The sequence below is a fragment of the Lithobates pipiens genome, unplaced genomic scaffold, assembly GCF_037356315.1.
Source record: "Lithobates pipiens isolate NorthernLeopardFrog02 unplaced genomic scaffold, aLitPip1_a1.2 Scaffold_16, whole genome shotgun sequence".
In the NCBI taxonomy this organism is placed as follows: Eukaryota; Metazoa; Chordata; class Amphibia; order Anura; family Ranidae; genus Lithobates; species Lithobates pipiens.
This window is the reverse complement of record NW_027507748.1, coordinates 644,365,924-644,438,012: the sequence shown is the minus strand read 5'-3', so window position 1 is coordinate 644,438,012 and position 72,089 is coordinate 644,365,924. Positions and strand designations below refer to the sequence as shown.

General features: G+C 43.6%; 1 protein-coding gene across 1 annotated transcript; it reads left to right on the top strand.

Annotated features, from left to right (window-relative positions):
- Nucleotides 1-20,157: 20,157 nt before the first annotated feature.
- Nucleotides 20,158-57,918, top strand: LOC143984036 (aquaporin-5-like). Its single transcript, XM_077484311.1, has 4 exons — nucleotides 20,158-20,578; nucleotides 38,159-38,323; nucleotides 53,878-53,958; nucleotides 57,551-57,918. The coding sequence occupies exons 1-4, from the start codon at nucleotides 20,216-20,218 to the stop codon at nucleotides 57,746-57,748; spliced, it is 807 nt and encodes a 268-aa protein (XP_077340437.1). The 5' UTR covers nucleotides 20,158-20,215; the 3' UTR covers nucleotides 57,749-57,918.
- Nucleotides 57,919-72,089: the final 14,171 nt, after the last annotated feature.

The window sequence follows — 72,089 nt, the reverse complement described above, 5'->3', positions numbered from 1 at the left end:
AAATTCCAGAAAACGTACCTTAGTTTGTAGATGTGACAACTTTTGCGCAAACCAATAAATATACAATTATTGACTTTTTTTTTACCAAAGACATGTGGCTGAATACATTTTGGCCTAAATGTATGACTAAAATTGAGTTTATTGGATTTTTCTAATAACAAAAAGTAGAAAATATCATTTTTTTTCAAAATTTGCGGTCTTTTTACGTTTATATCGCAAAAAATAAAAATCGCAGAGGCAATCAAATACCATCAAAAGAAAGCTCTATTTGTGGGAAGAAAAGGACGCAAATTTTGTTTGGGTACAACATTGCATGACCGCGCAATTACCAGTTAAAGCAGCGCAGTGCCAAAGTGTAAAAAGACCTCTGGTCATTTACCAGCAAAATGGTCCGGTCTGAAAGTGGTTAAGGTATTCTTCTATCAGCAGTTTCATCATTATTAAACTGCATTGCTGAAGATTGTTCTCCCATCTCTTTTTAAAGGATTCATCTATGTTATCAAAACTTTGAAAAATTTGGATCTTCAAACCCAATGGGTTCGGATCATCCTTAATGTATTGTTCAAACCCTGCAATATGCCATAATAAATGAGCCTTCCTTTCTACTAACTTCGAAAGTTTTGAAAAGAGAGCTGTCATTTTTCGGATGTCTGTGCCTCCCTTTTGCACTGTTCCCTATATCTGGCCATATGGCCCTCAAAGTTTTTAAATCTAAACATGACAAATGCCCCAAAATACAAAAACAAACAACAGAACAAAACAATAATAATATATGTCTATATGAGGGATATGCAATTAGCGGACCTCCAGCTGTTGCAAAACTACAAGTCCCATCATACCTCTGCCTCTGCGTGTCATGCTTGTGGCTGTCAGTCTCGCTATGCCTCATCGGACTTGTAGTTCTGCAACAGCTGGAGGTCCGCTAATTGCATATCCCTGGTCTATATGAATAGGGTAAGTATAAATATAAACAAATGAGTATTCTGTGAATATTGGGCACAATATGGGGTTTGGGTATTTACTACCCTGGTTATATAGAAAAATAACCTGATATAGAAAACAGCTGATTTTAAAAGTGACTGGAAACAGTAAAGTATGAAAAAATATAGTTTATTTTATTAATACAAACATTCATGAGTTAAAAAAATATATCATGTGGAATATACAAATCCAATTAGAAAGAAAATACAAGTAAAAAGCGTCTCATAGTGAGATGCAACGATCATTTCTGGCTTGATGCATGCTGCTGTATGACTGGACTTTTTGGGTTACCATTTACTGTTTTGATACTGAAATTTGGATAGGTGTTTCATTTTACTTGAGCCCCCAAGGGACCTTAAAAGGCACTGCTTATTTTGCTTTTTCAATTCTATTTATACAGCTTATTTGTTATTTTTAGATCTCTAATCTGCAATTTGTCTCCTTTTTGGAGATTGTGTAGGGACCCTTGCTTGGGACTCACTGACTCTTTGGATTTGAAGAACTTTTTAACATCAGCCGTATATATTTTTCTTGTCATGTGGGATACCATGCAGAACCTTCATTGATGTAAGATCTTTTTTGCCCTCATGCAACAACTGCCCCTGTACATTGCACGTGCAGTAAAAAATGTATCTTCTAATTCAGGGGTGTCCAACCGGTGGCCTGCCCCATCTTGCTCCGAGATGGCGGGCCGGCAAGCCCAGATCGCGGGTTCCCGACCCGCCATCTCCGAGCATCATCATGAACAACGGAACCGCTGCTAAAGGAAGCAGAGCCGATGCTTCCTGTATAGTGCCGGCTCCTTCACAGGCGGAGTGATACCAAATGTACTCCGCCTGTGGCAGGAAGCATCGGCTCTGCTCTCAACTGCAGCAGCATGCTTCCTGTGATATCACACAGCAGCCAGCAGTGCCGGTACCAGTCACCAGCAGCCAGCAGTGCCAGTACCAGTCACCAGCACCAGCAGTGGCAGTCACCAGCAGCCAGCAGTGCCAGTACCAGTCACCAGCACCAGAGTGCCAGTACCAGTCGCCAGCAACCAGCAGTGCCAGTACCAGTCACCAGCAGCAGCAAGCAGTACCAGTCGCCAGTACCTGCCAGCAGTACCCGCCAGCAGTACCAGTACTCACCAACAGTACCCACCAGCAGTACCAGTACCCACCAGCAGTGCCAGTACCAGTCACCAGCAGCCAGCAGTGCCAGTACCAGTCACCAGCAGTGCCAGTACTAGTCACCAGCAGCCAGCAGTGCCAGTACCAGCCAGCAGTACCAGTCACCAATACCTACCAGCAGTACCCGCCATCAGTACCAGTACACGCCAGCAGTACCCACCAGCAGTACCATCCAGCAGTACCAATACCCACCAGCAGTAATAGCCAGCAGTACCAGTACCCACCAGCAGTACTAGCCAGCGGTATCAGTACCCACCAGCAGTACCAGTACCAGCCAGCAATACCAGCCAGCAGTACCAGTCCCCAGTACCATCCACCATTACCAGCCACTAGTACCCACCAGCAGTATCAGTACCCACCAACATTACCAATACCCACCAGCAATACTAGCCAGCGGTATCAGTACCCACCAGCAGTATCAGTACCCACCAGCAGTATCAGTACCAGCCAGCAATACCAGCCAGCAGCACCAGTCACCAGTACCATCCACCAGTACCAGCCACTAGTACCCACCAGCAGTACCAGTACCCACCAGCAGGACCAGTACCAGCCAGCAGTATCAGTACCCACCAGCAGTATCAGTACCCACCAGCAGTACCAGCCAGCAGTGCCAGTACCCGTACCTGCCAGCAGTACCCACCAGCAGTACCAGTTCCCGCCAGCAGTATCAGTACCCACCAGCAGTATCAATACCCACCAGCAGTACCAGCCAGCAGTACCAGTACCCATACCCGCCAGTAGTACAAGTACCAGCCAGCAGCACCAGTACCCACCAGCACCCGCCAGCAGTACCAGCCAGCAGTACCAGTACCAGCAAGCAGTACGAGTACCCGCCAGCAGTACCAGTACCTGTACCCCAGCCAGCAGTACCAGACAGCAGCACCAGCACCCACCAGCACCCGCCAGCAGTACCAGTACCCGCCAGCAGTGCCAGTACCAATCACCAGCACCAGCAGTGCCAGTACCAGTCACCAGCAGCCAACAGTGCCAGTACCAGTCACCAGCAGAGCCAGTACCAGTCACCAGCAGCCAGCAGTGCCAGTACCAGCCAGCAGTACCAGTCACCAATACCTACCAGCAGTACCCGCCATCAGTACCAGTACACGCCAGCAGTACCCACCAGCAGTACCAGCCAGCAGTACCAGCCAGCAGTACCAATACCCACCAGCAGTAATAACCAGCAGTACCAGTACCCACCAGCAGTACTAGCCAGCGGTATCAGTACCTACCAGCAGTACCAGTACCAGCCAGCAATACCAGCCAGCAGTACCAGTCACCAGTACCATCCACCATTACCAGCCACTAGTACCCACCAGCAGTATCAGTACCCACCAACATTACCAATACCCACCAGCAGTACTAGCCAGCGGTATCAGTACCCACCAGCAGTGTCAGTACCCACCAGCAGTATCAGTACCAGCCAACAATACCAGCCAGCAGCACCAGTCACCAGTACCATCCACCAGTACCAGCCACTAGTACCCACCAGCAGTACCAGTACCCACCAGCAGGACCAGTACCAGCCAGCAGTATCAGTACCCACCAGCAGTATCAGTACCCACCAGCAGTACCAGCCAGCAGTGCCAGTACCCGTACCTGCCAGCAGTACCAGTACCCACCAGCAGTACCAGTTCCCGCCAGCAGTATCAGTACCCACCAGCAGTATCAATACCCACCAGCAGTACCAGCCAGCAGTACCAGTACCCATACCCGCCAGTAGTACAAGTACCAGCCAGCAGCACCAGTACCCACCAGCACCCGCCAGCAGTACCAGTACCAGCAAGCAGAACGAGTACCCGCCAGCAGTACCAGTACCTGTACCCCAGCCAGCAGTACCAGACAGCGGTATCTGCCAGTAGTACCAGCAGGCAGTACCCAACAGAAGTACCTGCCAGCAGTACCAATACTTGCCAACAGTACCAGCCAGCAGTATCTGCCAGCAGTACCAGCAGGCAGTACCCAACAGCAGTACCAGCCCTGGAGGACAGCCAGCAGCAGCCACCAGTTATAATCACCTGGGGGACAGCAGGAACCAGCTGCAGGAATCCTGAGGAAGAAGTGAAGATCAAGGTCAGTTGAGATGCAGGTAAACTGCTGTGCATCAGTGTGAAAGCAGCCTTAGGCCCCTTTCACACGATCAGGTCTGCCTATCGGTTTTTCAGGCGGAACCTCCATTTACCTCTATAGAGCGGCAGAAGTAAACAGACTCCTCTCTGCTTACACCCGCCTATCTGCAATCCAATCTGCTTAAAAAAACAGAAGGGGATCTGTCCCCTTCTGTCTGAGCAGGTTGGAGGGCATTTAGGGTAGCACGGGCTGCATCCGTGTCTACTCTACATATTCAGAGTGGAAACAGACCTGCCATCCGCCCACTACGCTCGTTGTGGCCCGCAACTGGTTACCAAGATGCTAAAGTGGCCCTCGCTCCTCAAAAGGTTGGGCACCCCTGTTCTAATTGAATATGTTCTTCCTACTAGACATTTTGGCTCTATACGTTTGCAAATTTTCTGAAGAAGGGCATCAAGCCAGAAGTGATCGCAGGGTCTCACTGAGAGACGCTTTTTTATATGTATTCAATCCACTTTCTAATTGGATTTGTATATTCCACATGATATATTTTTTATCTCATGAATTTTTGTATTATATAAAATAAACTATATTTTTTCATACTTTACTGTTTCCAGTCACTTTTAAAATCCCATTCCCAAAGGTAGGAAGAAAGGTAAAAAAAGAGGTAGAGAAAGGAAGTTCATGGAGTATACTGGTCATTTTTTCATGGATCATAAGAGTTGACAAGGTGCTCTTCACCTCTGAAAATGATACAGCCCAGCCATCTTTTTCTAGGCCATTGGTATTGTGTGCTTAGCTGTGATAAACAGATAGGTAGCTAGTTTCTGTTGGTTAGAGAAGAGGCCCAGACAATGGATCAATGCACATTTAGGGCCCTTATGGAAGGGTACGTGGAAGATGGTATACAGGAGCCCAAAGACCCTTGACCAAAATTCCATGAGGCGGGGGTAGGACCACCAAATGTGCATTTCATCTCCTCGTTCACCATACCCTCAGAAGCATCCATCACTATGGGATGGGTTTGTTTGTATTGGCAATTCAGGCTGGAACCCAGTACCAGCAAAGGAGGACCCTATAGGCAGCCTCTAATGTGGCTGTGTTAAAGGAGCATTTCCCTATGCTAGACCAGGCTTTACTCCTGATCTGCACTTTTAACACCGCCCAGCTACAAGTGGTCATAGTGCCTTTCTGATAAATGTACATAGTCACAGCCACAATGCTTTACATCATAGTTAAGCAATCTTAACTCGACATGTTGAGTTTGACAGGTGGCACGGCCTGTCAAACTCATATTAGAAAGCTGCTGCTAGTTTGAAAGGAGCCTAAAAAAAGCTGTGCTAATCATGACTCTTCGTAACAAAACATTATATGCGTTTCAGGAATCATGAAACAGACAGAGACAGAAAATGCAGTAAAAATCACATCTCTTAATAAAATGGTAAAAACTGAAAAACTGGTAAACATAGTCAAAACAGGATTCAGCAGCCAAATCGGGTGGTCAGAACAAGCCAGGAAATCAGAAAGCCAGAGATTAGCGTAGTCACAGTCAGCAGACAGGATCAGGAACCAGAAGGGACGTCAGCTAGGCAAGTCTTCAACAGGAACACAGGAGAGAATCTCTAGATATGTTGACCAGGCGAAGGCAATTGATAAAAAGAACCATGTAGTTTAAATAGCCAGAAGAGACTGGCTGGATGATCAGCAGGTGAGCCACTGTGGAACGATGAGTATTGGCAATTAACCGATAGCTGAACAACCTGAGCACAGAGAAGGAACAGCTGAGAAACCAGCCCTGACAGTGTAGGACTCCTTTTTGTTTCCTAGAATGCAGGCGTTTGCTGGAAAATCTACACCAAGGGTCGACAAGCCAGCCGACAGGTGGATCGTGACCATGGCTCTGCCTCCCCCCAGCCTCCGCCACACTATTTCACTGAAAAGCAGAGAGTGGGAGGCTACATAGTGCTGGACGGAGGCCGTGGGGCGAGAGCTGCTCAGTGATTGGTTGCTAGGCGGTCCTAGCAACCAATCACCAGCTTGTTATGAAATGGTAACTCCAGTAGCTCCTGCTCCCGCCTTCCACCTAGCACTATCCTGTCTCCTGATCTTTGCTTTTCTCTATATTGTCCAGGTAGATCTCAACCTCTGAAAGGTTGCCTACCCCTGGTCTACAGCATCTGAGTGCCATATACATTTAGTTATAGTGGATTTAAAATTTTTGATGGTTCCGATCAAAATGGAATTGGAAAGGATCTAAAATAGTATATCATTTCTAAAAGCTTTAATTATATTTATCCAGGGTAAATTGTACATTGGCTATGTATCTAACTCTTATTTAAATGTTTTCATTAAAGGAGAAGAGCAGAGCACTGCGCCCTGAGTCCAACCATTTGTATGACAATAGCAAATTAATATTCATTATTGTCTTCCTTCTTCTCCTCCCGGACAATCAGGAAGCAGGAGGAACGTGATTGGCTGAGAGGAGAAGCGATCATTATGGCTGCTAGTGGGGGTGCGGAGGATGTACAGGGAGAGCCACCGTCATCTCTCTGCTCTACATCGCCACCTGAAGTGATCTCTCTGCTCTGCATCGCTGCCTGACCGTGTGAGTACCAGCCACTGGGGGGGGGGGGGGGGGTCAGGTGGTCTGTTTAAAGCCTCCTTCCCAGCTGGAGCACCAACCACCACTGATAGTGACTTAGGGTAGTCAGGAACCTTTGGCCAAATCATTTCTGTAGGGTATACAACATATATTCCAACATATATTCTCGGAATACTGGGAGTTAAAGGCCTTATGTAAGTCGAGAGATAGTAAGATTCTCTGCGACTTACTCTGCACTGTAAACTCCACCTACTCCTTGTGGATATATTTCCCAATAAAACCAGTTATCCTGTTGGTATACATTTATGTGAAAAGTTATTAATTAAAGTGATGAGCCTGTAATTGCAGACTTCATGTGGATCATTATCCTTTTTTGTATTATCATTATAAAAGCCCTATGTGTTCAAAGATTTAGTGAGGTGCTGGGAAACTATCTGGTCCTGGGGTTTAAATACTTTTTTTTCCTTCCAACTCTTTTGTGAACTCTTGTTCCATAGGTCCTTTTGTTTTTGAAGAAGCTTAGGGATAGTGTACTTTACACATAGGCATCTAATTTGCTTTGTTTACCCCACAAACTAGAGAGTGAGATTCTAGGTAAAATCACCCTTTTGTTTCAAGATTGTAAGGATAACGTATGTATTGGTTTGAGGACTAAGTCATCTAGGCAATAAAGTCCCTAACTGGTCTGATTGGGAATAAAGATTATATTTAGTCTATCGGATGCTCCTTTCAGCCATAGTGGTGAGCAAAATATTAAGTTCACGGGAGACATATCCAATTTACCATTTAAAGTGATTTTAATGCATAGACTACATTAAGGTGAAAAACCTGGAGACTTTAAAACATCTTTAAGGTCCCTGTCTGGGTGTGATTTGTGTTCCTTGAATAGGCCTCCATCTGTTGGATTTACTGTTGAAAAGTTAATTTCCTTTATTTTGCAATTTAAAGCTTTGAAAGTTTTGTGTGCTAAGAGGGAGGACCATGGCAACTGCATCTAGTCCAACCTGGTTGCCAAACATAACAATATACATAGAAAAATTAACCATAACAACATGAGTTTAAAAATGACAGACAAAGGCAACAGGATCAAGAGGTCACTAGTTCATCTGGTGTACCGTCAGGGGACTGAGGGTATAGTGCCTGAGTATTGGGTTCCAAGCTGTTGTATGTCCATAAATTGGGAGTAACTCAAAGCCAATTAAAGTGTGCCAATGGTGGTGACAGTGGAAAGAAGAGTTCTCGATCAGGTACACTTTTAAGAAACTAAACATAAGCAAATATCTGTGGAGACAAGTCAACTTTTTTTGTCAGGAAGGATATACAGTGGTGTGAAAAAGTGTTTGCCCCCTTCCTCATTTCCTGTTCCTTTGCATGTTTGTCACACTTAAGTGTTTCGGAACATCAAACCAATTTAAACAATAGTCAAGGACAACACAAGTAAACACAAAATGCAATTTGTAAATGAAGGTGTTTATTATTAAAGGTGAAAAAAAATCCAAACCATCATGGCCCTGTGTGAAAAAGTGATTGCCCCCTAAACCTAATAACTGGTTGGGCCACCCTTAGCAGCAACAACTGCAACCAAGTGTTTGCGATAACGTGCAATGAGGCTTTTACAGTGTCCTGGAGGAATTTTGGCCCACTCATCTTTGCAGAATTGTCCTAATTCAGTTACATTAGAGGGTTTTCGAGCATGAACGACCTTTTTAAGGTCATACCACAACATCTCAATAGGATTCAGGTCAGGACTTTGGCTAGGCCACTCCAAAGTCTTCATTTTGTTTTTCTTCAGCCATTCGGTGGTGGACTTGCTGGTGTGTTTAGGATCATTGTCCTGCTGCAGAACCCAAGTTCGTTTCAGCTTGAGTACACGAACAGATGGTCGGACATTCTCCTTCAGGATCTCTTGGTAGACAGCAGAATTCATAGTTCCTTTTATCACGGCAAGTCTTCCAGGTCCTGAAGCAGCAAAATAGCCCCAGACCATCACACTACCACCACCATATTTTACTGTTGGTATAATGTTCTTTTTATGAAATGCAGTGTTCCTTCTACGCCAGATATACTTGGACACACACCTTCCAAAGAGTTCCACTTTTGTCTCATCGGTCCACAGAATGTTGTCCCAAAAGTCTTGGGGATCATCAAGATGTGTTGTGGAGAAATTGAGACGAGCTTTGATGTTCTTTTTGCTCAGCAGTGGTTTTCTCCTTGGAACTCTGCCATGCAGGCCATTTTTGCCCAGTCTTTTCCTGATGGTGGAGGCATGAACGCTGACCTTAACTGAGGCAAGTGAGGCCTGCAGTTCCTTGGACGTTGTTGTGGGGTCTTTTGTGACCTCTTGGATGAGTCGTCGCTGCGCTCTTGGGGTAATTTTGGGCGGCCGGCCACTCCTGGGAAGGTTCACCACTGTTCCATGTCTTCGCCATTTGTGGATAATGGCTCTAACTGTGGTTCGCTGGATTCCCAAAGCTTTGGAAAGGGCTTTATAACCCTTTCCAGACTGATAGATCTCAATTACTTTCTTTCTCAATTGTTCCTGAATTTCTTTGGGTCTCGGCATGATGTGTAGCTTTTAAGGATCTTCTGGTGGACCTTACTGTGTCAAGCAGCTCCTATTTAAGTGATGCCTTGATTGTGAACAGGTGTGGCAATAATCAGGCCTGGGTGTGGCTAGAGAAATTGAACTCAGGTGTGGACAACCACAGTTATAGTATGTTTTAACAAGGGGGGCAATCACTTTTTCACACAGGGCCATGATGGTTTGGATTTTTTTTCACCTTTAATAATAAACACCTTCATTTACAAATTGCATTTTGTGTTTACTTGTGTTGTCCTTGACTATTGTTTAAATTGGTTTGATCTTCCGAAACACTTAAGTGTGACAAACATGCAAAGGAACAGGAAATGAGGAAGGGGGCAAACACTTTTTCACACCACTGTACAAGAATGATATATTGCAATAATTTGTTGTAGTTTACTTATTCAGATAAAGTATCACTGTCCTGGACAGCCTAAGGTTCTGAATTGTAGGGTTAACATTTAAACCATGCAGTAACAGAGTTGCATCAGCCAAATTCTAGGTAAGAAAAAAATAAAGTAATTGAGTAAATTAATGCCAGAGAAGAATTAATTAGGGACCCATGGGTATAGGGTGATCATAAGCTGATCACTTCCCTTTCAAGTAGCTTGTCCTTTTACGTGCCTAGCTGTTTAAACAGCAAGCCAATTTGTGGACAGCCATGGTGGACTTTCTTTGGGATGTGCAGATAGAGAGGTGTCTGATTGATGGTTTTGTGGCAATAAATCCTTAAGTCAGCAGTAAACTCTCTCTCTCCCTCCTCAAAATGAAAACATTAATGTGATTTGCCCTTGTAGATGAAGGCAAGTTTGAAGACAAAGGCCCATATATATTTTATACCCTTGTTAGTTAAAGGCATTTGAGTGCCTTCCACTATTGTACAGTAGCAAAATATTTGAACTTGCTTCAATTAGATATCTGAAGTTTCTATGGCTTTTACATAATTTCTTTGTTTATACTATAGTAATCTGGTCTCACTCTAATATCTCTCAGTAGTCGGTTCTGGCAGGTGGTTGTTCTATGTGCTTGGTCCAGCTCCAATTTGTGTTCAGGTATGTTAAAAATATGTTTTTAGTTAGATTTTGAACTGCCTCTTCTATGTTCATTATAGATTCTGGCATGCTGAGTATGCAAAATTTGCATCTGTGTTATCTACCTAATCTCTTTGTGATACATTTTTGCAATAGCAGAATCCAACTATTATTGTAGATTTGAGATCAAGATAAGATTACAAGGTATTAGTGCATAAGCGCACATCCCTAAAGTAATTTTTTAACTTCACTTGCTGGTCCTTGTTCCAACGGCGCAAAATGTAGCCTATATAAATAAATAAATATTAATTTATTTATAAATGAATAAATAAAACTATTCAAGCTGTTGTGGCAGCTTAGGGCACATTAGAGCAGAGAAAGATCGGGTGGGGGTTGAGGTTGGTATGGGTGCTGAGGGTGATTCATAAAACAAAAATGTCTAATTAGAAGCAGATGGAGAGATCTGACCTCTGATTGAGGCTGCATGTCCTGGGTCTGGTGGTGCCTGGGGAAGGAGGTGCCATCTTTGAAGATCCCCAGGTAGGCTCTAGGAAGTTTTATGCAAAGCCCCTTTGCCACAAGCCCCTTCCTTCACCATTACTCAATCCAGAAATGTGTATGGGGCATAGCAAACCATGTCAGCCACACCATGGTGCAGTGGTTTATGGTATCTTGGCCAGAATGTAGTGGAGGTATTAAGCCATACCTCTGTCTTGCTCCACCTGGCACATGCACCCCCAATCTGTTGGATGTTTATTGTTTTTTATAATAGAGAATCCCATGAGAGGAAAAGGGCTATCCCAAAATGGACAAGGACACCTGTGGCACTGGCTGGTGGCACCTTTAAGCTGCACAGCAAAATGTTTCTCAGTCTAGAGTTTGCTGCTCCCTCCCTGGCATTGGATTCAGTGCAGGAAAAGAGGGGAGTAAGGATGGATCATTAGCTGCTGCCACAATGCCCACTCCCAACAATAGGGCAGGAAGAGCCTATGGAGCCTGCAGAGAGAATGATTGCATGGGAGCTGCAGGCTTAGCGCACACAGATTTGTGGTATGTGCAACTGTACAAGTGGGCAGAGATTTTGAGGAGCCCCCTGGACTTCCATATGGGACTTTGCTGCTGAAAGAGTTGCTGTGTGTGGAGAGGAAACCACAAGGAGGTAGGGAACCATGAGATTGAATGTCTAGGGCCATGTGGTGAGTGATGCTATGCAGAGGATCAGGCTGCAGAGACCACATGATGTATGCTGGGGCTGAGCTACTGTGCTGCAAGGTGCATGCTTGGGAGGTAGGCCCAAAACCTGGTGAGTTAACTTTTTTTTGACCTCACTCAGAAGCTGAGGCTTATCTTTAATCTATCCTCATCTTTAGTTTGAGAGTGATCATCTGGGAGAAGACAATGCTAGGTGGACATTATCAGAACATCTGCAGTGGTGAGACCTACTGGTTACCCTGGTGTGTTTACTTGGCTGCTGTGGCCCTTATTGCTGTTATGTTGATGGGGATTTTGTTTGCTCAGTGAAGTATATTTCAGGCTTAAGAATGAGCACTGTTGATATGCCTTTTTGGGATAAACAAAGCACTGCATGTACTTGTTACTGACCATCTGTTCTGTGAGCTACCTTTTGTTTGTAGTGCCAGTACACGTACAAGAACACATCTCCTTATTTTATGCACAGTTACTGCACTCTCTATCCCCAGAGATAAAATAAAAGTTAAGCATACACTAGTTATATTCCTGATTAAAATTGTCTTGCTGCTGGACAATCTTACACTACTGTGTAGTATCTTTATTCATGCGGTAAACCCCCAGCCTGTGCTTTTTGTTTCTAGTAAATTTGGGTCCAGTGATTCCCTCCTGCCCTCCTGAACTGTGCTCTCCTGCCCCCTGTACTGTGTCCTGCTGCCCCCTGTACTGTGACCTGCTGCCCCCCTGTACTGTGTCCTGTTGTCACCCTATACTCTGCCTTGCTGACTCCCTGTAATGGTAATTTTTGCCCCCCTGTACTATACCTTTCTGATCCCCTGTAATGTGTCCTGCTGCCTCCCCCATACTATGCCCTGCTGTCCCCCTTTATGGTGCCCTTCTTGCCCACCCAACTGTGCCATCCTGACTCTGTGCTCTGCCTTGCTGACCCATTGTGCCCTGACCCACTGACTGCATGCACTCTTTTCTACTGACTCCCTGTGCTCCACCCTGGAATCTGCCCTGCTCACCCCCTGTACACTGCCCTGCTGAACCATGTGCTCTACTGTGCTGACCCTGTGTACTCTACTCTGCTGACTCGTTGTAACTTGCTCTGCTTATCCCCTGTGCTCTGTCTCAATGTTCTCATGTTCTCTGTCCTAATGAACCCCTATCCTCTGCCCTGCTGATCCCCTATGCTCAGCCCTGCTTATCTCAAGTTTGACCCAGAATTTAGCATCTGAATAGAAAAAAGCAATCACGAGTTTTACATGAATGAATGAATTATATTATTTAATGTTATTTCTAAAAATAGTTGTTATATCAACAGCTCATTGATCACACCAATGTTCTGTGAGCTGCGGATCTGAAATTTATTTTAGGGGTTCCCCGAAATCTTCAAGGTAAAAAGGTTGAGAAAGGCTGGCCTAGAGGTCCATTATCACCAGGAACAGGGATACCCAAAATACAGCTTCTTTTTTGGGGGTAACAACTACACGGTGCAGTGCCACCTGTGGTCTTTACATCCATCTAGTAAAACATAATTGCTTTTATTTGTTTATCATAATACAACTTTTTTGGAAGATAGATAGGCACAGTCCCATGCCTAAAATAACCCTTCACTGTCTGTGCCATTAACAGACTACTTACTGGCTAGGATTGTTTATTGCTTTTAAGCTAATATAGGTATAGCTCTTATTAATTTGACCACCCCACCATGTAAAATAGAAGGTATCTTTGTATAAAGGAGGTGATATGTGCATCAATAAAAGATTGTAATGCTTCCTAACTCTCCTCAACCACACTAACCCCACCCCATTATATTGAAATCTACAAAATGCTTCTTCCATTTGTTCTTTTTCATAAAAAACAGGATTTTTTACTGGGGCACAAACTTAAAGGGTTTCCACATTTACTCTTCTAATTTATAAAGCTCAGGTTTGCATGCTGTCCTCTTAGAAAGTAATATATTAAAATTAACATGTCCTAGGAAAAACAAAAAAAATTCTAATGTAACTCTCTGGGAGTTTAAATAATTAAGGTAGTGCAGTGTTAAGGCAATTTTTTGGTTCCTAATGTAACCAATCTTCATTTTCAAATTCATATGTCACTGAAGAGTTCCTTTATCATCTAAACCTACATAATGCAAAAGGTTTAACTTCTGCCCAAGTCAAGATTGAGCCCCAACCTGCCCCTACTTCTGCTGTCCTTTAAAGTTATGGCATTTGACAACAAAATAACAAGGGTTGGAGCTTAGTGCCTGGACTCTGGAGATAGAGGAACTAAATATAAAATTGGGCTGAAATTAGAACCCTGTGTACTGTTTGGGCCTAGGATCCAAAGGCATCCATAGCTGTAAAGAAATCAAATTGAAGGCTAACACTGGACCCAAATACCACACGGCAATGGGTCTAGTATGATATTTGGGTCCACATTTTCTGGTAAGCGTACCCATACTATCTGTGGTGGTGGACATCATCACGCTGGTGTCTATTACTTTTTATGGATCGACATTTTGAATGATCACCTATGAGAACTCATCTTATGTAGAAGTACATCCCTGGTGGCCCCTTGTGGACATTTTATTTGAATATTACGTTTCTGGGACTTGAATCTATCGCTACCTTTTCTATCTTGTGCACTGTATGTATATGTATTCTACTGTATTTACAATTTAGCACAGCACTTTTATGCCTGACTTAATACACAATATTTATCAATTGTGGTGCTAGCAGCTTTTAGGAGTCTACTAGTGCGATAATTCTCTATACATATTCAGTTTACATTTTTAGCAGAAGCAGTTGTCTGCAGGTAACAGGATACACACCATTACACATAACTAATGTGTTTGATGCTGTATCTCTTCACCTAAAATATATTGAACTTCAGTGGTAATGTAATTGCAATTTTTTTTTACTCTTTCATTTTACTACCTTCATTAAAACAATATCTGGTGATGATGCCATGGATGTCCTTGTTGGGGTATTTGCTGATATGGAGTCTTTAAGTTTTGCTCTTGCATTGTCATTCCATCTCATTATCACATGTGCCACTGAGTAAGACTATAGGCAAGTTTTCTCATACATGTTGCACAGATATGGTCCCCACCATTGTTACTGTCAGGAAGCGGACTAGAGCTATGATTTGCAGGCGGCTAGGTGTGTGTATGTGGACAGCAAAAGTGGTTTGGAAGCCTAAACATGTTTTACCTTAAAGTGGTTCTAATGGCAGAAGGTTTTTTTATCTGCATGCATTCTATGCATGCAGATAATAACACCTTCCATGTGCAGCAGCCCCCATTAGCCCCCCTAATATTGCTTGAGCCCCATCTCGATCCAGATGTTGCATGAGAGCCTCGGCTGTCTGGGACTCTCCCTCCTCATTGGCTGTGATAGCAACAAGGGCCATTGGTTCCTGCTGCTGTCAAAATCAGTGAGCCTATGAGGGGGCGGGTCACCCAGGTGCCCCCATAGCAAGCTGATTTCTGTGGGGGCACTCGGCATGAGGGAGGGGCTAGGAGCGCCGTGAGGGACCTAAAAAAAGGAGAAAACCACTGCACAGAGCAGGTAATTATAACATGTTTCTTATTTTTAAACAAAAAAAAGACTTTAATGTCACTTTAATGCATTACCTGTAGTAAGACACAAAATGTTTACATAGCCGTATGCCCCCCTCCCCCCTCATACTTACCTGAGTCCTCACCCAGTCCGTGCTGTACCCATTTGTAGCAGCACTCTGCCTTTTCCTTGCTCTCACAGAGTTGGCTTGTAGTCATTGGCTACCTCTGCTGTCAGTCAAATCCTCTAACAAGGGCACGGTTGGTAGAGCCGAGCTGCGCTATCTGTGTCTATAGAGCAAGCCCGCAGTTGTGCCCCCATAGCAAGCTGCTTGATCTGGGGGAACACCAAGAAAAGGAGGAGCAAGGAGCACCAATGAGGGACCCAAGAAGAATTCCATTGCACATAGCAGGTAAGTATAAACCTGTTTGTTATTAAAAAAATAAAATAAAATAGAAATAGAGTTTACAATCACTTTAAATGCAAAAAATAAACTAAAAAATTGTAAATATAATATTTTTGGTAATTGATATGATACACTGTGCTTTAGAAAAACAAATGCTATTTGGTTAGGTCTACTTTAGGCATACTGTGGCCACATTTATAACGCTCTTTCCCAAAGAGTCTTATCTGGGATAGACATGTGCATTCGTTTTCGTCCGAATGCATTTTCGTCCGAATTTCAGCTATTTTCGTTTTCGTTTTGACAAACGATAACGAAAGCACAGAATCCGAAAAACGAAAGATCCGACATAAATAAATGTTTTATTTTCGTTTTCATTGTTACAACAGTTCGATATAGAATAGGAGATTCGACATAACTCTGACAATAACAATCTGTCTATAGAACCGGTGGTCGAATGTGCCTAACCTTACCTCTATTAGTCCAAGATTATATAGAGAAAATATTCGACAGAGAAAAAAGATTTGACAGAGAGAAAAGATTCTGCAAGTTACTGTCCTAAAAAGTGTTTGGGGACCCGGGTCCTGCCCCAGGGGACATGTATCAATGCAAAAAAAGTTTTAAAAACGGACGTTTTTTCGGGAGCAGTGATTTTAATAATGATTAAAGTGAAACAATAAAAGTGTAATATTCCTTTAAATTTCGTAGGGGGGGGGGGGGGGTGTCTATAGTATGCCTGTGAAGGGGCTCATGTTTTTGGTGCTTAGAACTGTCCCTGCACAAAGTGTCATTTATGCAGGAAAAAAAGTCCTTTAAAATCACTCGCAGCTATTATGAATTGCCGGCTCTGTAATACAGAGAACACTCATTGAAAGTCATTGATAAAAAAATAAATAAATAAATAAATAAATAAAAAAGCGTCGTGGGTCCCCCAAATTCAATTACCAGGCCCTTCAGGTCTGGTATGGATATTAAGGGGAACCCTGCCTCAAATTTAAGAAAAAATTTGAGGTGGGGTTCCCCCTAAATATCCATAACCAGACCCTTCAGGTCTGGTATGGATATTAACCTCCCTGGCGGTATGATTCAGTCTGGAATAAGGGGCTGAAAGCGGTACAATTATTTTGCATGGAAATCTGGCGTTTTATTTTGTAGTCCTGTAATTCTTACGAATAACGCTCTTATATCTGTTCAAACCAGAGTCTAGCAGACATCCCAGGTATGATAAAGTTTATAATATAATAAAGAATAATAAAAAATATTCAATAATGTAATCAAATCCTAAAACACTGAAAAAGGGACACTTTTTGGTTGCTATAGACAATCTCCAAATTTCAGGCAGAAAAAAACAGTATTTATAATATAAAAGTGCATGCAGGGCACTGCACAGACCACTAGGGACAAAGGGTGTGTGTATTTTTTAATACAGCACTGTAATCTGTAAGATTACAGTGCTGTGTGTGTTTTGTGTACTTTTACTTTTTTGAATTTTCCGCCGTTCTCCGCTCCCGTGCGCCGTAACGTCGCAGGGAACGGAGCTCGGCAGCATTCGGCACTGTGAATCGAGCGCAGGACGGCTCGATCACACAGCGCGGCAGACATCGCTGGATCCAGGGGACAAGGTGAGTAACTCTCCCTGTGTCCTCCCCTGCATCGAGCAAAGCGATCCCGAGTCTGGCTCGGGGTTACCGCTCCTGTAATTAAAATCCCAACCCGAGCCAGACTTGGGATTACCGCTAGGGGGGTTAAGGGGAACCCCGCGTCAAATTTAAAAAAAAATTGACGTGGGGTCCCCCTAAAAATCCATACCAGACCCTTTATCCGAGCACGCAAGAGGGGGGGACGAGAGAGCGGCCCCCCTCCCTCCTGAACCGTACCAGGCCACATGCCCTCAACATTGGGAGGATGCTTTGGGGGTCTGTGACCCCTCAAAGCACCTTGTCCCCATGTTGATGAGGACAAGGGCCTCATCCCCACAACCGTGGCCGGTGGTTGTGGGGGTCTGCGGGCGGGGGGCTTATCAGAATCTGGAAGCCCCCTTTAACAAGGGGGCCCCCAGATCCTGCCCCCCCCGTTTGAAATGGTAAGGGGGTACAAAAGTACCCCTACTATTTCACAAAGAAAGTGTAAAAAATAGTTAAATAAGACAAACACACTTTTGAAAAATTCCTTTATTAAAAATAAAAAAAATTAAAAAAAGATTTCAGCGGTGGTAATCCACTCTTGCTATCCAGCGACGGACGGTCATCTCTCCAGCGATGGCTCATCTCATCCAGCGCAGCGAATCCATCCTTCTTCTGTCTCCACGGAGGAGACACTTCAGGGATTCCGGCGGCCTGACGTTTCTTATATACGGAGGGCGGGATCACCCGTCACCTGACCCCGCCCCCCCTGACGCAAGGGGAAACCCAGGGTTCCCTGTGACGTATGGGTGACCCCGCACCCCTCTGATGTAACACAGGCAGGTTTCCGTTACATCAGAGGGGGGCGGGGTCACCCATACGTCACAGGGAACCCCGGGTTTCCCCTTGCGTCAGAGGGGGGCGGGTCAGGTGACGGGTGGCCCCGCCCTCCATATATAAGAAACGTCAGGCCGCCGGAATCCCTGAAGTGTCTCCTCCGTGGAGACAGAAGAAGGATGGATTCGCTGCGCTGGATTAGATGAGCCATCGCTGGAGAGATGACCGTCCGTCGCTGGATAGCAAGAGTGGATTACCACTGCTGGAATCTTTTTTTTTTTTTTTTTTTTTTTTTTTAATAAAGGAATTTTCAAAAGTGTGTTTGTCTTATTTAACTATTTTTTACACTTTCTTTGTGAAATGGTAGGGGTACTTTTGTACCCCCTTACCATTTCAAACAGGGGGGGGCGGGATCTGGGGGTCCCCTTGTTAAAGGGGGCTTCCAGATTCTGATAAGCCCCCCGCCCGCAGACCCCCACAACCACCGGCCAGGGTTGTGGGGATGAGGCCCTTGTCCTCATCAACATGGGGACAAGGTGCTTTGAGGGGTCACAGACCCCCAAAGCATCCTCCCAATGTTGAGGGCATGTGGCCTGGTACGGTTCAGGAGGGAGGGGGGTGCTCTCTCGTCCCCCCCTCTTTTCCTGCGGCCTGCCAGGTTGCGTGCTCGGATAAAGGGTCTGGTATGGATTTTTAGGGGGACCCCCACGTCAATTTTTTTTTTATTTGACGCGGGGTTCCCCTTAATATCCATACCAGACCTGAAGGGTCTGGTTATGGATATTTAGGGGGAACCCCACCTCAAATTTTTTCTTAAATTTGAGGCAGGGTTCCCCTTAATATCCATACCAGACCTGAAGGGCCTGGTAATTGAATTTGGGGGACCCCCACGCTTTTTTTTAAATTAATTAATTAATTTTTTTATCAATGACTTTCAATGAGTGTGCTCTGTATTACGGAGCCGACAATTCATAATAGCTGCGAGTGATTTTAAAGGACTTTTTTTCCTGCATAAATGACACTTTGTGCAGGGACAGTTCTAAGCACCAGAAACATGCGCCCCTTCACAGGCATACTATAGACACCCCCCCCCCCCTACGAAATTTAAAGGAATATTACACTTTTATTGTTTCACTTTAATCATTATTAAAATCACTGCTCCCGAAAAAACGGCCGTTTTTTAAAACTTTTTTTTGCATTGATACATGTCCCCTGGGGCAGGACCCAGGTCCCCAAAACACTTTTTAGGACAGTAACTTGCAAATTAGTCTTTAAAATTAGCACTTTAGATTTTGAACGTTGGAGTCCCATAGACTTTAATAGGGGTTCTAAAGTATGCTATATACTAGCTCCGTCTAATCTTCTTTATACATTCGACAGACACCAAAAGCCTTCTTCAAAGACAGATTCGACCGTAATTCATGTGGATTTTCGGACGAATGCAATTTTTGAACGAAAAACAAAATAAATAAAAACGAATTTCGGGAGTAACTAAATAAATTAAGTTTTCGGACGAAAACGAAATATTTTACTCTGCACATGTCTAATCTGGGATCTGCTAATGTATAGTTACTTATGTTGGGAACATTTTTACACATTGTATTCATACAGTTAGATAATCATTTCATAATGAAAAACATACTGTAGCATCAAGCCTTCTTATGTCCAGTTACTGCACAATTAATAAGAGACAGAACCAGTATATAATGAGGAGCGATTTTCATACAAGTCATTGACTTCCATCTTAGTGTCTCATGTTAGCAAGTCAACAATGTGGCATGAGTAGATCACATGTGTTCCCAGATGACAATACTTACATATACTAAGGAAAGTGTCTGCTCTCTCCAGTAACATTTTATTCATCTAAGCTGCAAGTATTCAGAGGAGAAACATGCCTATCGGCTCCTTCTGTCCAGGCATAATTTGTTGGGAAGGATGCTCACCTGTATCATCATTACTAAAGGAGCCTCTGAAGCAGTATGAACGTTTTGTGTTTCAGAAAGATAGGAGCTATCATTTTCTGTGGGCTGGGTGCCACCCCTTGTAACATTGCAATCATCCTACCTTGTATATAATTTGTTGCTGTGCTCCTTCCCATATCATTCATTGAGATCTACAGAAGGCAAACATTTCTAATAAGGAGTTTCTCTTCTCTTCTGGCCGTGCATTATCCAATAATGATCATGGAGATGTGTAGTGGGGCATTCACACGGGCATTTGCTGCAGAACTTTTGGGAACTTTGATATTTGTCTTCTTCGGACTTGGCTCGACATTGACTTGGCCATCACAACTTCCGACAGTCTTGCAGATATCCTTTACATTTGGTCTGGGCATTGGGACGCTTGTCCAGTCCATTGGGCATATCAGTGGTGCACATCTTAATCCAGCTGTGACTGTGGCATTCCTGGTGTCATCTCAGATTTCCTTGTTTCGTGCCATTTGTTATGTCTGTGCCCAACTGTTGGGAGCCGCGATTGGAGCTGGCTTGCTATATGAATTTACTCCTGAAGAATTTCATGGAAACTTTGGTGTTAATGGGGTAAGTTGCTGTGATGGAAAGTCAATGGACAATAACAAGAATGCATGTGTAATGTATTGTATGTGTATGTATTGCATTCATATATATATTTCCAGCAAATTCCAAAATTTCTACCAAGATAAGTTTACACAATATATTTCTTCTGCAGTCAGTCAAGCACAGAGTGAGCTAAAGTAGGCATAAACTTACCTAAAGTTTACAATGGCACCACCGTGCTTTTGGGTTGTGGCAAAAAAACAGTGCACTTAGAGGAAACCCACACAAAAAGCACCCTTAGTGCAAGACTAGATTAGTGCAATATGGTAATATACAAACCATTGGTCCATAAATCTGGTTATGGGACCTCTAATTATCAGTGTGCACTGACTAATTGGCAAAGGTTCACTAAGAATACTGTACTTACTTACAGGCATACCCTACTTTTAAGTACGCAATGGGGTTTATTTACTAAAGCTGGGAAGTGAAAAATCAGGCTCACTTCTGCATAGAAACCAATCAGCTTCTAACCCCAACTTGTTCAATTAAGCTTTGGTAATAAAACCTGGAAGCTCATTGGTTTCTATGCAGAAGTGAGCCTGATTTTGCACTTTCCAGCTTTAGTAAATAAACCCCATTGTGTACTTAAAAGTGGGGAACACCTGTACAGGGTTTCTACTAACATAAAAAAAAATTTAGGCATCAAATACATATAGAGACTGCCATTGCTGATCTCCTTCTAAAAATATCACTTGCCTGTCCGTCTGGTTTAATTTAATTTCTTACTGATTGACCCAGAATGCATATGCAGGGCCAGGACAAGGGGGAAGGGGAGGTAGGAGGGGCGGCTGCCCCAGGTGCAGTGAACTCATGTGGTGGGGAGGGGTCACAGGGTGAGTGTGAATTCCCACCACTACACTGCTGGGAAGTTGCTACAGGAGTAGTGACAGTGAACTTTACCTACAGGCATAGGTGTGCGCAGCCTATTGCATTAGGATGTGTACCCCAAAACTCAAATGCCTTTCTCTGCAGCCTCAGTTGCACTGGACAGGGAATGAATGGGAAGTGCTCTGTGCTGAACAGCTTCCTGTTCATTCAGAAACTGAAGCATAATAAACACAGTTTACTATGCTTCCGTTATAAATGAACACAGTGAGTGAGTGTGTTGACTGTGTTCATTTAGAAAAGGAAAGGGCCAGTGAAAATATATTTATCAGCCCCTTCCCTCACTCCCCATCCTGAAACAGCACCCTTGCAGCAGCTGGGAGAGGCATAATGGGGGGGGGGGGTGGTCAGGAGGGGGAATTGGCACTGCACATAGTGATTATGGTGCGTTCAGGCACACCTGACACACCCCCTGCACATGCCTATGCCTACAGGAGTAGTGTCAGCAGCAGACTGCATAAATGGTGCAAGTCAAACTCCTCACTTGCATACTTGCTCAATGGCTAAGTTAGAAATGATAGAAGCAGAAGACAGTCATGACTGTCAAATATCTAGTGTTTTCAGAAAAAAGTTGCAACCCAGAAAAAAAATTGCATCCCATCCCTTTCTGTTCCCTCTCACAGCAGTGACTTAGCAGCCTTCCAGCCTTCTAATGCAAACGCAGTGCGGGTGCTCTAGGCTACTGAGAACTCAAATACAACCTAATGTTAATGGTTCCTGCAGTTACAGAGGCCAATGATTTATTTAAACTTCATTTACCAATTGTTAAGAATATATAAATATTTTAACGTCTATAGTCTGAGCACAGGTGCACTCTATAGTAAACCTGCAATCCGCCAATGCAGGCCGAAGCAGGTTCACTTTAACCTCCCTTTCCCAAATAACATATCACTGTAGGGCTGCAATTTTGCAAACCTATATAATATATGCCTTATAGACCCAACATCAGTCGCACCTTCTACCTCCAGTGCTTTCTGTATAAAGTGCCTATAATGAAACGTTTCAAAGCAGAAACCAGTAATCATTGCACACACAATAGGAACATCCAGCTACAATTCAAATATAAATAAACGCTAGAAAAGCCATTTTAAAAATGCGCCTCGGTTCTGAATATTCCCAATATAAACATAGCATTTGAAACATTTTCTTCATTTCTTTTGTGGCTATAAACCTGTCTGTAGTTAAATAATGTACCTTTCCCCCACATTACAGGAAAAAAAGTCAAATATATTTTTAGTCTAGTTAATAAAGTGAAACTGTATCTGCGATATGTGTCTGGAGCTTTGAGCTAATGGGATTTGCCTGCACTTCATAAACTAATGTCTTGGAAAATATTGTTGGAACTAAGAAGAAATCATAAAAAAGATAACAATAAAAGATGAAAAAGAAACACTGCCAAATGCGGAATATATTCCTTAATGCATCATGATTAAAGCCTTTGTTTCTGCAGAGGATGAAGAGCATATTTTAATAAATACTGGGGAGCAATGAGAGATCTCTAAAGCCCTATAAACGCTATTAGATTTTCTGCAGATTTTTGTCTTCATATTTACCAAAACCATGTAGTGCAAGGGCCTGTCTGATTGCATACAAATTGAAACTCTTATGCCTTGTACACACGGTCAGACATTCCATCCACAAAATCCGTCGGATTTTGTCCGAAACTGGTGTTGCATACACACGGTCGGACAAAGTTGTTGGAAAATCCGATTGTTCGGAACGTGGTGACGTTCGTTGCGTACAATGGGACTACGTAGAGGCTTGTAGCCAATAGCTTTGGTCTCATAATTTGATGTGAGCATGTGTGGCACCTTGTCCATCAGAATTCTCTACAAACGATCGGAAAAAGTCCGATCTGATTTTTTTGACGGAAAATTTTAGATCCTGCTCTCAAATTTTTTCCATTGGATTTTTGACTAAAAAAGTCTGATAGAGCCCACACACGATCGGATTTTCCGACAATATAATCCGATTTGACCCTTTCCGTCAGAATTTCTGACCGTGTATATAGGGCATAAAGGTTTGACCTCATATTATATGGTTTTAGTAAATCTGAAGACAAAATTCTGCAGAAAATCTAATAGTGTGTATGGGGCTTTAGGCAATGCTCTCTCTAAAAATGAGTTACCGTATATACTTGAGTATAAGCCGGCCCGAATATAAGCCAAGACACCTAATTTTACCACAAAAAACTGGGAAAACGTATTGACTCGAGTATAAGCCTAGGGTGGGAAATGCAGCAGCTACTGTAAGTGGAAAAGAAGATCAACAATGCCCATCTAAAGCCTCTCTGTGCCCATTTGCAGCCTTCCTGTGCCATTTGCAGCCTCGCTGTGCCATCTGCATGCCTCACTGTGACATCTGCATGCCTCACTGTGCCATCTCCATGCCTCACTGTGCCATCTGCATGCCCCACTGTGCCATCTCCCTGCCTTACTGTGTCAATCTGCAGCCTCATGTACCTAATCTCTGATCTCCAGAACACTGGCGCTGTGACATGCAGTCTAGTCGGCGGTTGTGCAGAGTAACCAAACCCCGCCTCCTCCTCGTCCTCGTCCGTGACGGAACACTGTTTCAGTTTCCCGGCAGTGAGTCAGTATTCTGCCTATCATGGATGAGGACGAGGAGAAGGTGGGGCTTTGTTACACTGCACGGCCACCAGGCATGTACTGGCCATAGGGACTACCGGGAGATTCCCGGTGGGCCGATGGCTCAGTGGGCCGGTCTGGTGCAGTCCTGGAGCCGCTCCTCTCCGACAGTGAGCGATCGCGATTCCCTGCCTGTCAGGAGGAGAAGCTTCCGTCATATGCTAGAGAGAGCATTAGGCGTTATGCTCCCTCCAGCCTGCAGGGGGAGATAGACAGCCGGCCGACTTTCTTTCCTCTCTCCCCTATCACTTGTTATCACATGACTGGAGAGAGGAAGATGAGAAGCTGCCTTCAGAACTGTGAGTACACGTGGGGGGAGGACTCTGGTGTAAGGGGGCTGCTGGGGGGACACCCTGGTGTAAGGGGGCTGCTGGGGGGACACCCTGGTGTAAGGGGGCTGCTGGGGGGACACCCTGGTGTAAGGGGGCTGCTGGTGGGACACCCTGGTGTAAGGGGGCTGCTGGTGGGACACCCTGGTGTAAGGGGGCTGCTGGTGGGACACCCTGGTGTAAGGGGGCTGCTGGTGGGACACCCTGGTGTAAGGGGGCTGCTGGTGGGACACCCTGGTGTAAGGGGGCTGCTGGTGGGACACCCTGGTGTAAGGGGGCTGCTGGTGGGACACTCTGATGTAAGGGGCCGGTCTGGATGAAGTCCAGGGCCAAATTTCTGTCCCAGTCCAGCTCTGACGGCCACCGACTAGACTGCATATCAAAGCAGCGGGAGATCAGGTGCACGAGGCTGCAGATGGGCACAGCTACTCGAGCATAAGCCAAAAATGTGCTGAAAAACTCGGCTTATACTTGAGTATATACGATATGTGATAGACATAAAATCATATTCACCTGATCTGACCATTTACAATGTTACTGGGGAAAAGTTGCATCTGTAGGTCTTAACTGATCCCCCCCGCTATGTTTGCTCACAGGAAGGCAAGTGATGGACTTTCTCAACACATTGCTATAGTTTTTTTTTCTTATTTTGGAAACAGCCACTGGACTCGTCTCCACCGCAGGTACAAATATTCATGTTAGGCAGCAAGATTGTCACTGCACAGGAGGCCGCCATATTTTGGGCCATAAACATGCATACTTGTACTAGATAAACATGCTTATTTTTACACAGCACAGGGCATAGTGGTTAGCATTGCAGAACTAGGGTCACCAGTTCAAATCCCAACCACAACCTGACCTACATGGAGTTTGTATGTTCTCCCTGTGTTTGCAAAGGTTGCCACCCATACTCCAAACACATGTTGGTAGGCAAATTTGAGCTAGTATGCATGAGAGGCAGGGACCTTAGATTGTAAGTTCCTTAAAGTAATATTAATTTATTTTTTTGAAAAATAACAAACATGTTATACTTACCTGCTCTGTGCGGTGGTTTTGCACAGAGCAGCCCCGATCCTCCTCTTCTCGGGTCCCCTTTCGGCTCTCCTGGTTCCTCCCTCCTGTCGAGTGCCAACGCAGCTTGCTATGGGGGGCACCTGAGTCAAGCCGCTGCTCTATGTTTTCATTCAGACATGGAGCCATGGCTCGGCCCCACCCTCCCTCTCTCTCTCCTCATTGGCTTACTGACTTTGATTGACAGCAGCAGGGGCGCCAATGGTGTCCGCTGAGGTCTCAGCCAATGAGGGAGAGTCCCTGGACAGCCGAGGCTCTCATGCAACATCGTTGGATTGAGATGGAGCTCAGGTAAGTATTAGGGGGGCTGATGGGGGCTGCTGCACACAGAAGGCCTTTTATCTTAATGAAAAGAATGTGTTGAGATAAACAACCTTCTGCCTTTAGAACCACTTTAAGGGCAGGGACTGATGTGATTGTACAATATACTGTATGTAAAGTGCTGTATAAATTGTTGGCAATATCTAAATACCTGGAATAAGTAAATACACTATTAGGCTCTATGCACACTATCATTTTTTCTAAGCTAAAAAAATGCTGGAAAAAGTGCTGACTAAAAAATGCTAGTAGTAAATTTTTGTGGTAGCATTTTAGCAGCATTTTAGGAGTGTTTAGGAGTGTTAGCATTTTTGCAATATATGGGAAATAAAGCTAAAACAAGGCTATTAGTAGCATTTAGGAGTGTTTAGCAGCTTGATGAGCATTTCTGCTGCTCCAAGAAATTCTACAAAAACATTTTTTTTCTGCCCCTAGATGCTGAAGCTCAAAAAACGCTAATAGCCTAAAGTAGTGTGCATGGACACATAGGATAACACTATTTAGCTTTAGAAGCAGAACAAAAATGCTAATAGCTTCTAGGAGCATAAAAAAAACACGAGTGTGCATGGAGCTTTAGTGCTGGGCCTAGCATTTTCATAAGTGAATAATAGCAGTTGGTCAGGAAAATCTATTTCAGTTTACCACCAAAATCAATTGTCCCATGTTTATGAAAAACTAAAGTAATAAAGACTTTAAGATCAACATCAGTCAGCACTCTCAAGCTGCAGCCTGCCATAGACTTCGACAGACTGCAGGCAATGGGGCTAGACACCAAAATGCCAAGAGGCATGCACAGCAGCTCTATTGTCCCCATGTGCAAGGGGGATAATACATATCGCTACAGTAAAATAGTGATTTCTGTTAGATTAATAAATTGCGTTCTCATGAGTAATATATCAGCTCATAAAATGGCCACCACTAAAAATCGATTGTGGACATATGCTTGGCACCAAATTTTAATAGTTAATGTTTACTTTACTTTTATTTGCTGCCTTATCTCGCCAGCTCTTGGCAAATAATGTAGCACAACTAAAATAGAGAGGGCAGGGCCTCCTGAGAAGAGTTACAAGTATACCTGAGAACTTGCTGGAATTGACCCAGAATTTTGAATAGATTGCTGGGCCATTACCAGAATCAGGTAATTTTCCAGGGACAGCCTGCAATGCTTGAAAACATTCAGCATGCATGACATCATTCTTGCTTTGCACTAATTGGGGTTGATTTACTAAAATCCGAGAGTGCAAAATCTGGTGCAGTCTGAATAGAAAACAATCAGCTTCCATTTTTTTTTTTTTTTAGCTCAATGCCTAACTGAACAAGCTTGTAGGCAGGGTGCAGTCTACCTTATTAACTGCAGCAGCATTGCAGGGGGGGAGGAAGTCAAGAGGAACATGGTTCCTCTATGGTTTCCGGGGTTGGAAGTTATCCAATTGGATGCTGCCACCCCATGTGACTTTAGCAACCATCTTAGGTCAGTCAGAGCCTATTTAAGGCTCTGGCTCCCAGGCTTGGTGCACATTTTGCATGGGGGTAGTGTAGGGACAGTTCACCCATCTAAGGGACAGGCACCAGAGATCAGGGAGAGGTTCCAGATGAGTAGGGAAAGGATAGGGATAGGCCATCCCTCTGGAGACCTCCCCATTTGGGCTTGGACTGGCCAAGCCGCATTCTGTCCCTCAAGACAGATGCTGTTGGCACATCTGAGACCTGCTCTGCTACACATTGCTGACATTACCGTGAGTTTTCCCGGTCGGGCACCTTCTGCATTAATACAAGGGGGGAAAGATATGTGGAGAAGGTGAGTGTTGGCCAGGCCAGGTTTACTCCTGTGTAGTGGGTGGGTATAAAGTCCTCAACAGTTGGGTTATAGGTTTGTACAGAGGCTTGGACATCTGATTTCACTGCCAAAATTGCCTGTTTGTTGCATATTGTCACCATTGCATTTGGACCTATCTTTTAAGCTCCTCCCACTTCTAAGTGCAATTTGGCCAAAGCCAGCATTTGGCATAGCTCACTATCGTGTACCATTATTAGCCCCACGCAGCACTCGGTTCCCATTTTCAGGAATTTCGATTTTCACAAGTTTGTAGGTATGGTTACAAGACTTTGTGACGCTCTCATAATATGCAGTCATTATAGATAGGCTCGGGCGTGTTCGAAGATTCTACATGCCTGATCCCACCAGGAAGCCAACACTGCATACAGCTAATCACAGGCAGTGAGACATTTCCCGGTCCACAGCTACACAAATGGGGAAATATCTCACTGCAGTGTTGGCTTTCCTGGCGGGATCAGGCACGTAGGGTTTCGAACACGCCCAAACCCATCTTTAGAAGTCATATCTTGATCAGGGAGCTGTACACTGCAATGACAGATATAAGGCATAAAATTAACAATTACGGTGTTATTTTTTTTATTATATTTATATAACATTGTTATCTGACAAACAAATGGAGGCTTTATCATATTAATAGGTATATGTTTTCATGGACAAAACCAGATACTACCTAACTGCACATACAGTATCTCACAAAAGTGAGTACATTCCTCACATTTTTGTAAATATTTTATTGTATAATGTGACATGTGACAACACTGAAGAAATTACACTTTGCTACAATGTAAAGTAGTGAGTATGAAGCTTGTATAACAGTGTAAATTTGCTGTCCCCTCAAAATAACTCAACACACAGCCATTAATGTCTAACCGCTGGCAACAAAAGTGAATACACCTCTATATGAAAAGGTCCAAATTGGACCCAAAGTTTCAACATTTTGTATGGCCACCATTATTTTCCAGCATGGTTTTAACCCTCTTGGACATGGAGTTCACCAGAGCTTCACAAGTTTCCACTGGAGTCCTCTTCCACTCCACATCACAGAGCTGGTGGATGTTAGAGATCTTGGGCTTCTCCACCTTCCGTTTGAGGATGCCCCACAGATGCTCAATAGGGTTTAGGTCTGGAGACATGCTTGGCCAGTCCATCACCTTTACCCTCAGCTTCTTTAGCAAGACAGTGGTCATCTTGGAGGTGTGTTTGGGGTCGTTATCATGTTGGAATACTGCCCTGCTGCCCAGTCTCCGAAGGGAGGGGATCATGCTCTGCTTCAGTATGTCACAGTACATGTTGGCATTCGTGGTTCCCTCAATGAACTGTAGCTCCCCAGTGCCGGCAGCACCCATACAGCCTAGGACCATAATATTCCCACCACCATGCTTGACTGTAGGCAAAACACACTTTGTACTCCTCACCTGGTTGCCGCCACACATGCTTGACACCGTCTGAACCAAATAAGTTTATCTTGGTCTCATCAGACCACAGGACATGGTTCCAGTAATCCGTGTCCTTAATCTGTTTGTCTTCGGGCTTTCTTGTGCATCAAATTTAGAAGAGGCTTCCTTCTGGGACAACAGCCATACAGGCCAATTTGTTGCAGTGACAGGCTGACCCCCCACCCCTTCAACCACTGCAGCAATGCTGGCAGCACTTATATATCTATTTCCCAAAGACATCCTCTGGATATGATGCTAAGCATATGTACTCAACCTCTTTGGTCGACCGCGGCGAGGCCTATTCTGAATGGAACCCATCCTGTTAAACCAATGTATGGTCTTGGCCACCATGCTGCAGCTCAGTTTCAGGGTCTTGGCAATCTTCTTATAGCCTAGGCCATCTTTATGTAGAGCAACAATTCTTTTTTTTCCCATGGGGTATCATTTTTAACTTTCAGTGAGAGTGAGCACGATAACACCAAACTTAACACACCTGCTCCCCATTCATACCTGAGACCTTGAAACACTAACAAGTCACATGGCACCAGGGAGGAAAAATGGCTAATTGGGCCCAATTTGGACATTTTCACTTAGGGGTGTACTCACTTTTGTTGCCAGCGGTTTAGACATTAATGGCTGTGTGTTGAGTTACACTCACTACTTTACATTGTAGCAAAGTATCATTTCTTCAGTGTTGTCATATGAAAAGATATAATAAAATATTTACAAAAATTTGAGGAGTGTACTCACTTTTGTGAGATACTGTATATGAGACAGCAGTAATACATGGGTGTAGACTAATAAATCTAGGCATGGTTCAATAGGCTCAAAATGTTGCATAATTATAGCAAATATTGAGTATAAATGGGGCATGGCCATTTTTTTTAGCAATGGGACGCCATTTACATCTGACGTTTAATGTTGCAATGTTAAAAAAGCTGGTTTAACATTAAGGACTGTGGAAATGTTACCTACATCTTATCAAGACTGCAGACACCCTACAGGTGGCTGCCAAAGACATCTGAATTGCTACTGTTTGACTGCCAAAAAGCATCTGCCGGTATGCCATGGGGGAGGTTGTCAGTATTTTATTGTTTCGTGGTGTCCTGGGATGCAAGCAGTAAGAGCATAAGCTAGAATTTCAATGTGCAACAGCATGCATCTTCAGGCAGTGCTGAAAGGAAGGAGGTCTACTTCTATGTTATATGGATACTCTACTCGTACACAGGAATAAGCCCAATATATCCACCTTTGCAGACCAATCTGCCTCTGTACATCTGTGAGCCATCTCTAATCACAGCATATCACTTTTTCCATCAATCACCTCCATTATCCAGTAATAATCATTTTGTAACTTTTAGAATTAGGGCACAGAAAAGAATGAACTGTAGTTTCAAAATTATAGTTTTTAAATCATGAAGGTCATAATTATTTGCCATATTGTGTTGTGAAAATACAATGCATTACTTCCTTGTTTTAAAGTTAGATCCCAGGATGAATGATGGTGGAATCTTAAATGTCACATGGAGCATCTAATTATAGAAAGTCAGGAGTTTGTCAATACTTATTAGTTATAATTATAATGATTTGATAATTATTTGATGTTTATCACTGACTAATAAAATAACTTGATTACCTGGTTGCATTGAAGTGCTGATGACCACTAGACTGGTCATAATGAGAGTCTAGCATATATAGGGATCCAATGTAATTGTACAGTGTACGTGTTATTGTAAAGTGCATTGGAACTGGTGATTTCTTGTGCTCTTATCTCTGAATTATCAGATATTGGGTATGAGGATGGTACTCTGAGAGACGGAGGAATATCGGCTAAAAGAAGTGAAGGTGATTAGAGTAATAAGAGAGGGTGTTTTTGGGACTTGAGTGAGGCACAAGACACGTGGTAGGAGAAATTAAGTAAATTGTTTAATTGACATAAAAACAAAGCATACTTCATAGCATGTGATACACAATTGAACATAAGTATTTTCATCAATAGACAAGACGAAGACATGCAAAAGGAGAATTCATTCACAGCTGTACTCATAAGTTTACATACCGTGGCAGAATTTATGATTTCTTGGCCATTTTTCAGAGAATATGAATGATAACACAAAAACTTTTCTTTCACTCATGGTTAGTGTTTGGCTGAAGCCATTTATTAGCAATCAACTGTTTACTCTTTTTAAATCATAATGGCAACAGAAACTACCCAAATGACCCTGATCAAAAGTTTACATACCCCAGTTATTAATACAGTGTATTGCCCCCTTTAACATCAATGACAGCTTAAAGTCTTTTGTGGTATTTGTGGATGAGGCTCTTTATCTTCTCAGATGGTAAAGCTGCCCATTCCTCTTGGCAAAAAGCCTCCAGTTCCTGTAAATTCTTGGTCTGTCTTGCATGAACTGCACGTTTGAGATCTCCCCAGAGTGGCTCAATGATATTGAGGTCAGGAGACTGAGATGGTCACTCCAGAACCTTCACTTTATTCTGCTGTAGCCAATAAGAGGTCGACTTGGCCTTTTGTTTTGGATCATTGTCATGTTGGAATGTCCAAGTACGTCCCATGTGCAGCTTCTTGGCTGATGAATGCAAATGTTCCTCCAGTATTTTTTGTTAACATACTGCATTCATCTTGCCAACAATTTCCTGTGCCTTTGCAGCTCACACATATCCTCAAAACATCAACAATCCACTTCTGTACCTTTCATCATAGGCCTTGTTGACTCCTCTCCAAATGTAGCGTTTATTGTTGTGGCCAAAAAGCTTCATTTTGGTCTCATCACTCCAAATTACTTTGTGCCAGAAGGTTTGAAGCTTGTCTCTGTGCTGTTTGACATATTGTAAGCAGGATACTTTGTGCCATTTGCATAGTAATGTTTTTTTTCTGGCAACTCAACTATGCAGCCCTTCTTTCTTCAAGTGTCGCCTTATTGTGCATCTTGAAACAGCCACGCCACATGTTTTCAGAGGAGTCCTGTATTTCACCTAAAGTTATTTGTGGGTTTTTCTTTGCATCCTGAACAATTTTTTCTGACAGTTGTGGCTGAAATTTTTAATCATAATGGCAACAGAAACTACCCAAATGACCCAGATCAAAAATTTACATACCCCAGTTCTTAATACTGTGCATTGCCCCCTTTAACAGAACCCCTAATTTTCCACTTCTTGATTAGAGTTTTAACAGTGCTAATTGACATGCTCAATTCCTTGGATATATTTTTATATCCTTTTCCTGTTTTATACAATTCAACTACCTTTTCCCATAGATCCTTTGGCAATTATTTTGCTTTCCCCATGACTCAGAATCTAGAAACATCAGTACAACACTGGATGAAAGATGTAAGGGTCTGGCCAAAATCGCCAGGGTATGTAAACTTATGATCAGGGTCATTTGGGTAGTTTCTGTTGCCATTATGATTTAAAAAGAGTAAACACAGTTGATTGATAATAAATTGCTTCAGCCAAACACCAACCATTAGTGAAAGAAATGGCCAAGAAATCATAAATTTGGTCAGGGTATGTAAACTTATGAGCCCGACTGTATGTATACATGCACACATCTGAAATTGCATTATATCTCGTAAGAGTAACCGGTATAAAAAGCCAAATGCTTATTTTAGTAATGAATAAAAATGGGTATAGGATACAGATTAATCATGGTTGAGGTCTAGCTATGTGTTGAGAACATGATGACATTGAATAGGCTCAGCACGTTTTGTGGCCAATTGCCATCCATCAGGAGCAAACACATAGCATATCTGACAAAAATGAAAAAAGGTACCAAATAGGATCTAATGTTTTCCCCAGATGGTAAGAAAAAAAGGTTGGGGCAAGGGCAAAAAAGAAGGGATCTGCGAAGCAAGTCTATCCCGGGAGCTGAGGGAATGAACCAAAGGAAAACGTGAGCGTACCAACACACCCCAGAAGCTCTAAGCATAATAGGTAATGGTGCAAAAAATATTTCTGTAGAGTAAATAATATATGACCAATATGTGTGAATAGCATCAGTATATACTGTATATATTCATGGACTATAAACCAACACTCATTATTGCCTGAAAAGGTGAAAAGCGTGGTTAATACAGAGTGAAAGGAATCATATACCACATAAAGAGAAAATAAAATTAAAAAAGTAAAAAATAGTATGACGATCATGAAATTCCTCAAAAAGGGAAGGGTGAGAAAAAATATTTCAGAGGCTACCCTTCTTTTTCCCCTTGCCCCAACCTTTTTGCCCCAACCTTTTTTTTTCTTACCATCTGGGGAAAACATAGATCCTATTTGGTAGCTTTTTTCATTTATTTTCAGATATGCTATGCATTTTCTCCTGATGAGTGGCGATTGGCAACGAAATGCGTTAAGCCTATTCAATGCCCTCATATTCTCAACGCATAGCTTGACCTTAACTGTGATTCATCTGCATCCTATGCCCATTTTTATTTATTACTAAAAAAATAATTTGGCTTTTATACCAGTTAAATATAATTTAATTCTCAGAAAGGTACTTTAACATAGGGTGACACTATGAAAGTACTAATAGTAGGGTGCCATCGTCCAGGAAACTGTTTAATTAACAGTTTAATTAAAAATTGGTATACTACAAAAAATGTACTTTATGGGCACCCAAGTAAAAGAACTAAAATAGTAATATTTTTCTTATTTTATTAAAAATAGATATAAAAAAAGAACTGAGGTACAGTTATTACAATAACATATAAAGTACTACTTGAGTGCCCATAAAGTCCATTTTTTGTAGTATACCAATTTTTTATTACATTTTTTTACCAGTTACTCTCATGAGATATTGTGCAATTTCAGATGCATGCATATATACATATATGAATTCTCCTGTTTGCTTGTCATCATTTCGTATATTGATTAACCATTTACCCATTGGGCACTTAAACCCCCTTCCTAACCAGTCCAACTTTCAGCTTTCGTTGCTCTAAAATTTTGAATGACAAATACTCAGACATACAACACTGTACCCAAATTACATTTTTGTCCTTTTTTTCACACAAATAGAGATTTCTTTTGGTGGTATTTAATCCCCTCAGGGATTTTTATTTCTTACGCTATAAATGAACAAAGACCAAAAGTTTGGTAAAAAATGCATTTTCTTTGTTTCTGTTATAACATTTTTAAATTAGCAATTCTTCTTCATACATTTTGTCCAAAATATATACTGCTACATATCTTTGGTGAAAATAACCCAAATCAGTGTAAATTATTTGGTCCTTTTGAAGGTTATAGAGTCTACCAGCTCTGATGCCAAACATCGAAAATTGATTACACCTAATAACACCTGATTTACTGAAGGCCTATCTCATTTCTTGAGACACTAACAAGCCAGGAAAGTACAAATACCTCCCCCCCATGACCCCTTTTTGGAAAGCAGACATCCCAATGTATTTAGTAAGAGGCATGGTTAGTTTTTTGAAGTTGTAATTTTTTCCCACAATTCTTCGCCACATTAAGATGTTTTCTTTTTTTCCCACAAAATTGTCATAGTAACAAGTTATTTCTCTCACATTGCATGTGCACACCACAAATTACAACCCAAAATACATTCTGTTACTCCTCCTGAGTATGGCAATACCACATGTGTGAGACTTTTACACAGCATGGCCACATACACAGGCCCAAAATCCAAGTAGCACCTCCAGGCGTTCTAAGAGCAAAATTACACATATAATTTTATGATGATCTATCTCACTTTTGAAGGCCCTTGAGCACCAGGACAATGGAAACACCCACAAAATGACCCCATTTTGGAAAGCTAACACCCCAACATATAATCTATGAGGCATAATGAGTTTTTTGATGGGTTGATTTTTTCTCCAGAAGTTTTCGGAAAACATGGAAAAAAAAATGAAAACAAAACAAATTTTCCTTACACAAAGTTGTTAATTTATAAGATATTTCCAACACATAGCATATGCATAGAAAAAAATGACATCCCAAAATACATTCTGCTACCTTAGTATGGAGATACCACATGTGTGAGACTTTTACACAGCCTAAACACATATAGAGGCCCAACATCCAAGGAGCACCAACAGGTGTTCTAGGGACATAAATTACGCATCTAATTTCCGGACAACCTATCACATTTTTGAAGACCCTTCATATTTCTAACACATAACATGTACCATTAATTACACCCCAAAATACAGTCTGCTGAGCAAAGGCTAAACAAAATATTACCTGTGGTTTAGTAGTGCAGTTGTCCACAGGAGGAGAGCCCTGATCCAGGCAGCAGACAGGGACATGGTCATCGACAGTGAATGTAATTGTCCAGGCAGCAGGCAGGAATATTGTCCATAGTCAGTACAGGCAGGGATACTGTCCATATACAGTTCAGGGCCAATGCAGGTAGAGACATTGCCAGCAGTGCCAAAATATTGGTCCTGGTAGTAGGCAGGAACATGGTCCATAGGACAAGTAGCAGGCCAGGAAAGAATGGGAACAGGGGTAGAGGCTTCTCCCACCCAAATCTCTTTGAAGCCTCCAATTCTCCAGACCCTAATCCAGAAATGAGAAAACTAAAAATGTTGTTTTCTTTATCCAGAAAACACCCTGCATTTCTTCTGACATCTTTGGCCTGTTTCACGGAGGAGGAGTTTCTCAGGAAAGTGACTTTCTTGGAGTCTGCTCACTGAATCAGATCGAATATTTTGTGGTGGGTCTCCAGGGTACAATAGGGTGGTGATAATTTCTTCTTGGTATTGAAGATAGGATACGGGGCTCCCTGTAGATTTTTGTTAAATAATATAAGTGTTATACATGGCCAAACTGAAAAAATAAATATACTTTTTTTATACCAATTCCGGGATTCTCTTGTGAGAAGGTAGTATTCGATCACCTGATCATTGAAGTCAACACCCCCCATGAACAAATTTTATTCATGGACACAAGCTGGTTTCTGAATTGAGCCATTTCTTCTGGGGATTTCCACGTAGGTGTTGCCATGAATTGTAGAGCGCATGTGGACGTTTCGTCTGTCCTTCCACTTGACAGCCAATAGCTCCTCCCCTCTTTAATGCTGTCTCCCCTCTTAATAGACTTTCATTAACGAGCCTTTTTGGGAAGCCCTTCCTATTGGCTCTCACTGTACCACCTGCTGGAGTGTCCTTCCGGTAAAGGCTGTGAAAGAGGGGCAAAATTTAATAGAAATTGTCCACATAAAGATGGTAACCCTTTCCAAGGAGTGGATAGACAAGCTCCCAAACAACTTTTCCATTGGCTCCAATGTACTCAGGGCATTCAGGGGGGTGCAGCTGGATGTCCTTCCCTTCATACACCAGCAAGGCATAGATATACCCATTTCTCAGTCACAAAGCTTGTACAGCTTAACCCCATATTTTGAAATAAGAGAGAGGGTGAGAGAAGTAGAGGGAGAGCGAGAGTTAGAGAGACAAAAAGGTAAGTAAAGAAAGAGAGATGTGGAGAGGAAGAGAGAAAAAGAGAGGTGAAGAGAGAGGGGTAGAGAGTAAAGGACGGGTGAGGAAAAAAAGAGAGAGATGCAGAGAGGTATAGAGAGAGAAGGGGTGAAGGAGGGCAAAGAGATTGAGAGATGCAGAGAGGCAGCAAAAGCTGTAGAGAATGAAAGAGCGAACCATGTCAAACAGCCTTGTTCCTTTTCCTGGTATGGCCTCCCATGGCTTTACAGGGGTGCACCATTTTTTAACTGTGTGCTCGTTTCCATCATGGGAGACCTTTAGAAGATGCACGAGATCCCCAGGCAGAAGCGCTTTCATTATTTCCAATTGCGCATTTGGATTTTGTCTATTCGTCAAACTTCCACCTTTCCTTTGCACAAGATGTTTTATCTCATCGTTTAACGCCTCTTTTAATGGTAGGCCCTCTCTATCGACCTCTAAGTGCAGCGAGTATTTAAAGTGGATTTATTACAAATGAATTAAAAACACTCACAATTGAATTGTAGGGTTCAAGCGTATAAAAAGTACTAGGTACATCCGTGTTTCCCAGGGAAAATATAGGATAGGTGATATTTTCCCTTAACCAATATGGCTACAGACATAGCCTGATGAAGGAGCACACATGCTCTAAGGCGCTGCTCATCTGACCCCGTTCCCCGAAAGTGATCCCATCACAACATAGCGGAGCATCATTGAGCATCCACTGTCTGCGTTCCAGCCACCCGGACACGCTGGGCACCCACAGCACCACCGGAGAAGGAACGGACAAAGGTACTGGAGCTTTTCTAATCTGCTCAGGAGACCCACTTCACCCGGGAGACACAGATGTACCTAACACTTTTTATATGCTTGAACCCTACAACTCAATTGTGAGTATTTTTAATTCATTTGTAAGAAATCCATTTTAAATACACGCTGCACTTAGAGGGCGCCGTCTCTCCTTTTCTTTTATTTTGATTCCAGAGCTTCCTTCTTGCTTTTAAGGACTGGCAGCCTATTAGTGCCCAGCACTCTAATGACTACTATATGGACTAATGTTCCTAATGTATTGCTAAACACCAACATTTATTATCCAGTCCATTACTTATCACTATTGTTGTTCCAACCCCTCCCTGCTCTTTCCTGCTCCCCCCTTCCACTTATGTGTATTTTAGTAGTATGCAGCTATATCCAGAGTGCGCTGTATTAACCCCTTGATTGTGTTGTTGTTTGTTTACCTCTCTATCAACCCTTTCCTACTGTATGTGACACAATGGGAGCAAGATCTTGGATCTGGTATTGAGAGGTAGGAGTGGAGTAAGGCTTCAAATCCAAGATGGTGGCACAGTCTTAGGGCTTTTTGCATGTCTTCCTAAAGGGGAGATTTTACAGGTAAATATGTATATAATATATTAAATGCATGAGAAGATTATCGTTACAATGAATGTTCTGGTGACAAGATCTCTTTAATATACAAGAAATGGCGTTAGTAATCTAACCTGTTTCTGCATGAGTAAACATGAGTAAATGTAAACTCATGTGAATATCCTTAGGGTTTGGAATTTGATTTATAGTGTGAGTGTTTCTTTTCAGCCAAGCAACAATGCAACAGAAGGACAGGCCGTCACGGTGGAGATCATCTTAACACTGCAACTTCTGCTTTGCATTTATGCCTCTACAGACAACAGGCGGGATGACAATGTAGGATCACCTGCGCTCTCCATCGGACTCTCAGTTGTGCTGGGTCACCTGGTTGGGGTAAATACTTATATTTATTACTTCTTGATAATAACTCCAGATTGTCCAGTCTGTAATTTAAACTAGTACCGAACTGAAAAAGATTGCTATATTTTAGGGATCATTTCAAAATATTAATTGCACCTAAACAGTAACCATAAAAGTGTACTTTTGTCTAGAATTCCTCCTAAAAAATAGTATTGCACTTCAGAGTATGTAAGCTTGCCCAATCACTCCTGTACCTACATGTGATCAGGATGCAGCATGGTGTGCCGGTGAACAGAGATCACACAAAGGCCAAAGTAGATGATAGAAGTGTATTTACGGGAAGTCCCAACAAGGTACAACCAGGTGTGGAGGGTCAGCACAGCCATCCGGAGCCAATTACAGAATCTGCATAGATTAGCTTTCACTTAGGAGGATACCGACAGCTTTTGCAATGAGGAGCGGGAATGTGGCCTGGCTGGTCTATACCGAACTGCTAGGTTACTCCAAGCAACCACTACTGTGTGCTCACTATTGTCCTTGCTGGAGGCTCTGACATGAAAGTCCTGCCTCTGCCAAGATGGCCACCTCCTCACAGAAACAGTGCAGAATAAGGCATGGTAAGTCAGCAATTGGGAAAAGATCAGCTGCAGGGAGACCACAGGCATCTCCGGTGACTAGTCCTTTGTCCTTTGCCTGCATTTTTTGGGCACAGCAGTTAGGTACTTCTCTTATCAATTTAGGATTGAGTTCTCTACAGTAATAGCTTTAATACAATAGGATGATTTGGCCAGGCCCTGTGCAGAACCCGGTTCAGAGGAGCATTGAATTTATACATCAGGTCAGCAGTAGTTTCAACCCTCCCACATACAGCATACAGGGCGTCTATGTAGTCCATGGCAACACAAGTTTTCTTGCCCATCCTCAGATTACAGATAACATCAGCGCTGGGCCACGAAGGCTCTCACTAAGCTGTTGTCGTTTCACAGCCTCTGGAACACTCCACTCTTCCATGGCATGCAGAGCCTGACTCATCCATGTCTCAAACTTGTCTTCTCCCACAGGGGTCGGCAAGTGCCCCAAGAAAAACCTGATTCTTCAATAGCTCTGATTGGCATTTCCAGATCCATTCTTCACCAAGCTATCAACCAATCGGCTCATATGCATGTAGAAAGAGAGGGGAGGAGCACTGGTACAGGACCCTTGTCCTGAGTTCTGGTTGAGGGCTGCTTCTCAGTCTTTTCCTCCCTTATCTTGAGTGGGAACACTCTAGCAGTCACTCCTTCAGCCAGACGTACCTCTTCCTCCTGAAAGCACACAGGCATCTCTTCCTGCCATTCTATCAGTACCCTGACTTGATCCAACTCCTCTGTGGCTTCTGTTTCCACAATGTAGGCCCGGTGTCTTGGTGTTAGGGCTCCCAGCTACCTTCTGATCTCTCTCTCGATATGCTAATTTCTCAAAATCTCCAGAACAATGCTTTTCTCTGTTAGAGCTCCATGACTTCTGCCCCAAGCAACCGTGGCCATTGAGATGGCCTCCCACGCAGATTGTGGCTCTGGTCTAGGTCCGCTAGGGCCAGCTGCAGATAGCATACTGGACGAGCCCCCAAATGTAGCATGACCCCCTAAGGGGCTGCTTGGAATTACCTGGTCATCTGCACTGCCATGACCTGGGGAACATTCCAATCCACCTGACACTCAGGGTTCTGACATCCTTGTACCCCTGTAAAGTAATAAATCATACAACCCTGTGTATTTGTGTTCTGATAATATTTACTTGAATCAATTAAAGGGATTTTGTCACAAATGGAGTAAATAGACCTGCTGAGTTTTAGGCAACAGTGCCAAATTCCTCCGAATGACACAATGCAAGATATTAATAAATAAACAGTATGTTATACACACTTCCTTAAAGAAATAATGCCATCCTCTAAAGGGATGAAAACAGTTAACAGATTATACTAACAGACTGTAGGAGATGGAACCTGGCCAGCCCATACCTGTTACCCTAGGGAAAGATCAGTCCTTGTATCTAATAGCCCATGTATCAGTAATAGCACTAATGTCCCCGTTGGAGAGCTGATGGTCTTCCCCGGTAGTTAAGAATTCATTAACTGCAATCCAATTAGGTGTAGTGGGAAGGGTTATTGTAGTGAAGAAGGCTAAAGATGTCTAAGCACAGTGTTGAAATAGGTTCAGCAAGTATTCCTAGGGTAGAGATGTCTGTGCAAAGTGTGCCAGTGAAACCATGACAAAGGGTAGGTAAAGGTTGGGCAATTATCCTCTCACCAATAACCAGACTGATGGATAGTCTTCTGGACAGTGACTCATGTAGCAACACTCGTGCAGCAGATCCGCTGTCTCGATCTCCCCATGTGAAGCTTGTTACACCAACTCGCAGGCGACCAAAGTGGTACTGGATGGATGTCCAATGACAAACGGCACAGCTAGGCCCCTCTGGTATGGGTTGGAAGGTGGTACACCGCGTGGTAGGCCGCAACCCCTCTCTCCATGCACAGAGAGGTCCGTCTCGCATCAGGCCTAGAAGGAAGAGAGCTCCCTGCCGGCTTTTACTTCTTTTATAGCTACTCTCAGCAATCTCCTTGGTGGTAGCAAAGATCCCTGGGATATGTAGTCCAGGCACATAATTATGCAAAGCAATTGTCAGTCTGAGGAACTACTCATCCCACAATCCCTTTTGTTTGGCTCACAAATATGATGTCATTTGATAACACTGAGCACTAGAGGGACATGAAATGAATAGGAATACTGGAGGATCACTGTACTTTACGGTGGTAGTCCATATTGCTACATCTATCTCTACCTGGAGTTGGACATTAAATAGTTTCTAAATTCTGGAAGCTGTGCCCAAAAAATACAGGCAAAGGACAAGGGACTAGTCACCTGAGTTGCCCGTGGTCTCCCTGCAGCTGATGTTTTCCCAATTGCTAACTTACCATGCCTTATTCTGCACTGTTTCTGTGTGGAGGTGGCCATCTTGGCAGAGGCAGGACTTTCACTATTCATGTTATTATTGAAGATTTGTGAAGAACTTCTCTCAGATTGCCTGGCCGTTGAATGAGCTGTTACAGAAGTAAACGGAAAGAGAACAGCAGAAAACTCAGGTCCCAGGAAGCCTCATGAATTAATCCAGGAACAATGGACAGTGAAGCGTGAAACAAGTTTCAAACGGCTGAAGGAGAGACTGGTTGAAGCACCGGTGTTGGCCTATGCTGATCCAGCAAAACCATATGAATTACATGTGGATGCCAGCAGAGATGGCATTGGGCAGAGTGTTGTACCAAGAGTCGGAAGGGAAACTTGGCCCAGTTGCCTATGTGAGTCACAGCCTCACACCCCCTGAGAAGAACTCTCCAGTGCATAAGTTGGAGTTCTTGGCTCTCAAGTGGGCCATGGTAGATAAGCTAAGTGACTATCTGTACTAGGCTACCTTTGTGGTAAAGACTGACAACAACCCCTTGACTTATTTACTAATCCACTACAAAGTTGGATGCCACTGGACATGGATGGTTGGCAACCCTGTGCGAGTTTCAGTTCAGACTGAAATATCGACCGGGAGTGGGAAACAGAGATGCTGGTGCTCTTTCCCAGAGACCTCACTCCATCCAGGCTGTCCGGAAAAGAGTTGGGTTAATTTGCCTCTCGAAGGAGTACAGGCTGTGTGTCAGGGAGTAGAGTATAAGTACAGAGGAGCCATAGGGGCCGAAGCTTTGGAGGTCACCCCTGTGGGAGTACCAAAGTACTACTGTAATTTGACCCAAGTACGCAACCAAGAACTGCCTCAGCTGACTAAAGAGGACATGAGACCGGATCAGCGGGAAGATCCATTAGGAAGTCTGATAAGAGAATCGTTGTCCACCCAAGACCATCGAATATTGGTGAATAGCCCCATCGAGGGGGCCAAGGTGATGCAAAGAGAATGGGAGCAAATGAAGCCAGAAGAGGGGATCATATATTGTAGAGGTCCCTCTGAAGAAGCAGAAGGTGTGAGCCAGCTATTCCTCCATGCAAAAACATTGTCTACCTGTGCTAACCACCCTCCATGATGATCATGGTCACTTAGGCCCAGATAGAACTTTCAAGCTGGTCAGGGATCGATTTTACTGACCATCCATGAGAATGTAGGTGGAAAGTTACTGCCGCTCTTGTGTCAGGTGCATCCGGAGAAAAACTTTACCAGGCAGGGCAGCCCCAATGGGCCATCTACAAGTCAAGGACCAATGTAATTGGTGTGCATTGATTTCTTGTGCCTGGAACCTGATCTGAGTGGAACGAGTAATCTCCTGGTTGTGACAGATCATTTCACTCGATAGGCTCAAGCTTTCCCCACTAGGGACCAGCAAGCTAGTACAGTAGCCAAGACTCTAATGGAGAAGTTCTTTGTTCATTATGGGTTAGCTCAGCACCAACATTCGGATCAAGGTCGGGACTTTGAGAGCAAACTGATCAGAAGACTATGTAAACTCTTGAACATAAAGAAATCCAGAACTACTCCTTAGCATCCCCAAGGGGATCCACAACCCGAGCGCTTCAACCATACTCTGTTGAACATGCTGGGAACCCTTCCATCAAAGAAGAAACAGCATTAGGGGATCATATCACTGCAGTAGTTCATGCCTACAATAGCACCTCAAATGACTCTATTGGATACTCTCCTTACAGACTAATGTTCGGGAGAGAAGCTCACCTACCTGTGGATCTGGTTTTCGGAACATCACTAAATCACACCTCCCAAGCTTCTTATAGGGGATATAGCGACAGAATTTAAAAGTGGCTTATGAAAAAGCCAAGGAGGCGTCTACCATCAGAGAACAAAGGAACAAGAAAAACTTTGATCTTAGAGTGAGGGTTCAGGATTTGCAACCTGGGCATCGGGTGTTGTGCAATCTAGGGGTGCCAGGAAAACATAAGGTGGCTAATCGATGGAGTTCCCAACCCTACATTGTTTGTCATTGATTACCTGGGTTCCCTGTGTATCAGATCTGGCCTGAAGGGAAGACTGGCCCTCTCAAGACTTGGCATCAAAACCATTTGCTGCCCATATCAGAGGCTGTTTGAGTACCCTCAATCCGTTGCTTAGAGACATATCAGTCTCCAATGTTGAGGCCTAGGGCCGGAAAACTTGTCTGCCCACACTCCCTGAGGAGGAAAGTGAGGATGAAGAATTAACTCTCGATTGGTTATGGGTTCCCCTTTGGAAGATAATTCCATCGTCTCTGATACGGAGGAAGAAGACCGTCAAAGGACAGATTCCCCTTTGCATGACACTGGGACATTAGATTCTCAATTACCAAAGAGAGATGAAGAGGCCAAGCTGTAACCCAGTGAAGTGTCTAGTGTGGCTGAAGCCCTCATTCCTCCTACTAGCATTGCATGGAGAAAGACAGTCCCTGAACAAGGGGTTAGAACCTGAAGTAAAACCTGAGCCCGAAGTAGAACCTGAACCAGAAGCTGGATGCAGTTTTTGGGAAACAGAAGCTGGATGCAGTTTTCTGGAAACAGAACCAGAATCACTGGAAAAAAGGTTGAGGCAAAGGATATGCCCTCCAAAAAGACTGACCTATGATACCCTTGGAGAAAATTCTGACAAACTTTTACCCACTGCTTAATGTTTCAGTCAAAAACACTTGCCTCCTTTACAGAAACTTTAGTAAGGGGTGACCTTGATCCACCTCTGACACTACTGGGCGGGTTACTAATTTGTTATTGGCCTGTCACAAAATTAATAAGATTTCTCCTGATGATGTATATGATTTGCTCTTAGAAGATCCTTTGATAGGTCAGTTATTAGCTGTTGTAACCTCTAGTTTGTTAGATGATTAATTATTCAGTTGTCATGTTGCAGTAAAGTGATCCCACAGGTTGTGGTTTGTCTTTAGGGACCAAAGACTTTCAAATGGGGGGAGGATGTAGCATAATGGACTACCACCGTAAAGTACAGTGATCCTCCAGTATTCCCATTCATTGCATGTCCCTCTAGTGCTCAGTGTTATCAACTGACATCATATTTGTGAGCCAAACAAAAGGGATTGGGATGAGTAGTCCCTCAGACTAACAATTGCTTTGAATAATTATGAGCCTGGACTACGTATCCCAGGGATCTTTGCTACCTTCAAGGAGATTGCTGGGAGTAGCTATAAAAGGAGCAAAAGCCTGCACAGAGCTCTCTTCCTCCTGGGCCTGATGTGAGACGAACCTCTCCATGCATTGAGAGAGGAGTCGCAGCCTACCACGCGGTGTACCACCTTCCAACCCATACCAGAATGGCCTAGCTCTGCCGTTTGTCAACGGAACGTCCATCCAGCACCACTTCTGTCCCCAGCCAGTCAGTGTATCAAGCTTTACATTGAAAGATCAAGACAGGGGATCTGTCGCTACACAAGTCATTCTCCGGAAGACTTCCTATTTGTCTGGTCATTGGAGTGAGGGCAATCGCCCAACCTTTACCCCCCTTTGTCACGGTTTCACTGGGAAACGTTGCACAGACATCTCTGCCCTAGGAATTCTTTGCTGAATTTATTTCAACACTGTGCTTAGACATCTTTAGCCTTCCTCACTATAAGAAACCTATTGCTTGCCACTACAGCTAATCAGATTACAGTTAATGAGCTCCTACGTACCAGTGAAGACTATCAGATCTGCAACAGGGACATAAGTGCTATTACTGATACAAGGGCCATTATACTAGTACTTAAAGAACTGATCTTTTCCTAGGATAACAGGTATAGGCTGGTCAGGTTCCATCTCCTACAGTGTGTAATTATCTTTTTAAGTGTGTATAACATACTGTTTATTTGTTAATATCTTGCATTGTGTCATTCAGGGGAATTCCTTTGCTGAGTTGGTGCTGTTGCTTAAAACTTAACAGATCTATTACCTCCCTTTGTGATAACATCCCTTTAATTGGTTCAAGTAAATATTATCAGAACATAAATACACAGCATTGTCTGATTTATTACTTTACAGTGGTACAAGGATGTCGGGACCCAGAGTGTCAGGTGGTTTGGAATGTTCACCAGGTCATGGCAGTGCAGATGAGCAGGTAATTCCAAGCCCCTTAGGGTGTCGTGCTACATAAAAAAACAGCATTAATGATGCACTTAGATCCTAAGCCCTTGTACACACGATCGGAGATTCCGACGGAATGTGTCCGATCGGAGAGTTTGGTCGGATATTCCGACTGTGTGTGGTCTGCATCGGACTGTTTCCGTCGGAATATCCGTCGGACCAAATTTTCCAACTTGCCGGAAATATTTTCCGACAAAATGCTCCGATCGGACATACTCCGATCATGTGTAGAGAATTCCGATCGGACAAAGTGCCACGCATGCTCAGATCAAATTCCTACATCAAAGCTATTGGCTACTAGCCTGAACATAGTCCCGTTGTAACGAAATAACGTCATCACGTTAAGTACGATCGGATTTTCCGTCAACTTAGTCCGACCGTGTGTATGCAACAGTTTCGGACAAGATCCGACGGACAGAATCCGACGGATTTGGTTGTCGGAATCTCCGACCGTGTGTACAAGGGCTAAGTCTTCTAGCATCCTCACTACAGAGTTGGAGGGTCCTTCTTTCACTGTCACTGTCTGGATAACGTGGACACTTCCTATTGGCTTTATCAGTAGCAGTTTCTACTTAGGATGCAGAGGGCTGAAACAGCATGAAGATGTCACAAACAAATGATGAGTCACTGTAGGCACAAACTGCAACTCTGGATCACTGGTCATCACTCACAGAAGCGGTGCAAGCAAGGGACACAGATGGGGGTATCATGTGAGTAAGAAAAAGGCTTCAGAAGGTTGGAGGAGGGAGCTATGCTTGGAGATTGGCTTTAACTTTATTTAGTTATTTATTTTAAAAGCAGCTTAGGTACCTGATGTTATCATGATACCCACCTTTTGTAATTTCCTCTGCAGTAGAACGTAGGTGACAGAAGGAACCATATATGTTTTTCACTTGTGTATTAGTTGTTTGCCTGGAGTAGGGTTTTAAACATAAAAAGGATCTCTGGGTAGAACAATAAACTATTGTACTGTACACAGTATCAGGTTATATGCCCACACTCTCTTTGTGTGAGCTTTACTGAAAGTTATTTAAAAAGCAACTCTCTATAGATGAGTTTAACCCTTAATTGCACTATCTACAATGGCTAGTAAGCCTATAACTAAACTAGAGCATTATCAACATTATCTAAACCTCATTTTCTTTCCTCCTAGTACAATACATTCAAAAACCAGGATGAATAACTTTTCACTTACTACATTTAGCACTTTGCCTTATATTCTCGCTTGTTCTTTTTTTTATAACTATCCCCAAAAGAATTTCTAATAAATTCCACTCACTACAAGATAACCTCTTTTGGGCAATCTGCCATACCGTTATCTGAACTTGGACAAAATTAAATTCATTGCTGAACTCTTACCACAATTCCTGAAATATTGGAATTGTGTAATATACTTTATCGTGTTCATGCTTTCTCATATCTATTATCTTATAACTGTGTTAAATACTAAGCAGAGATCTTAGAGCTCTGATACTAACCCCAATCACAGAATGTGTACAGGAGAGAAATAACATACAGGACATAGTTACAAAAAAAAGGTATGTATACTGCTCAAGGCGAGTGGCTCATCAGAGGCTCCGCTGCAAGATTCCCAGGTGTTGGTCTGCCTCGATAAACTTAAAAAATAATTTAGAATAGAACTGAATCACCAATTTATGGGCTACAGCAAATTCTTAAGAGCACCCTAGCCTGAATTATTGCGTTTCTTCAACAAAAGGCTTTACTTCCCAACCTCCATTTTGGAGCAGTCCTAGAGTGCCTTCCATCCAATCTTACCCATATAAATGAGTAGATGTCTCCCCAAAAATGGCAGACATTTCTCTCTTCCTCTGTAGTTCTGAGATTTTCCAGTGTTTTTTTCAGCAACTAGCAAACTGGAACAGGCTACTTACCACCACCTTCCAATATTTCAAGGTGGGCTCTGTTACAAAGTTGTAAAATCTCTGTGTGCATAAATGAATGCCTCCAGAGTTGGAAGTATTCATCATCTCATCCTAGGGTTGCTCTAAAGACCAAGTCCTTATTGTACTGGTCTGTCCAGTCACTATCAGGATTGGGTTGCTTGTGAATATTCTTTGTCCTGTTTACATATTTGTAGAGCTACCCCATTACGAGCCATAGGATGGATGGATCCTTCTGCCGCTCCCAGTGCTGACTCATCTAAACCTACTCATATATCTGTAGTATAAAGTGGGTTTATTTAAAGAATGACAAAAATACCTTTAGAAAAGAAGGATGAGTTCAAACAGTTTGGCAACATTATCAAAGATAAGCAGTAAATTCTGAGCCAAATACAAACATACTCAAACTAAAAGGTTACGTTTCTGGTCCTTCTAGGATTCAGTGGACCCTAACAATGCCTCTGGTCAATGGTCTTTCTACAGTATGCCGGTGTTGAAGGACCTGGATTCTTTGTAGGAGTGCTCTTTCTAGGATGCAGGGGTAACAAAGTTATTACCAAAGCCACTTTTCATCACATGTGACGATCCTTATCCGTACTTTGGAGGCCTGGTGAGAGATCATCCTACTCTCCCAGGCTCCTCTTTCTAGTCCAGAAGGAGAAAGACCCAGTCCTTTCCACTGGAATTCAAAAGTCTTACTCTTATGCCATGTACACATGACCGGTTTTCCACTGAAACTGTCTTGCGTCCACTCGATCGCACCAAAGTCCAATCGTCAAGAATGCGTTGATGTACAGCACGTATGACGGGACTAGAAAAAGGAAGTTCAATACCCAGTAGCCAATAGCTTCCGTCTCAGACTTGCTTCAGAGCATGCGTCATTTTTGGTCCGTCGGAACAGCATACAGATGAGAGGTTTTCCCGATAGGAATTGGTTCCGTCGGAAATATTTAGAACATGTTCTATTTCTAGGTCCGTCAGAATTTTCGAAAAAAAAAAAGTCAGATGAGGCATACACATGATCGGAATATACAATGAAAAGCTTCTGTCTGACTTTTTCTGTCGGACATTCTGTTTGTGTGTATGCGGCATTAAAAGCTCTGGTAAATGGCCATTATGGCTCTGCCCTATGTTGATGCAGTAGCTCCCCACAGACAGTATCTTTCTTTTCTGAAGTCAGCAGTCTCTTTCCTCCTGCAGCTCTGGGCACAATACTATGCAGTTTTCTTTTTCTCTCCCTGCCTCCTGGCACAGCTCAGTCCATCCATCACATAGTTCTCTCCAGCCCATAGTTCCATAAAAATGTGAACTCCCATCCTGCTGCGTGGCTTAAAGGGCCAACAGCTTTTCAATTACAGAGAAATCTGGCAAAATTCTTAATTGGTTAGATTTAGCCAGGGTTTGGCTAATATTGGCTGTATATTCAGGAGACACTCTGCATCATTGCTACAGTGTGACTGTTTCCCCTCTAGTGCCCAGTCTGGACTCTATGTCATCACATCTTGCAACCAGGGTGAATGAGAATTAAGACTGGAGCAAACCATCTTGGGACATGTAGTCCTGAAGATCCAAGTTCTATACTTAGACTGTTACGAACTACAAATCCCAGCTGGCTGGGGGCAGTAGAACAGAATGCTGGGAGAGGGTATAAAAAGCCTGCGTGGGGGCAGAATTGCGCTCTCAGGACCTAGATCTGCTAGCAGTGACTTTTCATTTGATTGTGCCAAGTTGCAGCCTTTACAACCGGGACAAATAGAGTCATCGCGAGCAGATCCTGAAGCATCCACTGTCAGCCACTTCTGGTCATTCAGCGGCAGCCTGAAAGCCACTCTCATCACATCTACGCCAGATCCAGTCGAGGTGTGGCACAGTGCGAGTGCCATCCCTTAAGCCAGACCTAGTGGGAGCCTGCCGCAGATCCTTCATGTCTCCTTTCATTACCACACACTGCTGGGATTGGTGAGCAGACACTTGCCCATCTTCCTAAAATAAAGAACACTACATGCAGAAACCGAAGTTTTGTTCACTGATGTAACCTGTAGGAGAACTCTGTGCTACACTTAGCCCTTTTACACACGGTCGGACATTCCGACAACCAAATCCGTCAGATTTTGTCTGACGGATTTTGTCCGAAACTGTTGCATACACACAGTCGGACAAAGTTGTCAGAAAATCCGATCGTACTTAACGTGCTGACGTTATTTCGTTAGGACGGGACTACGTTCAGCCTAGTAGCCAATAGCTTTGCTCTAGGAATTTGATCTGAGCATGCATGGCACTTTTTCCGATTGGAATTCTCTACACATGATCGGACAAAGTCCGATCGGATCATGTTAATTTTATAGCCCAGCTGGAAAACTTGGTCCGTCGGATATTCAGACGGAAACAGTCCGATGGAGCCCACACACTGTCGGATTATCCGACAACGCGGTCCTATCAGACATTGTCCATCGGAATGTCCGACCATGTGTACAAGGGCTTACTCTTTGCTGAGCAGCCACAGTGTTCACCCTGCTTGTCAGGACACCACAAGTATACTTCACACCAACTTGCTTGTCAGTACACTTCAAGCCCCAGACCACAACACTCCCACTACCATGCTTGACTGTAGGCAAGACACACTTGTCTTTATACTCCTCAGCTGGTTGCCGCCACACACGCTTGACACCATCTGAACCAAATAAGTTTATCTTGGTCTCATCAGACCACAGGGCATGGTTCTAGTAATTCATGCTTGTCTTCATCAAACTGTTTGCAGGCTTTCCTGTGCATTATCTTTAGATGAGGCTTCCTTCTGGGACAACAGCCATGCAGACCATTTGATGCAGTGTGCTGACAACTGATAAACAAAGTGGTGTGAGCACTGACAGACTCACCCCCCCACCCCCTTAAACTTCTGCAGTAATGCTGGCCACACTCATACGTCTATTTCCCAAAAGCAACCTCTGGATATGACGCTGAGCATGTGCACTCAACTTTGGTCGATCATGGCGAGGCCTGTTCTGAATGTAACCTGTCCTGTTAAACCGCTGTATGGTCTTGGCCACAGTGCTCCAGCTCAGTTTCAGGGACTTGACAATCTTCTTATAGCCTAGGCCATCTTTATGTAGAGCAACAATTCTTTTTTTCAGATCCTCAGAGTTCTTTGCCATGAATTGCCATGTTGAACATCCAGTGAGCAGTATGAAAGAGTGAGAGAGAGTGAGATTGATAACACCGAATTTACCACACTTGCTCTCCATTCACATCTGAGATCTTGTAAAACTAACGAGTTACATGACACCGGGGAAAGAAAATTGCTAATCGGGCCCAATTTGGACATTTTCCCTTAGGGGTGTACTCACTTTTGTTGCCAGCAGTTTAGACATTAATGGCTGTATATTGAGTTATTTTAAGGGGACAGCAATTATACACTGTTATACAAGCTGTACACTCACTACTTTACATTGCAGCAAAGTGTAATTTCTTCAGTGTTGTCACATAAAAAGATATAGTAAAATATTTACAAAAATGTGAGGGGTGTACTCACTTTTTTGAGATATTATATATATATATATATATATATATATATATATATATATATATATATATATATGTAATATTACATATGTTCATGATATCAACAATTACTGATTTTTAAAGGAAAAGCATTTTTGGTTATACTTCACCTATAGATCACAGGAGTGCAGGCTCTAAAAAATCCTGACCATATGGTTGGCATCCACCTAGAAGCCTAGATCAGCAACTGGCTTAGCCTCTCAGTGATCTACTGCTCTGCCCCTCCAGTGAGTGCTGGAGGGGCAGAGCAGAGAGATGGAGACTGACAGTCACAGCTCTCTGCTCAGAGTGGAGGGGAAGAAATGAGCTATCAACCGTGTTTGATCGCTCAGTTCGCACTACAGAGCCAGCGGGGACAGAAGCAGCATCAGATCAATGCTGCATCCACCTAGGTGAGTAGAAATGTTTTTTAATAATACCAGAATTACAATATTTACAGTGCCTTGAAAAAGTATTTATACCCTTTGAAATTGTACACATTTTTATCAAGTTACAACAAAAAACGTAACTGTATTTTATTGGGATTTTATGTGATAGACCAACACAAAGTGGCACATAATTTTCTGTACTTCTCACTTGATCACTTTCAGGTGCTTTAGTAAATAAACCCATACTATGCAATATTTGGATTTTAGCTTAGAAGTTCACATCTATTAGCATGGACATTTGATAAAGGAATGAAATAACTCTCAAAAGCCACTGATTTGACTGAATATACAGGTCTTTACACAACATGTCAAATAAGTTTGTCATCTGAGCAGAAGAAACCCTGTGGGAAAGGAAATTATTTGCATGTCAGATCTTATGTGAAACATCCATTAACTTTTACAACCTATCATCATTTACGTAAAATGCTCCATAATTCTTACTTACTATCAACATTTTCATTTTAATGCATACTAATATATTTTAGGCTGATGAATAGCTGAAAACTTTAAGATTTCTAAGTGGGCAACATAAAAGCTGATAGCTTATTGATTTGCCTGGTTTCCTACTAGTTTGAAAGCAGTAGTTAGTAAGAGACACCCTGCAGCTTTAAATGTTATGACTCCCTGTATGCTTTGCGATCCTTGTGTACCATGGGAAAAACGTATTTATTAAGTGACTTACAACAAATTAAAATGTGTACAGAGTCAGACCAAATAGGAGAAGTGAAGAGAGATGGGGTAATTTTCCTGACAAATGTATGAAAATATTAGCTGTCACTGTTGCAAGTACCAACTGGCTAGGTCAACAGAAACCCAATTTTGCAAAAATAAGCCTAGGTGTATACAGTACAAAAGCTATACATGTTAGATGGTCTTTTGGACTGTAGCTTCTGAATAATGATTCTAAATTTATTTTAAAGTGGTTGCAAACCCGTTACAACCACTTTAAACTACAGGCAAGCCTTTTAATTAGGCTTGCCTGTAGCTGCACTGGATATCTCCTAAACCTGCATGGTTTAGGAGATAACCCTGTATTTGCATGTGCCGACGTCATTCGGCACATGCGCACTTAAGCCAACTGAATCAATGGCAGTGCGTGACGTTGCTTTAGTTGTACTGTGCCGTTTGCAGTGGCTTCCTCATGCATGCGCAGGAGTGACATCATCGCGGCTCCGGCCAATCCCATCGCCGGGGCGGTGATACCCGGAAAGTAAGCCCAGGGCGACATGTCGGCGGCCTGAGGGGGAGACGAGGATGGCTGCAGGGGATTCATTCTCAGGTAAGTAATTCATGATAAGCTAGTATGCTATGCATACTAGCTCATTATGCCTTTTGTGTTTTTATTTATTTTTTTGCAGGTGGATTTACTTCCTCTTTAAAGGATGGCAAAGAGTAATGAAGTGCAGTGAGTGAGTGTTTTATCTCTAGGACAGGCACAGCTGTAGGCTGATGCAGTCTGTACTCCCCAGTGCAGGTGGTGCTCGACCTAAGCGGCAATTTAGAAGGGGAATGAAGTTGTGAGGAACTTGGCTTCTCTATCACTTCCTGTGGCCACAAGGAGACATCTGTCTGATTGTTAGCTGGTGCCCCATGTGACTCCAAAGGCCATTTTGGGGCAGGCAGGGTCCATTTAAGGCTCAGACTCTGGGGTTTGGTACACTTTATGTGCCAAACCTGGCTAGTGTAGGAACAGGTTCTCTTTTTGGCAGGGACAGTAGTTAGAGGAAGATTTGGTATAGAAAGATGAGTAGGGACAGTGCAGGGCCTATGTCTACCATGCTCCAGGAAGCCTTGACTTTTAAGTGTGTAACGGCCCTGACGCATTTTGCTCCTCATTGCAGATGTTGTCGGCATGATCAAGTCTTCAGACTGCTGTCACAGTTCCTAAGTGGCCCCCGAAAGGGTATGCCTACCTGCTGAGCCTGATTAAGTTGTGTTGAACCTTTCTACAATATAACGCTATTGCCTAACTTGAACTCAGTGTGTTCACTGCCCACCACAACAAATTGTACCTTGCTGGTAGATTGGTGCAGAGGGACATATGTATTTCTGCATCTGGGAGTAACAAGTGTTGGCTTACAGCCTTGAGCAGCAGCTTGTACAAATCAATGATACACTGACAGACATACAGGGACATGTGAGCGTCCCTGATCGCAGATTGTCTCCTTCCAGGGCATGGGCCCTTCTTTGCAGAATCTTTGCAGAATAAAGGTGGAAATAAAGGAAAAATAGCCTTGAAATGAAGAAAACAAATGCAACCACAAAATTGAAAGATTGGTAAGCTGCAGTATATTACATTTCTTTTCTTGGGTTTGGATACACTTTAAGGATTGTAGAACATGAATATGTAATGAGCAGACCTGTCTCCAAATTCACATTTATTAACTGAGGTGTAAATAGTAACAGATTTTAAAACATGATAACATATTATCACATCCATTTCAAGTGACCTTGGGTTCTCCATAACCTGTAAAATAGCACTTAGCTTGTGGTCTTCCATCTTGTTATTCACATTATGACTAATATGTTTTTAATTGAAAATATGGCATGGTGTGTCTCCAGGGTCACTTATATTATGATATGTATTATATATTTTTTCCTTTTGGATCTAGATTTATTTCACTGGCTGCTCTATGAATCCAGCACGCTCCTTCGGACCAGCACTGATAGTGGGAAACTTCACCTCACACTGGGTAAGGTGTCATTGATCCAAAGATGTTAAAAATATAGGATTATGTTCAGAGTGTTTGAATTGCAGGCAAATGAGCAACAAGATAATATTTTCTGCTTTGATCATAGCTTTCAGTGCAGTACGCAGCATGGGTTTTGCCACACGAGAAAATGTCCTACATTTTAGAGACTTGAGATGCCCCTATTGGGGTCAAGTTATATGTAGTGCAAGGGGTGCTGATTTATATCCCAGTTTGTTTAGCAACTTGTGCAGCGGCAGCCAGACAAACAGCAACATCCACTCCTCTGGCTCAGTAAACAGTTGGGTTGCCTTTTTTTTAAGTTTATTGCAGATAAACTTGAATGGGTCTTAGGGAAGCTGTGAGATACTCAAGTACACCAAGCAAGAATGACAAAAATTACACCATAAGTAGTGTTCCAGGCCAGGTAAGCCTTAATGCTAGTGAGAGGTTAATAGCAGTTATTAGAAACCTTCTCCCGAGTCTGTACTCAGTGTCCTTGGTACTTGGATGTCTCTCTCCAGACTCAGGTAGACAGTCTCCTCAGTAAAGCTTTCAGACTGGATCCTCAATGAAACCCCTCTTTTAGCTTGCAAAGAACTTGCAGCAGAATAGCACTCTGCCCCCTCACAGCTAGCAGAATGTTCAGCTGTATTGCCTAGAACCTCTCTTCCTGGAGAAGAACAGGGTTGCCTTAGGCTCCAAACTATTTATGCACTCCCCCATCCATCTTCTGGGCACCCTACCCCAGGGATTGACTGGAACTACATAAATACTCAGAGTGCTTATTTGACTCTTCCAACCCATTATATTCTAGAAGCCTCAATAAAACAGGGGGAAACATTCAAACCTGAAGCCTACTCAACCTAGAACAGCCCAAAGCAATCACAAGCTGCCCTTCTGATTACAGGGAAGCCACAAGAACTCAATTTACCTACCTTAGATAGCCACCTATATAGGAAGGTGGTGCATATAGGAATAAGCAAAGCTGCTGGATACCTAATTTCTACATATTTGACCATGCATGTTTATGGCTAAATTCCCCAAAGGTTGGACTAATCATGCAGCAGCCTCACTTTTTGTCTGATAGCCTGATTTTAGGTGTTTAGACAGCTACATTGAGGTAGAGAAGGTCTCCTTCGCTATTCAGTAAAAGTAAGTCTTAATTGGTAAGAGGGTGCTGCATACACTGTTAGAGTCAAACCTTACTCCTAAAAAAATGTATTAAAAAAGAGGGGGGATAGTGTTGCGCAACTTGCGCTCCCAGTGAAAGCCACTCATTGAGTGGTATGTGCAAAACTATAAGGAATAGGTCATATCGAAAGTGCCAATGTGCTAATATATATTAAAGAAAGAAAGAAAGATGATAACCAATGTGTAAATCACTATTCAATAGGTGAACATAAGGATAATGAGTCATTACATCAGTAATGTATCAATAATACACATACAATTTATGCATAATAATACTAGCATACATACGTGAATGAATAAAGGAGTGTGTAAAGCTAATAATAGTCCAAAATAATTAAAATTAGTAGAAAATAAATAAAAATAGTGACAACGTGAACAAATAATAAAAAAAAAGATGACAATACATGTCCGTAAACCCACGGTAGTGAACCATAAATCGATCACAATCCAAAGTGCAGAGTACAGGTAAAGTGCTCCAATAAGACAGGCAGTGATCACGGCAACCAGGTGGCAAATATTTCAAAGAATTGGTGATCCTTCGGTGCCCAAAGCACCCAAATAAACACATAACAATTACCTTACTGCTGTAAGGCAAACAGCATGTCGATAGTAATGGGTAGCAGTACGGTAAGGATGCCTCTAATGAACCGACTCCTGTTGCTTATTTGAAATGGGTCACATAGGTCACTAGTGGTGCTCACAAAAGAGTAATAGAGCCTACTATGGTGTAGTATTTCCCATAAGATGATTTATTTAAAATAACATCAAAACTACTCACAATATACCAAAGGAATTTCACAGTGTATCAACAAACGAGCATCACGCTCGTACAAAGACGTCACTTCCGGTGTCCGTGTGCTGTCCTACGCGTTACATCACTGTCACGTGACTTCAACGGGGAAGTCACTGACAGCACATTGGCACTTTCGATATGACCTATTCCTTATAGTTTTGCACATACCACTCAATGAGTGGCTTTCACTGGGAGCACAACACTATCCCCCCTCTTTTTTTGACAGCTATATTGTTGCTGGCTTCACATCAGGTAGGCAACATTGATGGCACCCACAACAGCAACAGTCAGAACATCTGCTACATCTGCTCTTAGCCTCAAATGCATAATATGGCTTCATAAGAACAGTAAGACCCCTTTCACACTGGAGGTGATTTCCAGGCACTACAGCGTTAAAAATAGCCCTTGAAAAAAGCCTCAGCTGCAAACCCAGTGGGAAAGACTAAGTGCTTTCACACTAGGACGCTGCGCTGGCAGGGCTTCACAAAAAGCCCTGCCAGCAGCTTCTTTGCAGCGGTGGTGGAGCGGTGAATACACCGCTCCTCCACTGCTCTTGCCCATTGAAAACAATGGGGCAGCATCGCCATACCTCCGGCAAAGCGCCGCTGCATTGGCGTTCTGCGGGCGGATTTGACCCCTTTGCAGCTGCTGGGGGGGGGGGGTTAAAACAGCCCCACTAGCGGCCGAATAGCGCTGCTAAAATGACGGTAACGTGGTGCTAAAAATAGCACCGCTTTACCACTGACTCCCGTGTGAAAGGGGTCTAAGAAATGTTTCCTATTCATAAACTGCATACATCTATTAGAACATTTCTGTGTTTAAAGTGCCAGTCTACCTAAAATAATGTTGTAGTTAGGTAGAAGCTTGAAGGCTGAGTAAGCCCATGACTTTTCATAGGTCTTGGATATTACAACAGAGAAAAGGGGAGGATGGTAGGCACAAAGGCAGAGTCCCTCTGAGAAACTAGCAAATACAATGATAAAAATAATAATAATAAGTCCAAACAAAGGTCCATCACTAGGACAAGCTGATCCAGGAGTTGAAGCAGACTCTGAAGTAAATGGAAGATTAAAACAATGGAAGAAGCGCCTCTAAGTGCAGTAGGTTCAATACATTTAACAGAGAGATCCCCCTGCTATAATTCTCAATTCTGTTACATCTTCATTTATGTTTTGGGTGTTCCCAACCACCTTTGTGTTCTTTACCTCCTGTTGCATTATCCATAATAATACACTATATTTAATAAAATGAACAAGGAGCGAAAGAACCCCTCATACTGGCCACAGTGGACACGCAGACAAAAAACACTCAAGTACAGATATATGTGATATAGGTGATATATGAAACTGTCAGATGGTTAAATTGACTTTCAACTACCAAGATCTGAAATATCAGCTTTGAGTGGACTGACCTTTTAATGTTGCCAGGTGCAATGTGTGTATATGTTCAAACAGGTAAGACATCAGATGTATGTGAATACACATTTAAAATTTGTTCAACTCTGTAAACGCTAAAACCAATGGTGACTTTATAGCAAAAAGTTGCACAGGATGTTTTAGTATTTTTTTTTAACAGTTTACATTTTTAATCAAACAAAATTTTTGACAGATCTTCTGGATTGGACCTATGGTGGGAGCCATACTTGCATCATTGATCTACAACTATGTGCTATGTCCCCAAGAGCAAACCTTCCGTGAGAAACTAGCAATTCTATTAGGGAAAATGCCATCCATTGAAGTAGAAGAAGATTGGGAAGAAAGACAGGAACAGCCTCGGAGAAAGTCAATGGAACTTCAGAACTTGTAACCTCTTGTGAAATTCAGTCATAGAAAAAAAAACTTTACTATGTGTAAATTTACATTGTTCAAATGTACCCTGAAGGGAAAGTTTTATGATGTCTAATGATAATTTCACATATCACTGAAAAGAACTTGTATAGTAGGTTGGATTTTAGATAAAAAAAGAACTGGTATGAAGTGTTTCTTACATTTATCTCTCCTTCATTCTTGTTTACTAAGCACCAAGAATGGATAACCTCTACCTCCAATCTTTAAATGTTTCTGGATCTTTCAGTGTTGTGAAATGGAAGATCCCCTCTTCCTGCAGGTCCTAGAAAATCTCAGTTAATAACTATGTCAGGACAAAGATCCTACACAGGGCTCCTAATATTGTTTTCTAGGAGGCCGAATAAGGTGATTGGTGATTCTCCATATAGTTAAGAGGAGTGCCCACCTTTTATGAAATTTCTACTTTTATTGGGAAATCCTCATTATTACAGGAAGCTCTTCCCATAATAAGACATATTCATTATATGCTCAAGTCTACTAATCACCCTAAGCACCTCCCAACTTTCTCCAGGACCAGAAAGGAAAGTCTAGTGTAATTTAATAGGTTAATGGGTACTGCATACATTATGATGACTATTACTGCATTAAGAGCATGTAAGATAAAAATAGGGTTAGATCAGTAGATCCTGTAGGCAGATAATTTTTGTTTTCCAAAGCAGAATTTCTTTACTAGGATCATCACACAGGACTCTTTTTTTTTTATTGAAAAGTTCATTTAAACTTGTGTTATGCCATGTATACACAAGCTCTTTTTCCATCGGAATAAACTCGGAAGGTTTCTCCAACCCAATTCCGATGGAATTCCGCTAAAGCTGTCTTGCAACACATGGTCACACCAAAGTCTGACCGTCAAGAGCGCGGTGACATACACCCCATACGTCCGGATTAAAAAAAGGAAGTTCAATAGCCAGTAGTCAATAGCTTCCGTTTTGCACTTGCTTCAGAGCATGCATTGTTTTTGGTAAGTCGGAACAGCATGCAGACGAATGGTTTTCCCAATAGAAATTGGTTCTGTCGGAAAAATTTAGAACAAGCTCTCTTTCTAGGTCCATCAGAATTTTCAACATAAAAATTACGATGGGGCATACACACGATCAGAATATACGATGAAAAGCTCCCGTCTGACTTTTTCAGTCGTAAATTCCGCTCGTGTGTACACAGCATTAGAACATTGTCACAATGTTTAAATGAGCTTTAAAAATGTACCAGTATTTCTGCTGGAGATGGGAAAAAAATGTGGGGTGAAATAAATATACATGGAAATGCTGCCCCTTTATCTCTGACCAAGACACAGGCCTAATATGTATAATGGTAAATGATTGTCTACATTCATTGTGTTCACGCTTTTCCTTTAAAAATAAAGAATAAAACATCTCTTCTTAAACCCTAGATAAAGGCAACAATACTGTGTACAAATCTACTCAAATAGAGAAAATAATTTTTGATCCCAAAAATATATAAAACTAGTAATGCCCACCCAGACCTTTCTCCTATAAAGCAGCCTACAGAGCAGGTTCTCCCATTGCTAGAGAAAACACACAATAGGTCCTTAAGCACTAAAACTGACACATATTAAAAACCATTATCATGTCATGATGATATTTAAAAAACAACTAGAACCCAATACAGCTGCTAAACTCCTGTAAAGAAGTAGGCAACAGAATAGACAAGAAATGCAGCGCTCGATAGGACCAATAATAAAAATTGATTGTAAATGAAGTGAACAGTTCAAGTGAAAAGTTAATTTATTGGATGCACATAAAAATTGAAAAACAACAGCTGGAAATAAAAAGATAAAATCAAACTAACTGAAAAAGGATCACTGTCAGAATTGAAGTACTCCAAATGATGATAAATGCAATACCGCCATAACTCCAAATTGTAAGGGGTTAATGTCAGCAAGTGTTCTTGTGTATAGATCCTCAATAGCGGACCCTGTGGATGGAGTATGCACAAAGTGGATAGATTTCAGTAGGTGTGTGGGTAATCAATGTTAACATAAATCACAAATAATTATACAACTTTAACTACAAAGAGATTTTTTTTAATTTTTAAGGAGAATAAAGGTGAACTAAAAGACTTTTATACTGTACATTTGCCTAGGGATATCCTGTAACTTAAATGTTTCAACAAGTCTACAATTAGCATACATTTATCTAATGGTGCCTTCCAATGATAACATGCTAAGCACTTGTAATTACTATTATTATTGATATGCAAAGTAAGCTGTTTACTACACATGCCAAAATAGAACCATGGCAAGGGAGGATTGATTTGCTGCTTAAACAGTAATTAATAGGTACCAAATTGTACAGTACATGTCTTAAAAATAAATACATTTCTAAATAATTTATAATAATGCTTTATTATGTTTGTCAATAGTGTTTGTGCAATAAACATAAATAAGAAAATAAGGAAATATGTAAAGGCTAGGTCCACATTTAGCAAAACAATAGAAAAGAAGCAGGGGAAAAAAAATATTTTTAATTATTATTTTGCAAATGAGCCTGCAAATCATTGCAATCTTGATCAGTGGATTGTGGGTGAAATGTCAAGCTTCCATAGACCCTTCTTCCAGTTCACTATCCATGCTGATGTATGGGCTTTCATTTAGAGAGTTGTAGAGGTGTAAATGGATTGTGTGATAATGTGTGTTCCATTGAGAATCTTTCTTGATCTACCTGACATTGGCTTGGTATCAAGAGATACCCAAATTTCCACTTCTTATTAAGTGATTGATCAGTACCGAAGGGCATATTCGAGGATTTGGATATCTTTTTACTGTATATGCTTTTCCATATTTGTAAAGTTTCATTACCTTGTTATCCAGGTCTTTTGACTGTTCTTTTCTACCTTCCCATGGCTCAGTGTCTAGCCTGCTTAGCGCATCCATGTGAGCTAACAAACTCATTGACCATTTATACACAGACACTAATTGTGATTTAAAGCACCACAGATGTGGGAAATTAACCTTTCATTGACATTTTAACCTGTGTGTGCCATCTTCTATGTCTGTACCAAGGCCAAACATTCCAGGGTATGTACCCTCAGGAACCGGAACGGATATTCAGACGAGCCAAACGTCAGGGAGCCAGAGATGAGCGTAGTAAAACAGCAAGCAGGATCTGGAGCCAGAAGGGATGTCAGCCAAGCAAGTCTTTTAACAGGAATGCAGGAGAGTACCTCTGTGATGTTGACTAAGGCGAAGGCAGAGATCCTCTGGGCTGAGCCCAGTCCTGACAGTACCCCCTCCTCAACGATCCCTCCCCCTCGCAGGACCACCAGGCTTGAGGGGAAAATGTGATAACAAAAGCTTGCCACTGCCCTCATCTATAGCTGGCTATTGTAATAAGCTGCTTTGGAAGGCTAAAACAGGTAACAACAAAGTCTGGGAAATGCCCAGGAAAAAACCAAAGCCAACTTACCACCAGCTTGCAGACAACCAAACTGATCTGTCTAAGCCCTTGTACACACGGTCGGAGAATCCGTCGGAATGTGACCTATCAGACCGCGTCGTCGGATAATCCGACTGTGTGTGGTATGCATCGGACTGATTCCGTCAGAATATCCGTCGGACCCAATTTTTCAACATGTTGGAAATATTTCCCGACCAACGGGGCCGATCGGACATACTCTGATCATGTGTAGAGAATTTTGATCGGACCAAGTGCCACGCATGCTCAGATCAAATTCCTACATCAAAACTATTGGCTACTAGCCTGAATGTAGTCTCATCGTAACGAAATTACATCATCACGTTCTGAAAGATCGAATTTTTTCGCCAACTTTGTCCGACCGTGTGTATGCAACAGTTTCGGACAAGATCCGACGGACCAAATCTGACGGGCAAAATCCGACGGATTTGGTTGTGGAAATCTCCGACCGTGTGTATAGGGGCTTACAGTATGCGTTAAAAACAGGGGTTTAGTCCGCACGCATTTGCAAACTGATGCGTGAGCCACAGAGCCATGTTACGGCACCTTTGCCACTTACTGCGATAGCCAGCTATAGAGGGTGGTGGCAAGCTTTTGTTATCACGTGTGTGTTTGTATTGGTCCAGCAATGCACCAACACCTTTGCTGCTATTGTGCTATCGCTGGGTGTTTGATATGCTCCTGTACCTTTAAGGAGGGGTGGGCTCCCCTTCCGTCCACCTGCTCTCATTTATCCCTCAGAATGCATGTGTCTCCACTGTGGGAACACTCGTATTTTAGTGTTAGGACCACAGATACCAGGGTGCCGTGACGTGGCTCTGTGGCTCACGCATGCGTTTGCAAATGCATGCGGACTAAACCCCTGTTTTTAACGCATACTGTTAGACAGGTCAATTTGGTTGCCTGTGAGCTGGTGGTAACTTGGTTTTGAGGGGAAAACGTCTATGGAAATCACGGAGGAGGACAGGGGCATGTACATCTGAGGATGTGACTCAAGAGCGTTCCTCTGGACCATACCCCTTCCATTGCACCATTGAAAGACAGGTTTCCTCTGGGTGTGACTTTAAATAGGGCAGATAGCTAATGAAATGTGACGAGAGTATAAAAAGTATATATCTTTTAATAAGAATATTTAAAATAGTGAGCACATACATAATACAAAGAACATTTGTAGTGATACTCTGGAAACTGATAAACATGCAACACAGTGAAATCGTACAGACAATAACCACAAAAGATCTGTTGAACTAGAAGTGAGTATAACAGAGGTATCCAACGCATTACAAGATTTGCAAAAGTTGCTTTCTCTTCATCAGGGTTATATGCGATTTATCGCAGAACGTACAAACGTCTGCAAATAAATAATAAACAAAAATACATTACATGTTAATAAGTGTGCACTAAAAATACAGCTTCAAGGAAAAACAAGCATGTCATCACATCTTATCTTATATATTATTGTTTAGAAACTGACTGTACAGACTGTATAGCTGTTTGAATTATCTTGTGTCCAGATTATTCAAAATATGCTCCGGCTGTTGGCCCAAGTGGCCCTTTGGCTTAATCAGATGGATCACATGATCCAGAATTGCGGCAGATCTCAAAGCAGAAATTGAAGTGGTTCCTTTAAAAAGGACACCCCGGTATGGCCCTCTGAGATAAAACCCTCTCTGTAGTCCCATAAGGAGAAAAAAGAGAAGGATAATTATCCAACTACTATACAAACTGAGAGGAACAAAAAAACCTCAGAAATGTCAGAAAGCTATATGGATTGCCTATAGATTCTATTTACAGGCCAGTTTATATATGTGTATATGTAGAAAACATTCATATTGATAATCGTAAGAGGAAAGGAGAGCAATCTCGGGGAAAACCCACAACAGGAAGGGGGTAAGTCTGAGAAAAGTTTAATCCATTATAGGGATGAGCTTCGTGTTCAAGTCGAACATACGTTCGACTCGAACATCGGCTGTTTGCCTGTTCGGCGAATTCCGAACGTTATGGGCCGTTCGCGCCAAATTCGTGTGGCGCTCACGGCCCACAATGCACTGCGATGGCGCAGTGCATTGCTGGCTCATGATTGGCCAAGCATGCACTGTGACCCCGCATGCTTGGCCAATCACAGCGCCGGCAGCGAGGAGAGCCATGATTGGCCACAGGCAGGATGCCATCTGCAGGAGTTATTGGAAGTTGTGTGTGCCTCCAGCACAGCACAGTATACATCTGTATTTACCCTTTATTGCTGGTGTTCTATAATAAAGGCATCTGCAGGAGTTAGTGGGTGTTGTGTGCCTCCAGCACAATATACACCTGTATCTACCCTTTATTGCTGTTCTCTAATAGAGCCATCTGCAGGGCTTAGTGGGTGTTGTGTGCCTCCAGTACAGTATACCCCTTTATCTCTGGTGTTCTATAATAAAGGCATCAGCAGGAGTTGGTGGGTGTTGTGTGCCTCCAGCACAATATACACCTGTATCTACCCTTTATTGCTGTTCTCTAATAGAGCCATCTGCAGGGCTTAGTGGGTGTTGTGTGCCTCCAGTACAGTATACCCATTTATCTCTGGTGTTCTATAATAAAGGCATCTGCATGAGTTAGTGGGTGTTGTGTGCCTCCAGCACAATATACACCTGTATCTACCCTTTATTGCTGTTCTCTAATAGAGCCATCTGCAGGGCTTAGTGGGTGTTGTGTGCCTCCAGTAAAGTATACCCTTTTATCTCTGATGTTCTATAATAAAGGCATCTGCAGGAGTTAGTGGGTGTTGTGTGCCTCCAGCACAATATACACCTGTATCTACCCTTTATTGCTGTTCTCTAATAGAGCCATCTGCAGGGCTTAGTGGGTGTTGTGTGCCTCCAGTACAGTATACCCCTTTATCTACCCCTTATTGCTGGTCTTCCAGAATAAAGGCATCTGCAGGAGTTAGTGGGGGTTGTGTGCCTCCAGCACAATATACACTACCCAACTGCTGTTTTACACAACTCCCTTCAGGTCATTACCATGTCTGGAAGGCCAGCAAGGAGAGGCAGACAGGCGCGAGCCGATAAAAGAGGGCAAGCAGGCTCTGTGTCTAGAGACAACAGTGCTGGTCGTGGACGTGGTGCATTGTCATCAGCATGAGGCCATGGGACACGCTTGTCCTTCTTTTCGGCAGCTGGACATGTTGAGCTGCAACATGCCAACGACTTGGTAGAGTGGATGACCAAGCTCTCTTCATCCTCCTCATCCTCTCTCACCCAGTCTCAGGGTACTAGCAAAGCAGCTGCCAACACATCGTCTTCCCTCGTCTCAATGTCATCATCAGTGACTCCTTCTCTAGACCCACCACGTCCTCCTGAGGAGTCTCCTGAACTCTTTGAGCACAGTGTTGGGTACATGCTCCAGGAGGATGCCCAGTGTTTTGTAGGCTCTGATGATGACATTCAGCTAGAGGAAGGCAGTAGCGTGAATGTAGAGAGAGGGGATGCTCAAGAAGGACAGCAATCTGGCAGTCATGTTCCACAAGCTGCAGCATACTGCCAGGTTTGCTACAGCGATGAAGAGGGAGGGGATGATGAGGGCACTGACTCCACGTGGGTGCCTGGTAGGAGAGAGGAGGAGGAGGAGGAGAAGGAGGCACATGTCCAACGAGGCAGGATGCCCTCCGGGGGCCAGCTTAGGGGCAGCACACCGACTGAATCACACCACAGAGCTCAGCCTGTGCAGGGCGCTGCCTCTGCGCGTTATTCTAAAAGTTCTTTGGTCTGGGCCTTTTTTGAGACGAGTGCATCAGATCGCACCGCTGCTATTTGCAGCATATGTCTCAAGCGTATCTCGCGTGGCCAAAACATCAGCCGCTTGGGCACCACATGCTTGACCAGACATATGTTGACCTGCCATGCAGCTCATTGGCAAGCCTACCTCAAAGACCCACACCAAAGAAAAAAGCGGACCTCTGCTTGCTCCTCATCAGCTGGCATCTCCAACCCCACTAGACCTTCAGTCCTCTGTGAAACCTGCTCTGAGAGGAATGAAGGTGTAGAATTAGGTGTGTCACAGCCAAGTGCTTTCGGGCACTCTGCTAGCAGTACACCCACGTCCGATTATAGCAGGCAAATGTCCCTGCCCCAGCTGCTGGGCCGGCGAAAGAAGTTCACTCCCAGCCATCCACATGCCCAGAGGTTGAATGCTATCTTGGCTAAATTGCTAGCACTTCAACTGCTGCCTTTTCAGTTGGTAGACTCGGCCCCCTTCCGTGAGTTTGTACAATGTGCGGTTCCTCAGTGGCAGGTCCCCAAATGCCACTTTTTCTCACGGAAGGCGATTCCGGCTCTCTACCGGCATGTGGAAGGCAATGTCCTTGCCTCGCTGGACAGGGCGGTCAGCGGTAAGGTGCATATTACCACTGACTCATGGTCCAGCAGGCATGGACAGGGACGTTACCTGTCTTTCACGGCCCATTGGGTCACTCTTTTGGCAGCTGGAAAGGATGTAGGACAAGGTGCAGTAGTGTTGGAGGTTGTTCCGCCACCACGCCTCCAAAATGCTACTATTGGTTGTGACACACCTCTCTCCTCCACCCCCTCCTCTTCTTCTTCCTCTTCCAGTGCTCTGTCCTCAGAACCAGCGGTGCTTCGTAGGCGTTCCAGGGGCTACGCAAGTACGCAGGCAAAACGATGCCATGCCGTGCTTGCGCTGGTTTGTTTGGGGGACAGGAGCCACACTGGGGCGGATGTTTTGTCAGCTCTGCAGGGGCAGGCCGAGAGGTGGTTGATGCCACGCCAGCTTAAGCCAGGAATGGTGGTTTGTGACAATGGCACCAACCTCCTCTCCGCCCTCCGACAGGGACAACTGACCCATGTGCCCTGTGTAGCTCACGTCCTTAACCTGGTGGTGCAGCGGTTCTTGGGCAGGTACCCCGGCTTACAGGATGTCCTGAAGCAGGCCAGGAAAGTCTGTGTGCATTTCCGCCGATCATTTAATGCCTGTGCTCGGCTGGCTGAGCTCCAAAAGGAGTTGAACCTGCCCAAGAACCGCCTTATATGTGACATGCCCACCAGATGGAACTCAACGTTGGCCATGCTGCAGCGGCTGCACACGCAGCAGATGGCCATCAATGATTACCTGTGCGACTACGGTACCAGGACAGGGTCAGGCGAGCTCGGTTTTTTCTCACCACGCCAGTGGGGCATGATCAGGGATGCATGCACTGTCCTGTCACCGTTTGAGGAGGCCACAAGGATGGTGAGCAGTGACAGTGCATGCATCAGTGACACTGTACCTCTTGTCCACCTCTTGGAGCATACGCTGCGTGGAATAATGGACAGGGCACTTGAGGCAGAACAGAGGCAGGAAGAGGAGGACTTCCTTGCCTCTCAAGGCCCCCTTTATCCAGACAGTGTTCCTGCTGTGCCACCCATCACACAGGAAGAGGATGAGGAGGAGGAAGAGGAGGAGGAGGATGATTGTGTCAGCATGGAGGTGGAGGCTGGCACTCAGCATCAGCAGCAGCAGCAGCAGCAGCAGCAGCAGCAGCAGCAGCAGCAGTCTTGTAGGGATGATTTACAGTCCCAAGAAACACGTGGACTTGTACGTGGCTGGGAGGAGGTAGCTGCGGATCATGTTGTCCTTAGTGACCCAGAGGACTCCGGACCGAATGCCTCAGCTAACCTATGCTGCATGGCCTCCCTGATCCTGCAAAGCCTGCGGAAGGATCCTCGTATTCTTCGGATCAAGGAGAGGGACCATTACTGGCTGGCCACTCTCCTTGATCCACGGTACAAGGGTAAGGTTGCCGACCTTATCTTGCCATCGCAGAGGGAGCAGAGGATGAGACATCTCTGGGAGGCCTTGCAGAAAGGTCTGTGCAACGCGTTCCCAGAAACTGGGAGGTTACAAACTCCTGGTCCTGGACAACGTGTTGCTGAGGCATCGGTCAGAAGGAGCGGTGGAGAAAGTGGCCGTCTGACTGATGCTTTCAGACAATTTTTTAGTCCGCAGCCCCAAGGTATGATCGGTTCCAGCACCCATTGCCAGCGTCTGATTTACATGGTGCAGGAATACCTAGGGGCAAGGTCAGACTTGGACACCTTTCCCACCGAAAATCCTCTGGCTTACTGGGTCTTGAGGATGGATCACTGGCCAGAGCTTGCACAGTATGCAATTGAGCTACTGGCCTGTCCTGCATCCAGCGTTCTTTCGGAACGCACCTTCAGTGCTGCTGGTGGCTTTGTTACCGATCACAGGGTGCGCCTGTCCACCGAATCAGTTGATCAACTGACCTTCATCAAGATGAATCAGTCTTGGATCACCCACAGCTACCAAGCACCTGAAGCTGATGTAACAGAATAATTTTTTTTGAAATATCACATCCCTTCAAGACTGCTTATTGCTGATGCTGAGTGACTGTCCTGTTATGTTGATTGTCTATCCTCTTCCTCCTCCGCTGATATGTTGGAAGAACATTTCTGGTTCGGGGTGATGCCATCAGCCCAATTTTTCTGCCCCTGTTTAACAGGGGCGTTTAATTACAATTTTTGATGCAATGCTTTGCAGCAAGGCTAATTCCTGCAATAAAACTAGAGTATATGGAAGAGGTTGCAGTGTGGTGGCACCAGCACCAGTGCCTAAGGCCCAATTTTTCTGCCCCTGTTTAACAGGGGCGTTTAAGTACAATTTTTGATGCAATGCTTTGCAGCAGCGCTAATTCCTGCAATAAAACTAGAGTATATGGAAGAGGTTGCAGTGTGGTGGCACCAGCACCAGTGCCTAAGGCCCAATTTTTCTGCCCCTGTTTAATAGGGGCGTTTAATTACAATTTTTGATGCAATGCTTTGCAGCAGGGCTAATTCCTGCAATAAAACTAGAGTATATGGCAGAGGTTGCAGTGTGGTGGCACCAGTACCAGTGCCTAAGGCCCAATTTTTCTGCCACTGTTTAACAGGGGCGTTTAAGTACAATTTTTGATGCAATGCTTTGCAGCAGGGCTAATTCCTGCAATAAAACTAGAGTATATGGGAGAGGTTGCAGTGTGGTGGCACCAGCACCAGTGCCTAAGGCCAAATTTTTCTGCCCCTGTTTAACAGGGACATGTAATTACAATTCTTGATATAATATTTCACAGGAGGGCCCCTTCCTGTGCCCACCCAGAGTAACGGTGAGGACTTATAGTGTTGTGGCACCAGCACCACAACCACCAAAGGTCAATATTTCTACCACTGTTCAACAATGGCATGTAATTACAATTCTTTATATAGTCGTTCACAGCAGGGAGCTCCAGCGCCCACCAAGAGTCACTTTGAGGGCTTACAATGTTGTGGCAAAACCAACACCTTGTTCCGCCATTTCTGCAGAGCATATAGGGCAGGCCCCTACTTTCAAACATCCAACTTACAAACATCTCCTACTTGCAAACGGAAGGAGACAACAGCAAGTGAGATGAAAAAAGATAGACGACAAAATAAATTATACAGGGGTGATAACCCTTCCCTATGTTTTTCAAAAAGCTTAAAAATCGTTTTTTTGACTGGAGCTACACTTTAAAAATGTACCAGTTGAAAATTACAAACAGATTCAACTTAACACAACAAACCTACACAGTCCCTGTCTTGTTTGCACCGCCTGTATACTGCTGTTCTGAGTATATAGGGCCTGGGGGCCACACGCATTTCCTTTTTTTAATATGGGTACAGGGTTCCCCTTAATATGCGTACAAGACCCAAATAGGCTGGTAATGGGCAGGGAGGGCTACCCATGCCATTTTTCTCAATGATTTTCAACCATATTGCAGGAACCAGATATAACATTAAAACCGCAAGCAGTTTTAAATGGTGTTATTTCCGTTTAATGTCATTTTGTGCAGGGACTGTTCTAAACACGGTAAACACGTGGCACTTCACAGGCATACTACAGACACCCCCCAGGCACCATATTTAAAGGAATATTTCACTTTTTTTTCCACTTTAATCGTCATTAAAATCAGTGCTCCCGCCAAAACTGACATTTTTAAAAACATTTTAGGCATTGACCCATGTCCCCTGGGGCAGGAGCCAGGTCCCCAAACCCTTTTTAGGACAGTATCTTGCATATTAGCCATTAAAATTAGCACTTTTAATTTCGAACGTTCGAGTCCCATAGACTTCAATGGGGTTCTAACGTTCGTACGAATTTGGGGTCCGTTCGAAAGTTCTGGTGCGAACCGAACAGGGGGGTGTTCGGCTCATCCCTACTTGTAAGCCACCTCTGTAATTTGTTATGAACTATCAAGCCACAAACCTCACCCAGTCTTATGTTACTCTTTCTGTTTCTCTGCAGCTGGCGGTAGAGAGGATTCAACTACCGGCCGTAATTGACTCCGGAGCATGCAGTTGTTTCCTGGACATCTCTGTGGCTCAAAAACTTCACATCCCTCTCCAAAACACAAAACAAAATCTTCTTGTCCACTTGGCTGATGGGTCTTTACCTCGCTCCGGACCAGTTACACAAGAGACCCAGCCGATTCTCACCATCACGGACTCGGGCCACCAGGAGTTCCTACGCTTTGATTTGATTTCTTCTCCCATGTTCCCTATTATTTTAGGACTCCCTTGGTTGCAGGCCCATGACCCCCAAGTTAACTGGAGCAGAAATAAGGTCTCTTTTACATCCTCTTACTGTTTTCAACACTGTTTTCCTCCAGTTCCAGCTACCTGTATGGCAGTCGTTCCTGCATCCGACAGTCTTCAGCATGTCCCTCCAGTATATCTCGAGTTTAAGGATGTTTTTGATAAAAAGAAGGCCGATTGTCTACCACCTCATCGGTCTTACGACTGCCCCATCGAATTGTTACCTGGATCTGAAATTCTGTTCTGGCGCATATTCCCTCTATCCGAGACTGAGCTAAAGGCTCTCAAAGCCTACATCGATGAGAACCTGGAAAAAGGCTTCATTCGGCCCTCTTCATCTCCAGCCGGGGCGGGTATTTTCTTCGTTGAGAAAAAAGATGGCTCCCTCAGACCCTGTATCGATTATAGGGAACTCAATAAAATAACTGTCAAAAACTGATACCCACTCCCGCTCATCCCAGAACTATTTCAGTGCTTTCGGACTGCCAAGGTCTTCTCCAAACTTGACCTACGAGGCGCTTATAACCTTGTTTGGATTCGTACCAATGACGAATGGAAAACAGCCTTCAGGTCCAGGTTTGGGCATTTTGAGTATTTAGTGATGCCCTTCGGTCTGTGCAACGCCCCGGCCACCTTTCAACACCTGGTGAATGACATTTTCAGAGACTACCTTGACAACTTTGTAGTCGTATATTTAGACGACATTCTCATTTTTTCTGCCACCATTGAACTACACCGAGACCATGTAAGAAAGGTCCTTACCATTCTGAGGAAACATAAACTATACCTTAAGGCAGAAAAATGCGAATTCGATAAGACCGTTGTCCAATTTCTTGGATTCATCATTTCCACTCAGGGGATCGCCATGGACCCCCAAAAGGTCAAGGCGATTCTTGATTGGCCCGCTCCAGGGGACAAAAAAGCTGTGCAAAGATTCATAGGCTTTGCTAACTTCTACCGAAGATTCATTGCCGGCTTCTCATCCATTGTTTCTCCGATTACGCAGCTGACCCGTCAACATGGGCGCTTCCAGTGGTCCCAGGAAGCTCAGGAAGCCTTCATTAAACTGAAATCTTTGTTCACTTCAGCACCTATTCTACAGCATCCAGACCCACTTTTGCCATTTGTGTTGGAAGTTGACGCTTCTGAAACCGCCACTGGAGCCATTCTTTCACAAAGACGGGGCCCCAAGGCCCTTTTGCATCCAGTAGCTTTTGCCTCCCGAAAGCTAAATCCTCCGGAAAAGAATTATGATGTCGGTGACCGAGAGCTATTGGCCATTAAGTTTGCCTTATGCCGCGTACACACGATCAAACAATCCGGTGGAAAAGTCCGGCAAACTCAAGTCCGCCAAACAATCCCCCCGTGTGTAGCCTCCGGCATACTTTTTTGACCCGAAAGTACGGCGGACTTAGAATGCCGTGTTGCACACCAATCTATCCGTCGGACTCGCATTTCGGCGAACAATCCGGCCATGTGTGTGCCAGTCCGCCGTACTTTTGAAATGAGCAGACTTTTCCCGCCCGGAGAAAAGTCCACTAATTTCGAGCGGGTCTCCAGGTAGGCGGGGCCCGCGAAGGAGACGTCGCTGGCCCCGCCGCCTGGTATGGACTTAAAGGGGAACCCCAACGCCGAAAAAAATCGGCGTGGGGGTCCCCCCCAAGTCCACAACAGATCCTTGTCCGAGCACACTACCCGGCCGGCCAGGAAAGGGGGGCGAGCGAGCGCCCCCCCTCCTGAGCCGTACCAGGCCGCGTGCCCTCAACATGGGGGGTGCCTTGGGGAAGGGGGGGCCGCGCGGCCCCCCCCACCCCAAAGCACCTTGTCCCCATGTTGATGAGGACAAGGGCCTCTTCCCGACAACCCTGGCCGTTGGTTGTCGGGGTCTGCGGGCTGGGGGCTTAACGGAATCCAGGAGCCCCCTTTAATAAGGGGGCCCCCAGATACCGGCCCCCCACCCTATGTGAATGAGTATGGGGTACAATGTACCCCTACCCATTCACCTGTAAAATAAAAGTACAAAAAAAAACACAACACACAAGATAAAATACTTTATTGCACAGCTCCGGGGGGTCTTCCGTCTTCGGGGGTCTTCTCGCCGGACTCCTCCGCTATCTTCTTGTAGCTCTTTTGCTAGCGGAGGAGTCCGGCTTTCTTCCTCGCCGCCGGCCTCTTCTTCCGACTTCGGGGGTCTTGTCCCCCTCTTCGGTTCTTTTGCCGGGCCACCGCGCCTTCTTATAGCTCTTTTACAGGTGGTGGCCTGGTCTTCTGTCGCCGCCGT

What these genes read in the sequence shown, in the direction of transcription:
- LOC143984036 (XM_077484311.1), top strand. Translation starts at nt 20,216, where the DNA reads ATGATCATGGAGATGTGTAGTGGGGCATTCACACGGGCATTTGCTGCA. An exon ending in GAAACTTTGGTGTTAATGGG is followed by an intron (nt 20,579 to 38,158) that starts GTAAGTTGCTGT and finishes GTTTCTTTTCAG; the next exon opens with CCAAGCAACAATGCAACAGA. An exon ending in TGCTGGGTCACCTGGTTGGG is followed by an intron (nt 38,324 to 53,877) that starts GTAAATACTTAT and finishes TTTTGGATCTAG; the next exon opens with ATTTATTTCACTGGCTGCTC.